This window comes from Cherax quadricarinatus, chromosome 10 (genome assembly GCF_038502225.1).
Source record: "Cherax quadricarinatus isolate ZL_2023a chromosome 10, ASM3850222v1, whole genome shotgun sequence".
Lineage (NCBI taxonomy): Eukaryota > Metazoa > Arthropoda > Malacostraca > Decapoda > Parastacidae > Cherax > Cherax quadricarinatus.
Window position 1 is genome coordinate 52,048,229 of NC_091301.1, and position 72,089 is coordinate 52,120,317.

The 72,089-nt window shown below is 44.3% G+C and overlaps 1 long non-coding RNA gene across 2 annotated transcripts; it reads left to right on the forward strand.

The window, feature by feature from the left end:
- Positions 1–7,006: 7,006 nt before the first annotated feature.
- Positions 7,007–24,407, forward strand: LOC128688080 (uncharacterized). Of its 2 annotated transcripts, XR_011391850.1 has the most exons (5): positions 7,007–7,075; positions 7,637–7,917; positions 10,508–10,773; positions 10,902–10,941; positions 18,851–24,407. It is a non-coding gene; the product is annotated as an uncharacterized lncRNA (long non-coding RNA). The 2 variants fall into 2 exon arrangements; XR_008406952.2 differs by lacking the exon at positions 18,851–24,407 and having other exon boundaries at positions 10,902–11,357.
- The last annotated feature ends 47,682 nt before the right edge of the window (positions 24,408–72,089 follow it).

Sequence of the window (72,089 nt, forward strand, 5' to 3'; positions counted from 1 at the left end):
GTTAGTTCATAAGGTGAATACTTAGAAATTCTTGCTGTCTTTCTCTTAAGGCCAACAGAAACAGTAGTATACCGTCATCCTAATCCTTATTAAATTCACAGAAATGAGATCTTAGCATGATCTTAAACATATGATTAACTCTTAAGAAGGCTCCCTGTGAGTGTTGGTGGTATGCCACATAAATAAGGATAATACCTAAGTGTTATAAAGCCTTATTAACACTTTCACTGTGCCTCCTTTATAATAATAAGGTATTAAAAGGACCCCAGTAGAAATAAGCCACTGACTTTTTTGGGTTATCCCAGGTTATCTACACATATGCTGCTATGTATGATAATCTATGTTACTGTATTTGTGTATACCTGAATAACCTTACTTACAGATACACACACACATACACACAAAAGTTCAAGCATGTACACACACACACACTCAGATACACACACATAGGTGCAAATATACCCACACTTAGAAGCAACTTGCAAGAAAACACACATGCACACATCATGAAAAAAAAACTCACAGGTGCATATGGGTGTGCACACAGGTACATGTGGGTGTGCACACAGGTACATGTGGGTGTGCACATAGAATGACACAGAGGTAAACAGGTATACACAACCATAAACAGTCATACCCAATATGACTCAGACACTCAGAAGTGTACACAGCTGGACACACATACTGTATACACAAGTGATTATAATTATACAAAGAGTGTGATTCACAGGTAAACAAATGTATACACATCAAGACATAAATACACATATGTACACATATGCATACAAACAGAAAGACATATATACGAACATGAACACATAGCTATTCACGAACATGTGAACACAATACACATAAGTATACACAGGCTCACACACAGATACACACTTTAGGACACACAGGTATACACACGGTAACTTACACACAGGTATGCACGTATAAGGACACACGTACACATTTTAAACGTACACTCAGAGACGCGTAAAAACAGGTAATCACATGTGCACACATGTGCACACTCACCAGCACAACTACACAGACACAGAAGAGAGTCAGCTTCAAAACAGAGCAATAGTGTCGTGCACAGATCATTAGCTTCACTCACAGATTTACTGCGCCTAATTAGGAAAATCTGTTGGTGGCGGCTGATAATGTCAGTAGTCCTGGAAAACACACGCGCCAACACAAAGGATATTTTCCCTGGCTTAATGCTGCCACACATTCTGTGAGAGGAGTTAATAGTGCCACTTCGTACCCGAGAGTCTAATGAGAAATCATGCGGTGGTTGGGTCTGTATTGGTGCCATGCTTTTATACTGTGCTTGACGACACTGCTCAAATGTGAGTCTTTAAGCAAGAGTTTTGCTTGTGATGAATGGTTTGAAAAACCGACAAGTTGAAGATTGAGACACTTATGCAACATATGGGAATCTTTATTCAGGAAACGTTTCGCCACACAGTGGCTTCATCAGTCCAATACAAAGTAGAAAGGCGTAAGGAGAGGAGGAGTTTGAGGTAATCAGTCCCTCAGCCTGGAGTCGATGTGTTCAGTCCATCAATCTTGTAGAATGTACGACATAGGGCCGTAGACGTGCCTTATATACTGTAGTGAGGTGAGGCGAAGCAGGCGGAGGCGGGGTCATAGTGGTACCATCCACTAGTCGAAGTAGGTCTTCGTCCAAAGGTTGGACAAGTGTTGAAGAATTCTTTGTAACAAGATCCCATGATGCTGCAGTGTCTGACAGTTGTGATGAATAAAGATTCCCATATGTTGCATAAGTGTCTCAATCTTCAAGAGTTTTGCTTCTCAGGAGAGGAAAGACTCTCGCCTGAGGAAGGAGGTATGACCATCGTCACTCGATGGTTCTTCACTTCAACGTAAACGTGTCCTCTGAAATATGGCTAAAAATTGCCCCAAATTATCTTTTAACATAATGAGAGTTGTTTAATTTAAAGTGTAATTAGTATGTTTATTAAAATTTATTATAATTTCTGTGTTTATGACATAAAACGTCATTTCTGTTATTTATACTCTCGTTTTTCCACGCAATTTGGAGATCGATCAGGCAGAAAACGGCCTTTTGAGAAAAAGAATTAGAACTACATTCCTCTTCCCTGGAACAAACGTGATTGGCTCCTCTTCCCTAGAGCTGTAAAATCTCTACAGGTTTAATGGTTCCTCAAGAATCGCAAAATAACTATAATTATCAAATGATAATAAGTGATTTTGAAAATAAATGTTATAAGTGCAGCAAATCTTTTTCCTCATCTTCTCTGAACAAGTGAACCTGACCAGTCAGGACCACGGTTCCAGCGTTCCTCGTAGCCCACTGGTACTGTTCCTGCTACCAGTCAGGACCACGGTTCCAGCGTTCCTCGTAGCCCACTGGTACTGTTCCTGCTACCAGTCAGGACCACGGTTCCAGCGTTCCTCGTAGCCCACTGGTACTGTTCCTGCTACCAGTCAGTACCACGGTTCCAGCGTTCCTCGTAGCCCACTGGTACTGTTCCTGCTACCAGTCAGGACCACCGTTCCAGCGTTCCTCGTAGCCCACTGGCACTGTTCCTGCTACCAGTCAATACCACGGTTCCAGCGTTCCTCATAGCCCACTGGCACTGTTCCTGCTACCAGTCAGGACCACGGTTCCAGCGTTCCTCGTAGCCCACTGGTACTGTTCCTGCTACCAGTCAGTACCACGGTTCCAGCGTTCCTCGAAACCCACTGGCACTGTTCCTGCTACCAGTCAGTACCACGGTTCCAGCGTTCCTCGTAGCCCACTGGTACTGTTCCTGCTACCAGTCAGGACCACGGTTCCAGCGTTCCTCGTAGCCCACTGGTACTGTTCCTGCTACCAGTCATGACCACGGTTCCAGCGTTCCTCCATTCTTCTGTTTACTCACCGTTTATATGTATATGTTTCAATTTTAATCTTCTTTCTAGTATTCTCTCCGCTCACATAGTATCATTACTGCTGTCTGCTGCTGCATCCTCTTCATTTCTGCTTCATCTGCTTTATCTCTTGTTTTTTTGTTTGTTTGAGATATCCTTCAATCCTCTATCTTTATATTCGCTTGTAATTTTCTTTGTCTGCTTTTATCGGTACTATTGTCTTCGCGGCTGTCTCTACTTGTCTCTGCTTTTGTATCTGCTTGTACCTCTGCTACTCTTTTCATTCTTATTCTTCCATCTTTGCTCATATTCATGATTGAACGTTAAGATTTATCTCAAAATTACGCTTCAAGTGTTTGTGATTCCCTCTGTTTCTTCCTCTGGTTCTGTCCCTGCTTATATATTTGCTTTCAACCCTGCTTCAATCTTTGTTTCTGTCTTTACTTCTGTCTGCTTCCATCTCTAGGTATTTCACTGCTGTTGCCCCTGCTTTTATCTCTGATGTTATCCCTGCTTTTATCTCTGCTGTTATCCCTGTTTTTATCTCTGCTGTTATCCCTGTTTTTATCTCTGCTGTTATCCCTGTTTTTATCTCTGCTGTTATCCCTGTTTTTATCTCTTCTGTTATCCTTGTTTTTATCTATGCTGTTGCCCCTGCTTTTCTCTCTGCTGTTATCCCTGCTTTTATCTCTGCTGTTATCCCTGCTTTTACCTCTGCTGTTATCCCTTTTATCTATGCTGTTATCCCTGCTTTTATCTCTGCTTTTATCCCTGCTTTTATCTATGCTGTTATCCCTGCTTTAATCTCTGCTGTTATCCCTGCTTTTATCTCTACTGTTATCCCTGCTTTTATCTCTACTGTTATCCCTGCTTTTATCTCTACTGTTATCCCTGCTTTTATCTCTACTGTTATGCCTGCTTTTATCTCTGCTGTTATCCCTGCTTTTATCTCTGCTGTTATCCCTGATTTTATCTCTGCTGTTATCCCTTCTTTTATCTCTGCTGTTATCCCTGCTTTTATCTCTGCTGTTATCCCTGCTTTTATCTCTGTTATCCCTGCTCTAATCTCTGCTGTAATCCCTGCTTTTATCTACTGTTATCCCTGCTTTTATCTGCTGTTATCCCTGCTTTTATCTCTGCTGTTATCCCTGCTTTTATCTCTGTTATCCCTGCTCTAATCTCTGCTGTTATCTGCTGTTATCCCTGGTTTTATCTCTGCTGTTATCCCTGCTTTTATCTCTGTTATCCCTGCTCTAATCTCTGCTGTTATCTGCTGCTATCCCTGCTTTTATCTCTGTTATCCCTGCTCTAATCTCTGCTGTTATCTGCTGTTATCCCTGCTTTTATTTCTGTTATCCCTGCTCTAATCTCTGCTGTTATCTGCTGTTATCCCTGGTTTTATCTCTGCTTCTAACATTGTTTCTCTATATTTTCTTTATAACTTTCTTCATTCCTGTTGCTTCTTTTCTGATTCTCCCTGTACTTTATCTTTTAATTATTCCACTTTAATGTCTTTCTCATAAAAATCATCAATTATCATTTTCCTCATTAGCAAATAAGTAAATATTTCCACAATAAGATGAGAAATGAAATAAGGAAGAAAGTTCAAATTTAGAATAAAAACAGCAGTGGTTCCACCAATTTGTTTACCAGATAAGACATTCAGGCAGTAATTATCAGCCTGGGAATAAAACTTCAGAGAATTCAGACATTTTTAGGCACAAATTTGCAAACACATCACTAAGTTGAAACAGTTTTATATATTTGTTCCATATTCATCGAAATTGTTGTATCTCTACGGTCAACACTATTGCAATATATAATGTGTCTACTGATAGCACGTATTTTCCCATCACTGCCAAAATTGTGCACTTGAAAACATTCTGTATATGGCAGGATATGATTAAAAACAACAGTGACTGTCAGTAAGTTAACTGGAAATTTTTTTTTTGTTGTTGTGCAGCTGTTTGGTCTTTATCTCTGGCCAACCAAACCAGTTTGAGCAAGCAGAGGCTGTGGTATCTCCACACTCTTCCGCCACACCCGTTAAGAATTCATTGAACCATAAACGGTCCAAATGGACACTCTGCCGGCTTCCTGCCGTGCATGCACAAACACAATCACACCACACACACACACACACACACACACACACACACACACACACACACACACACACACACACGCACACGCACACGCACACACACACAGATGAATCACAGGGATGTTAGGAAGTATTTCTTCAGCCACAGAGTAGTCAGTAAGTGGAATAGTTTGGGAAGCGATGTAGTGGAGGCAGGATCCATACATAGCTTTAAGCAGAGGTATGATAAAGCTCACGGCTCAGGGAGAGTGACTTAGTAGCGATCAGTGAAGAGGCGGGGCCAGGAGCTCGGACTCGACCCCCGCAACCTCAACTAGGTGAGTACACACACGAACAAACACTTGCACACACAAAAAGGACATACACAATCCTGACAAACCAGGACAAATTAAAAAAAAAATTGAATTTGAAACGGCTCCTATTGGAAACCGCAAAAGGAAAATACCAGAGTGAACAAACTTGGAAAAAAATACCGGAGTCAATACAACCAGACTTGCAGTAAACTTTTTCCGATATATTTTTGCATTGATTCTGTGTAGTGCAAGTGCTAATATACCTGTTTTTAAAACAAATTTTTAAATTTTATTTTCTTAAAAAAAATAAAGTATTTTTCATAGGATGGTAGAGAATTTTTAATAAAATTTAAATAAAAAATGCATTATCTTAGTTGTTTCTAAATTAAATAAGTTTAACCATCTTATTTTTCAGATGCAAGTCTCAAAGATAATAAGGCAATGCATGTTTAGCCTAGCTTCAAAAATATTTTTTAACAGAAGATTTCAATTAGATTTTCGTTCTATATATCCTAATTTTTCAGTTGTACTGAAGAAATTGGAGTTTTAATATCCATAGAATAACATTTGCAGCCATTTTGACTCCAAATCTTCAAAGCAGATAATTAACTGCAATTATAAACTTAACTCCATCACCAATATTCTAATCTCGTGTATTAATGTACAGGTAAGTGGTTATGCAGTACGGGAATCCCTTTGTAACATCGTTTAGCGAGTGAAAAACATCTCTGACAAGGGTTTGTTGGATTAAAATTTAGGCTAGGAGAAAATGGAAGGCTTCCTGACTACTTCAAGATAAACTCAAAGTCGAGGGAAATAAACCTTTAGGCTTCAATAAAGATCTCATAATTTGTAATATTTTACATTTAAGAATAAAACTAAGTATGCCCGAAATGCCTAGCCATGCTAAGCGTTCTAGTGGTACACTCTGTAACCTCAATTTTACTACATGGTTAGGTTAGGTAAGGTTCGTCAGGAAACAGGACAAATGTTTCCTGACGCGGGTCTTAGTCAGATGATGGCCCGCCTTTGGAGCTTTTGGTCATCTGACCGAGGCCTTCCGCTGGCTTACCGGTCCACCCCTTTAAAAATTATGGTCATTTATAACCAGTCTTTTACTACATGTTAAACCAAACAATAACCAAATTTCTGTAAACTCAGCATTGTAATCCTTATAGAGAATAAACTTTGAATTTGATAAGCGGATGTGAGATAATTACAAAAATTTTTACACGGACACTACGATAACCTGGATGTTAAGTGTTAAAGTGAACGTGTGAGTGAAAAAATATGTGCATTTTTTGGAGGAGGTGGAGGATTCGTTATAAAATACTACATAATAATCAGGTGAGTAAATTATAATGATAAGTATGGGGGAGAGCTAAACCCGTAGGATTATACAGCGCACTTGGAGGGGGGATGGAAGGTATTCAGGTTCAATTCAAGGAACCGGAACACAGATCCAATTCCCTAGATCAAGATCCCCTCCCCAGCATCAAGGAACTTCCCTTGAGGTGTCAGTTAAGTCAAGCATAACACGATTTTAAAGGAAATATACCCCATTGAATATGAATCTGGAAACTTTGATAAAGGAGTTGCTGAAGGAACACGTCAGTTCCCCAATCTAGAGTTGTGACGTCATTGTTGAGGTTGTATACATCATGGTTGATCAGCCAATGAAAGTGCTCAGAGGCTCCTACGTCACAGTCTGGTGGTGATGCAGAAGTCCACGTGTAAACTTGCGCCTCAGTCATGCGTGGGAGACGATGACGTGAGGGTGCTCGCTCCTCTGGTAAGCATTTTTCCTTTATATCGCCTAAATTACTGGTTGTTTTCATTAACTAATGTTTTTACATGGTCATATAAACAGTATATATATCTTTTAAAGTAATTGTGCAATTATTGATTTTTGTTCCAATAAATTTGTTGAAACTAAGTTCAGCAGCTAACTTTATATGGTAAGTGCTAACTATATTATATGGTCACTTATGTAAGTTGCACTTGTCACCATTTATTACGTCACTACCATTTATAAGTGCTGGTTTATGATGGATTGAAGCATTAATATGAGGTCGTTTAGTGTAAATTGTCACCACCACTTGTGAGTTGTAACTTGTCACTTTACCACATACAAGAAGAAAGTTTAACTTATGTCACTACTAAGTGGTAAGTTGTCACTATCACTTAAGTGGTTTAGAGTAACGCCCCTGTAACACTTATAGTGGCGCAGTAATGTGCGCCGATAAATTAGCGCCAATGTTTATAATACATGTTAGGACCATTAAGCTATTAATCATATAAAATATTTTCTTATTCTAGGCTATTTCTACATAAATATATTTATTTTTATTAGGGGGAGATTGCTCCAAATCCTTGGATCAAGAGCCCATCACCTGCCAGGTGTATGCATGTCACCGCTCTGGCCACAGCCAATGAAAACGAGAGTTACTAAGTTGGCGGAAAACAGAAGCCAATTACAGCCTAGATTTAACCTATGACGTCACGGGTTCGAGCGCCAAAGCCCAGCAGCCAATCAGCAGTCGTGATTTCACTTGAGCCAATCAAAGCGCACAGTGGTGGTGGGGCGGTAAACTTGCCTCCAGTCATGCGCGGGAGATGGCGTGCGCTCCTCTGGTAAGAATTTTTCCCATATTTCTCGTAAATTACTCGTCATTTACATAGTTTTTACATGGTAATATAAAGTGTGTGTATATCTGAAGTAGTAATACTGCAAAATATGGTAAGTAACTTTTAATGTCACCACTTAAGTGGTTGTAAATTGTCATGCACCACTTATATAAGTTGTCACTAGCACTAAATGGTAAATTGTCTACAAATTGTAAGTGGTGGGTAGTAACGTTTGTCGTTTTACCACTTTGTCGTTTATGGTTGTAACTTGCCACTTCACTAATGTCACTTATAAGTGGTCGTTTATGGTCTTGTAATTTGTCACCACCAATTAAGTGGTAATTTAGTATGGCATCACAATACCACTTGTATGTGGTCAATTATAATTGTACCTTTTACACTATCACTTACGTAAGTGGTCGTTAGTTTATATATTCTGGAAGTGCCCTTTAATATCACCTTGACGGGCAGGATCTTGATCCAAGGAATCTGAACCACTATTTCCAGTAGTGACTTCCATTCCCCAGGCACTGTATGACCCCCCTACGGGTTTAGCGCTTTACCGTAAATGCCACGGCACAGCATGTGCGCTCAGTTGGCGCCATTAAGTCGCGTTCTTGGCGCCAATGTGTGAAATCCGCTCTAGGAAGCGCAAAGCCAGGTCACTCAGCCCCCCAAATGATTAATGAGTTTCAAAACTTAACCACGCGTGGGTCAAGTGTATATATACACTTGAAATGTTTATATATATACATGTATATATACTCGGTGTATATACATTGTATATATATATACATTGTATATATATATACATTGTATATATATATATATATATATATATATATATATATATATATATATATATACTTGTGTATATATATATATACTTGTGTATATATATATATACTTGTGTATATATATATATACTTGTGTATATATATATACATTGTGTATATATATATACATTATATATATATACATTGTATATATATATATACATTGTATATATATATATATACATTGTATATATATATATATACATTGTATATATATATATATACATTGTATATATATATATATACATTGTATATATATATATACATTGTATATATATATATACATTGTATATATATATATACATTGTATATATATATATACATTGTATATATATATATACATTGTATATATATATATACATTGTATATATATATATATACATTGTATATATATATATATACATTGTATATATATATATACATTGTATATATATATATACATTGTATATATATATATACATTGTATATATATATATACACATTGTATATATATATATATACATTGTATATATTATATATATATATATATATATATATATATATATATATACACAATGTATACACACCGAGTATATACAATGTATATACTCGGTGTATATACATTGAGATTCAGAATATTTTCTCATTTCTGGACTATTTCTACATAATTGCTTTTATTGGGAGGGTGCTCCAAATCCTTGGATCAAGAGCTCGTCAGAATGTCCTGGCCACAGCCAAATACAAAGTTGGCGGGAAGCAGCAGCCAATTAGTCTCGAGTTAACCTATGACGTCACGGGTTCGAGCGCCAAGACCCAGCAGCCAGTCAGTAATCGTGACGTCACTTGGCCAAACATACGTCACTGTCGATCAGCCAATCACTTCAGCGGTTCCTACGTGACTGGTGGTGGTGCGAAAACTGGCGCCTCAGTCATGCACGGGAGATAGTGGCGGGGATGGGGGGGGGCGCACTCTGGTTAGAATTTTATCCTCATTTCTTCAAAATTACTGGTCGTTTACATTAAATAATGCTTTTACATGGTTATATAAAGTAAATATATCTGAAGTAATAATTTTGTAAAATATAGTAACTTATGTCTACGTAAGTGGTTGTCAATTGTCACGTACCACTTACATAAGTGGTTGTAACTTGCCACTTTACCTCTAATAATTGGTATGTCACTACCAGTTGTAAGTAATTGGTTGTAACTTTGTCATTACCACTAATTGGTAAGTGTTAAGTTGTAATTTGTCATTTTACCCCTTACAAGTGATCGTTTATGATCGGTTGTAACTTGTCACTTTACCATTCACTACCACTTAAGTGATCGTTTATTTTAAATTTTCTGGACCATGGCCACGGTGGGAGGATCTTGATCCAATGAATCTGAGCCACCATTTCCAGTAATGAATATATTCCATTCCCCAGGCTATGGGGGATAATTCCACTCCCCAGGGGCTATGGGGGATATATTCCATTTCCCAGGCTCTACGGGGGATATATTCCATTCCTCGGGCTCTGCGGGGGATATATTCCATTCCTCGGGCTCTGCGGGGGATATATTCCATTCCTCGGGCTCTGCGGGGGATATATTCCATTCCCCAGGGGTTGTGGGGATTGATGTAAACTTGAAATGTGTGTATATATAGCATATCAATGTGTATATAATGTATATACACTTGTTCTCTGTATGTGTGCATTGAGTATACAAAATATACAAAATATTTTCTCACTTATTTTGGGATATTTCTACATTATAAATGTTTTATTTGGTTTTATTAGGGTAAGGTTGCTGCAAATCCTTGGATCAAGAGTCCATCACCAGCACACACAAAGCAAATTGCTAAGTTGGCGGGAAGCAACAGCCAATTACAGCGTAGATTTAGCCTGACGTCACGGGCTTGAGCGCCTAGACCCAGCAGTCGTGACGTCACTTAATCAGCCAATGAGAGCGCTCAGATTACTACGTCACAGTCTGGTAGTGCGGTAGCCCGCGTATTTTACGCCTCAAGTCATGCGTGGGAGGAGTGAGGGCGCGCGCTCCTCTGGTAAGACATATTTTCCTTTATTTCTCCTAAATTATTGGTTATTTATAATTAGTGGATTTATATAGTAATATAAACAGTATGTATATACAATCTGTAGTAGTAATTCTGTGAAATTATTTTTATTCCAGTTGAAGCAGACGAGTTCAGCAGTAACTGTTAGCCTTTATGGTAAGTGGTAACGCTTGTCACTTTCATTTATAAGTGATCAGTTATTACTTATCCCTTTACCATTTGTCTACCACTTACGTTATTTTACCACTTTTATGACCTTGCCATTTATCACTACCACTTATATCACTACTATAAATTTTAATTGAAATTATTATTCGCTGAAACATTAATTTATTATCCAGCGTTTTATATATGGACTTTGTTGCCATGGATACGTGAATATGGTGGATGCCTTGTTGAATTATTCTAGTAAACTAAGATTTAAATGTCATAGCATATGTAGGTTTTTTTGTAATTACTGATTTTAATGTTCATTATTTTAAACTGATTTAAAGTTGATATTATAATTTTTTGCAGTTGCCATGTTTTAAGTTGATGCAAGTTAAATTTGTTCATATTTTCCAAAAGCTTTTTTTTTTTGGGGGGGGGGGGAGGGGTGTTGACCCTTTGAGATCCTAACGGTGTATGACCCTTGTAGGTTTAGCGCTTCTTTATGGTTATAATGTATGACCCTTTTAGTTTTAGCGCTTTATGGTTATGTATGACCCGTTGGGTTTAGTTATTAGTTATGATTATATTTTTTAAAAATTTATTTAGGAACTTCTTAGCAATTTTGAGATGATTTAAAGCTGAACACCTGTTCAGTATTACTGGACTTTGGTTAATATTTTAGGTTTTAAAAGTATTCTTGACAGGTGGTGCATAGGTTACATGCAGCCTTAATGACCGTGTAGTAAAAAGGCTTTAAACCCAATACCCTAGTGGGTTTAGTGCTTTTTGATTATTAAACCAAGCAAATCATGACGTTCGTGAAGTAGATAGGCTTTAAGCTCAATAAATTATGACTGTGTATAGTAGATAGGTTTTAAACCCAATGAAGCAATTATGACTTGTGTAGTAGATAGGCTTTAAGCCCAATAAATCGATCATGAATTGTGTAGTAGATAGGCTTTAAGCTCAATAAATTATGACCTTTGTGTAGTAGATAGGATAATGAGAACCTTCAAAACTAGTGATGCCAAGCCCATGATGACACTCTTTAGGTCGCTTGTTCTATCTAGGCTGGAATATTGCTGAACACTAACAGCGCCTTTCAAGGCAGGTGAAATTGCTGACCTAGAAAATGTACAGAGAACCTTCACGGAACGCATAAGGGAGATAAAACACCTCATAAGAACATAAGAACGAAGGAACACTGCAGCAGGCCTACTGGCCCATGCTAGGCAGGTCCAAGTCTCCTACCGGCTTAAGCCAATGCACCCAACCTAGTCAGGTCAGGTCACCTTGACTCAAGGGAGGAACACGGCAACAGTCCTGGTAGCACAAACTAATCAGGTCCAACTCATACCCACCCACACCCACTCATGTATTTATCCAACCTATTTTTAAAGCTACACAACGTTCTGGCCTCTATGACTGTACTTGGGAGTTTGTTCCACTCATCCACAGCTCTATTACCAAACCAGTACTTTCCTATATCCTTCCTGAATCTGAATTTTTCTAACTTAAAACCATTGCTGCGAGTCCTGTCTAGGCTAGATATTTTCAGCACACTATTTACATCCCCTTTATTTATTCTTGTCTTCCATTTATACACCTCAATCATATCCCCCCTAATTCTACGTCTTTCTAGAGAGTGCAGATTCAGGGCCCTTAGTCTATCCTCATAGGGAAGGTTTCTAATACATGGGATCAACTTTGACATCCTCCTTTGTATATTTTCAAGAGAATTTATATCCATTCTGTAATACGGTGACCAAAACTGTGCAGCATAATCTAAATGAGGCCTAGCCAAGGATGTATAGAGTTGAAGAACAACCTGAGGACTCCTATTATTTATGCTTCTTGATATGAAGCCAAGGATTCTATTAGCTTTATTGCAAACACTTATGCACTGTTGTCTTGGTTTCAGATTACTGCTAACCAGAACTCCTAAATCTTTTTCGCAATCCGTAATGTTAAGATCTACATTATTTAGTTTATATGTGGCATGGTTATTGTCCTGTCCAACATTTAGAACTTTGCATTTGTCTATATTAAACTGCATCTGCCACCTCTCCGACCACTGCATCAGTCTACTCAAATCTTCCTGGAGTGCTCTAATGTCCTCATCAGAATGAATTCGACGGCCTATTTTGGTGTCATCGGCAAACTTGCTGATGTCGCTCTTTATGCCCTCATCTATGTCGTTTATGTATATTGTGAACAGCAGGGGGCCCAACACTGACCCCTGTGGAACACCGCTCATGACGCTTCCCCACTCTGATTTCTCCCCATTTATGCAAACTCTCTGCTGCCTGTTTGTCAGTCATGCCTCTATCCAGGAAAAAAAATTTCTCCTTTTCCATGTGCCTTAATTTTCCTCAATAGTCTCTGATGTGGGACCCTGTCAAAAGCCTTACTGAAGTCCATATACACAATATCATATTCATTACCATGATCTACCTCCTCAAATACCTTAGTGAAAAAAGTTAATAAATTCGTAAGGCAGGAACGCCCCTTTGTAAAACCATGCTGAGATTCGTTGATTAATATGCTTTTCAAGGTGGCTACGAACTGCCTCGGAAATTGTTGATTCCATAAATTTTCCCACTATGGAGGTTAGGCTTATTGGTCTATAGTTCGAAGCTAAGGACCTGTCACCTGCTTTGAAAATAGGTATCACATTTGCCATTTTCCGCTTATCTGGCACCATGCCAGTTTGTAGTGATATGTTGAAAAGATTAGCCAAAGGTTTGCTAAGCTCCTCTTTACATTCCTTTAGAACCCTTGCATACGGTTCATCAGGGCCTGGGGATTTGTTTGGTTTTAATTTATCTATTTGCCTAAGGACCATGTCACTTGTGACCCTAATCGTGCATAGTTTATTGTCGTCCTGTTCCACATAATTTATCATTTCTGGAATATCGCTGGTATCCTCCTGTGTAAAAACTGAGAGGACGTATTTGTTAAAACTTCTACACATTTCCTTATCACTGTCAGTGAGCTGACCCGAGGAACTTTTGAGTGGGCCTATCTTGTCCCTGATCTTACTTCTGTATACCTGAAAGAATCCTTTTGGGTTAGTCTTCGATTCTCTTGCAACTTTAACCTCATAATCTCTTTTTGCTTTTCTAATTCCTTTTTTTTTTCTCTCTTTAACTGAATATATCGATTTCTTAATTGCCCCTCTCCTCTTTTGATTTGCCTATATATGCCTCTCTTTTGACCAATTAGATATTTTAATCTATTGTTCATCCATTTAGGATCATTTTTGTTTGATCTGATTTCCCTATTTGGAACATAATTTGGCTTAGCAGCTAGAACTATGCCCTGGAAAGCGTCATATCGGCAACCATCACCACCTACCTGACCCTTAGTCAGGTCATTCCAGTTCAGCCCACCTAAGTAATTTTTCAGTCCTATGAAATCAGCCAAGCGGAAGTCAGGGACGGAGACTTGATTGCCATTATTAGGGGAATTCCATGATATATTAAAACTGAGTGATTTGTGATCACTTTCCCCAAGCTCATCATTAACCTCAAGATTATTAATTAGTGTTTCCCTACTGGCAAGAACCAAGTCAAGGAGGTTATTTCCTCTAGTTGGCTCTGTCACAAACTGTTTTAAAAAACAATCCTGGATCGTATCAAGAAAGTCACCTGACTCTAAATTTCCTGTCAAATTGCTCCAGTCAATCTGTCTATGGTTGAAATCTCCCATTAGCACAGCATTTTCGTATGTAGATGCCTTACGAATTTCGTCCCATAGAAGTTTACTGCACTCCCTATCAAGATTTGGGGCCCTGTAAATCACACCCAAAATTAGTTTTTCTCGACCCTCGAGAAGCTGTAACCAAACAGATTCAGTGGCTGACGCTTCTAATTTTATATCTTGTCTAACACAACAATTTAAATTGTCTGTGACATACATCGCTACTCCACCACCTTTCCTGTTGACCCTGTCAGTGTGGAATAATTTATAGCCTTGTATGTGACATTCAGAGGGCATCTCTCTAACTTTCAGATTGAGCCAGGTCTCTGTTACAGCAATAATATCTATGTTTCCTGCACTTGCAATTAATCTTAGCTCATCTCTCTTATTTTTTACACTCCTGCTATTAGTATAGTAAACCTTAAAGGAGCTAGTCCCTTGCTGCCCTCTGCTGTCCCCCTTTGTTTGCTGACCTGATCTATTGTTTTTATTTATAACTTCATGCTGAATGCCTTATATACATTTACTGTTTCCATCCCTAGTGTTGCAATCTGCTTGTTTCCCACACACACCCATACTTCTATCTTCCATCAGTTTAAAATCATATGCATTTCACCAATGGCCTTCTCAATCGAGTCTGCAAGTGCTACCACTCCAGCCCCAGAGAGATGTACCCCATCCCTTGCATACATATCATGTTTGCCATAAAAGTTGTTCCAGTTGTCAATGAATAGGATTGCAAGTTCCTTGCCGTATCTGTCTAGCCAGCAATTTACACCAATTGCCCTAGACAACCATTCATTTCCTACTCCCCTTCTAGGCAAGATGCTACATATGATTGGGATCCCTCCCTTAGACTTAATGAAATCTATAGCTGACCTGTACTTATCTAGCAGCTCTTCTCTCCTACCCTTCCCAATATCATTTCCACCAGCACTGAGACAGATAATGGGCTTGTTCCCATTACCTGACATGATATTATCCAGAGTGTTGACTATGTCCCCAACACCAGCTCCAGGGAAGCACACTCTATCTCTCATCTTCTTATTCCTATTACAAAAAGCACGGTCAATATATCTTACCTGAGAGTCACCAACCACAAGAATGCGCTTACCTCCATTAGCACGGGGTAGTAGTACCCTTACCTTCACTGGCCACTGAAGTACATTCATCCTGAAGAACAGAGAAGCGATTTCCTACCTTCAGATCTTCACTCTTTACTTTCCTTACTCTGATGCGCCTCCCATTACTGTGAACCACTCGCCACTTGTAGCAGGTGCTGGGCTGCACCTCACTGCTGTTAGCCGTTGCTACCTCCCTACCTACAGCCTCCTCACAGCGAGAGACAGACTACACCTCACTGCTAGAAGCCTCATTCCTCACAACTCCAGCCACCTAACACTCTCTCCCAGACCCATTGAGGTGGACCTTCAGCCTCCTAATCTCCTCCTGGAGAAGCAAGACCTCCTCTTCAACTCTTCAACCTCAATTTTTAAAACACTGCAGAAGCAAGCCATGCTTTGTAACCATCCACGCTAATCCCCAAAGCAGCTCAGGGTCTGTGACCTCAAGTGATGACTGACCACTGACCACTGGGAGCGCTTGAAGTTCCTGAACCTGTATTCCCTGGAACGCAGGCAGGAGAGATACATGATTATATACACCTGGAAAATTCTGGAGGGACTAGTACCGAACTTGCACACGAAAATCACTCACTACGAAAGCAAAAGACTTGGCAGGCGATGCAACATCCCCCCAATGAAAAGCAGGGGTGTCACTAGCACGTTAAGAGACCATACAGTAAGTGTCAGGGGCCCGAGACTGTTCAACTGCCTCCCAGCATACGTAAGGGGGATTACCAACAGACCCCTGGCAGTCTTCAAGCTGGCACTGGACAAGCACCTAAAGTCAGTTCCTGACCAGCCGGGCTGTGGCTCGTACATTGGTTTGCGTGCAGCCAGCAGTAACAGCCTGGTTGATCAGGCTCTGATCCACCAGGAGGCCTGGTCACAGACCTGGCCGCGGGGGCGTTGACCCCCGGAACTCTCTCCAGGTAAACTCCGGGTAAACTCCAGGAGTCGACAAAGCGAACAATGAATGTCAATTGATCTGTATGTGAAATATCTGGTGTTGAATCTACACTTATTGCAAAGTATTTTGCAGTTTTCACAGCTGCTATGATGTTATTGAGGACCTTCTTAGTCATCAGTTCAATAAATTCATTGCATATAGTAGATGACATGTAAGATACAGTGCCTCTTCCTGCATTCCCAAGGCGTGACACATGATTTGCTAAGAATGGATCGAAATGTGCTAACAGTTCTATGATCCCTAGGAAATTGCCATTGTTTTCCGAACCAAAAACCTCATTTTCTCCACGGAAAGCAAGTCCTCTTAGAGCTAAGAATTTTACAACAGCAACAACTTTTTCTAGAACTTTTCTCCAATAAGTGCGCTCTTTTTCAGTTTGATTTTCCAAATGAGAATCCAATAAGCCTTTTTTCTGTGCACAAAATACACTGGCTAAAATGCAGCTCCTGTGAGTGGTGCTGTTTTCATGTTCCTCGAAATGCTTGGAATTTTTCCAGTCATTGAACCCCTGTGTGAAGGTATTTTCTTTGGTAGAAAATAGCTTGCATGCTGAAGAGTACACTTTTCCTGAGCTTTCAGAGTATACCATCCGTGATCTTTTCACAGTTTCTGAATTTGCAAGCTTCCTATAAAACATAGATGACTTTAAACAATGACGACTTCCATCATCATAAATCCTTGCTGATTTCCTAAAGTCAATGTTCAGAGTTTGAAGTTTTCTGCAATGAAAGCATTGCGTAAAGAATCTGGGATTACATTTGGCCATGAGGAAGGATCTTTTAAGACAAATCCTGTGGATGAAATGTCTGTTGAAACATTGAGAGGAGACACAAAAGAAGTAGATGCTGGCTGAGAAATAATGGAGGGAGGGCTTCCTGTATGATCTGACGTATCTGCAGATTCAACTGTACTGTTAACATCAGAAACTGTTTTCGTGAGCATGTCTGTGATCTTTCTGCAGCTTCCTACATCTTTCTTTTTCTTTTCTTCTTCTTGAATTTTCTTCTTTCTTTTCTGTGACCCACTCGCATAAGAACGTCCAACATCACGTTCACGAGATGCCATAATGAGGATGTATCACTGTCTGTAATCATGCAAATACAAATTTTTCATTATCAATTATTATTAATTTTTTAATTATTAAATTTTTTTTTCTGTCAATTGGGGGATATGGCCCTTGTAGCCCCCTTTCCTCTGGCTGCGCATCTAAAAATTCAAAACATTACCAGAAAGGAGTCATATACCTGGAGTTTACCTGGAGAGAGTTTCGGGGGTCAACGCCCCCGCGGCCCGGTCTGTGACCAGGCCTCCTGGTGGATCAGCGCCTGATCAACCAGGCTGTTGCTGCTGGCTGCACGCAAACCAACGTACGAGCCACAGCCCGGCTGATCAGGAACTGACTTTAGGTGCTTGTCCAGTGCCAGCTTGAAGACTGCCAGGGGTCTGTTGGTAATCCCCCTTATGTGTGCTGGGAGGCAGTTGAACAGTCTCGGGCCCCTGACACTTATTGTATGGTCTCTTAACGTGCTAGTGACACCCCTGCTTTTCATTGGGGGGATGGTGCATCGTCTGCCAAGTCTTTTGCTTTCGTAGTGAGTGATTTTCGTGTGCAAGTTCGGTACTAGTCCCTCTAGGATTTTCCAGGTGTATATAATCATGTATCTCTCCCTCCTGCGTTCCAGGGAATACAGGTTTAGAAACCTCAAGCGCTCCCAGTAATTGAGGTGTTTTATCTCCGTTATGCGCGCCGTGAAAGTTCTCTGTACATTTTCTAGGTCGGCAATTTCACCTGCCTTGAAAGGTGCTGTTAGACTGCAGCAATATTCCAGCCTAGATAGAACAAGTGACATGAAGAGTGTCATCATGGGCTTGGCCTCCCTAGTTTTGAAGGTTCTCATTATCCATCCTGTCATTTTTCTAGCAGATGCGATTGATACAATGTTATGGTCCTTGAAGGTGAGATCCTCCGACATAATCACTCCCAGGTCTTTGACGTTGGTGTTTCGCTCTATTTTGTGACCAGAATTTGTTTTGTACTCTGATGAAGATTTAATTTCCTCATGTTTACCATATCTGAGTAATTGAAATTTCTCATCGTTGAACTTCATATTGTTTTCTGCAGCCCACTGAAAGATTTGGTTGATGTCCGCCTGGAGCCTTGCAGTGTCTGCAATGGAAGACACTGTCATGCAGATTCGGGTGTCATCTGCAAAGGAAGACACGGTGCTGTGGCTGACATCCTTGTCTATGTCGGATATGAGGATGAGGAACAAGATGGGAGCTAGTACTGTGCCTTGTGGAACAGAGCTTTTCACCGTAGCTGCCTCGGACTTTACTCTGTTGACGACTACTCTCTGTGTTCTGTTAGTGAGGAAATTATAGATCCATCGACCGACTTTTCCTGTTATTCCTTTAGCGCGCATTTTGTGCGCTATTACGCCATGGTCACACTTGTCGAAGGCTTTTGCAAAGTCTGTATATATTACATCTGCATTCTTTTTGTCTTCTAGTGCATTTAGGACCTTGTCGTAGTGATCCAGTAGTTGAGACAGACAGGAGCGACCTGTTCTAAACCCATGTTGCCCTGGGTTGTGTAACTGATGGGTTTCTAGATGGGTGGTGATCTTGCTTCTTAGGACCCTTTCAAAGATTTTTATGATATGGGATGTTAGTGCTATTGGTCTGTAGTTCTTTGCTGTTGCTTTACTGCCCCCTTTGTGGAGTGGGGCTATGTCTGTTGTTTTTAGTAACTGAGGGACGACCCCCGTGTCCATGCTCCCTCTCCATAGGATGGAAAAAAGCTCGTGATAGGGGCTTCTTGCAGTTCTTGATGAACACAGAGTTCCATGAGTCTGGCCCTGGGGCAGAGTGCATGGGCATGTCATTTATCGCCTGTTCGAAGTCATTTGGCGTCAGGATAACATCGGATAGGCTTGTGTTAACCAAATTTTGTGGCTCTCTCATAAAAAATTCATTTTGATCTTCGACTCTCAGTCTGGTCAGCGGCTTGCTAAAAACTGAGTCATATTGGGACTTGAGTAGCTCACTCATTTCCTTGCTGTCATCTGTGTAGGACCCATCTTGTTTAAGTAGGGGCCCAATACTGGGCGTTGTTCTCGATTTTGATTTGGCATAGGAGAAGAAATACTTTGGGTTTCTTTCGATTTCATTTATAGCTTTTAGTTCTTCCCGCGATTCCTGACTCCTAAAGGATTCTTTTAGCTTAAGTTCGATGCTTGCTATTTCTCTGACCAGTGTCTCCCTGCGCATTTCAGATATATTGACCTCTTTTAGCCGCTCTGTTATTCTTTTCCGTCGCCTGTAAAGGGAGCGCCTGTCTCTTTCTATTTTACATCTACTCCTCCTTTTTCTTAGAGGAATAAGCCTTGTGCATACATACAGAACTTTTACCATAGATTAGGTTAGTGATCTGGGCTACAAATGTTTTACTAATTCATCCTCCTCGATCTCCAATTTACTTAAACAGAAATCATACCGAGTCCAAGAACAATGCACAATGGCATTTATATTACCATTTTCATAACTAAACTAATCATTATGTTTTGCATGATATATGGCCTACCACCATAGATAAGGACATGAGAATTAAAGAATGCAGGGACAATTTTCAGTTTCACCCAACCAACGATTTTCTGATGTGGCTTGTGTGTTTCTGGGGAAATATGTAGTAAATTAATTGATGTTCTACATCACTTCCGTTGCAACTTGAAAACTAAGCATTTGCGACGGAAGTGATGTAGAACATCAATCAATTGTGATCTGTTATTGAAATGATGAAGACTTAAAGACAGGACAAAGTGCTTTTAAAACCTACAAACGGAAGTCAGTTTGCGTTTTTAGGGTTTTCTTTATAGTATTTTTACCAAAAATGCGTCTTTACTGGTCCATGCATCTTTACTGGTCAAGTAACCCTATCAGGTACCTCCCTTAACATTTAGAGGCAAAAACAAACATTTATCCATACACATCAATGTCTATCAACAACACTTCAGTTAATTTGTCACAGTACAAGTCTAGATAACGTAATTACTACAGAAAATTGGAGAGGAATCTCCCATACTCACCCATTAGCGGGAAAACACAGCTGTTCTGATGTAAACAAAGGCGTGTTGAGTGTTGCCATCTATGGTTAGGTTTATTTATTTTTATTTTATTTTATTTCATTATTTATTTTTGTTTTGATTAATTTTTAAAAATCAATTTTACTCTCCAAACACTTGAACTTTTTAGGTAGGGACCCCTTTGCACTTGCACCATGTGCGCAGTCTTGGATGAGCCCCTGAACCCCTTGGACAGCGGGGCCCCCAAATGCACGGGGCCCTAGGCAAATGCCTAGTTTGCCTATGTGGTAATCCGGCCCTGCTTGTGCCAAGCTCTTCAGTGATTTCCAGATTATTTACGAGTGTTTCCTTATTTGACAAGACTAGGTCAAGCAAATTATTACCCCTGGTAGGCTCTGTTACACACTGCTTCAGAAAACAGTCATGAACTGTTTCCATAAAGTCACTGGACTCCAGATTACCAGTCAAAGAATTCCAGTCTATTTGACTAAAATTAAAGTCCCCTACAATCACTATGTTATTGTGTCTAGAAGCCCTAGCAATTTCGTCCCAAAGAAGTCTCCCTCTATCATGATCCAAGCCTGGAGGTCGGTATATTACACCTAGAATTAGCTTTTCTTGACCTACAAACTCTACCCAAACAGATTCTGTTGCTGTTCCATCTATTTTTATACCTGATTTTATGCAACAGTTAATATTTTCTCCAACATATAATGCAACTCCTCCCCCCTTCCCACAACATCTATCCACATGGAACAACTTAAACCCTTGAATATTACACTCAGCAATCATATCCCGACTCTAAATCATACCACGTTTCAGTTAATGCAATGGCATCGAAGTTCCCAGCACATGCTATCAAACGTAGTTCATTAATCTTATTTCTTGCACTTCGACTGTTAGCATAAAATACCATTATATGTTTTTTCTTCTGCACATTTTTCCTATTCATCTTTTTTACACAATTTCTGAAATTATCATTACCTAGGGTTACTCCATGACAGTTACTATTAAGATTCATAATATCAGAGCATAAGTCAATATATCCATACTCATTTTTTATCATTTCTAAACCCATACCTCTAACTAATCCTAGTTTAAAGTCCTAACAACTCCCTCAACTGAACTTTGTGTAGTAGATAGGCTTTAAACCCAATAAATCATGACCTTTGTGTAGTAGATAGGCTTTAAACTTAATAAATAAATTATAACCTTTGTGTAGTAGATAGGCTTTAAACCCAATAAATCATGACCATGTAGTAGACAGGCTTTAAACCCAATCCATCAATGGTGTTTGCAGTACATTCCATTAAAATATAAAATTGTTATACAGTGGACCCCGACTTGCAATATTAATCAGTTCCTGAGAGCACATTGTAAGACAAAATTATCGCAAGTCGAATTAATTCTCCCCATAAGAAATAAAGGAAATCAAATTAATCCATTCAAGATACCCAAAAGTATGAAAAAAAATTTTTACCACATGAAATATACATTTTCCTAAACACAAAAAGGAGGATACATGCACAATATATATTGTTCTTGTACTAGTGTACTAAATGAAGAATAAATGACACCTTTATTGATAATGTAGTGATGACTGTCCTGGGAGTAGTGCCTTTTCCTCCTGAGTAATGTAGGTCCTGTTTGGCATTTTCTTCCAGAACAGGCCTTATCACACTGTGTATGCCGCTACGATTCTTAAATCTCTCAAACCAACCTTTGCTGGCCTTAAATTCGCCAATATGAGCACTAGTTCCAGGCATTTTTTCCTGTTCACCTGGGTGTTAGTCGACTGGTGTGGGTCGCATCCTGGGGGACAAGATTAAGGACCCCAATGGAAATAAGTTAGTCCTCGATGACACCCTGACTTTCTTGCATTATCCTGGGTGGCTAACCCTCTGGGGTTAATTGTTTCTCGGTATTCTCGATAAGCCACACCAATAACAGTCTCCCCACATCTTCGAGTAGTACAGCTGACCGTGGTACGATAGTATTTCTCACCCTTTTTACCACAGGGTTGGCACTAGAAGCTTTCTTTGGGCCCATGGTGGCCTTTTTAGCAGTTACAAGCACTAACCGTGCAACCGTGTCTGCCCCGGCTTGTAAACAATGTCACACAAGCTCAGCTGAAGCATTTAGGCCAGACAGATGTGTGGACGCTACCGGATGAATGATGCAAGTTTTTCAACGCATGTTGGGGTCAAATTTTTATGCTGACAAGCATCATAAGTCAGTTTTAACATACATTACATTGAGAACATCGCAAGTCCGGGGTCCACTGTATATGAAATATTGATAATATTCTCATTGCTAATCTTTAAAATTTTTACATATGTATTTCTTAGGTTTGACACTTCTTTATATAATAGGTATAATATGTAATAGTAATAATAAGAAAATTACTTTTCTGATTAGTAATATTGTAATTAGTACAGTGTTAGTTTAATATGTTTATTATGCACCCCATACCCATCCTGTGGGCGGTAGTCAAAAGATTACAGAGGTGAACTTGCACACGAAAATCACTCACTACGAAAGCAAAAGACTTGGCAGACGATGCACCATCCCCCCAATGAAAAGCAGGGGTGTCACTAGCACGTTAAGAGACCATACAATAAGTGTCAGGGGCCCGAGACTGTTCAACTGCCTCCCAGCACACATAAGGGGGATTACCAACAGACCCCTGGCAGTCTTCAAGCTGGCACTGGACAAGCACCTAAAGTCAGTTCCTGATCAGCCGGGCTGTGGCTCGTACGTTGGTTTGCGTGCAGCCAGCAGCAACAGCCTGGTTGATCAGGGGCTGATCCACCAGGAGGCCTGGTCACAGACCGGGCCGCGGGGGCGTTGACCCCCGAAACTCACTCCAGGTAAACTCCAGGTACATAATTGGTCCAGGGACTGGACTCCAAAGTTTAGATAGCTGAGCAAGTTACAAAGGTAATGAACTAGATCTGGTCATAATCATGACCAAGTTACAAAGGTAATGAGCTCCAGGTTGAGCTGGTCACACTCATGAATAATTGCAAAGGTAATGAATCATAAACACATTAATCATGAGAATTTACAAAGGTAATGAGCTCCAGGTAGAGCTGGTCACAATCATGACAAGTTTCAAAGGTAATGAATGATAAACACGTTATGACATGATTACAATCATAGACAAATTACAGAGTAATGAGCAGTTAACAAACATAGTAGGGAATTCATCCATTGCCCCAACAACAGATGTTGCTAGGTGCCTGTCTCTCCTCGGCAGACAGCCATTGCAAACAGCAGCAAGTTGCCCAGGGATCTGCTGCTTGCACGAGCACATTGACCCTCCCCAAGAGGTCCAAGAAGCCAGTGACTCCGTTAGCAGCCCGATGGAGAGCTGTCCTAGGGACATGTCAGCGTCCTGATGGACGCCAAGTTGATTGAAGATCCCAGGCCCTCGTGTGCACGGATGTTGAAGCTTGAGGAACTGAGTACACACTGCCTGTGGCACACCTGACAGCTGCCTTGCGGTCGAACTCCACGATGCTGTCCCTGTAGTGGAAGTTCCTGTGAGCCCGGCACTCCCTGCAGTGCCATCGCTGACATCGTGGGTTAGGGGAAAAGTACCCTCTACAGATGGGGTGGCGCTGGGAGTTGGGTGGGTGAGGCGGGGGAGACGAACAGGGGTGAGGCGTTATGAGAGGGTCACTGTTTACTACACATGCCCTCCCCCTCCCCCCCAGCGGAGAGGGGGGGAGGCGCTAACTGGTCCTGACTCAACAACACCAAACCCTCTAAAACTGCACAACACTTCAACTATTTACGCTGAAACGATGCACTGGGATGTCCGTTCGCTGCTCTGGTATCTTCTCAAAGCATTCACACTGAGTTCTGTTAAGTAGGGACCTGGTCATCCTCTTTGACCAGGAGCTATCCTTGAAAATCCCACAGCTAGCCCGCTACACAACCTGCCGCGTCGGCCATGCCAGCAGCTGCTGTTAGTACAGTGGACCCTCGAATTTTATGATTAATCCGTTCCAGAGAGTCTGCTGAAAGTTGAAATTCATGAATGGCGAAACCATTTTCCCCATAAGAAAGAATGAAAATCCAATTAATCCGTTCCAGATACCCAAAAATATTAAAAATATATATTTTTTCAAATTAAGTAGATTTACATACAGAAAACAATGAGAAATCAAGTACACATATATAAAATATTACACTTACCACTTCTGGGTGGATGGAAGATGGAAGGAAGGGAGAGGAAGAAGGTACACTTTTGTTTGGAAGGGGAATCCCCTTCCATAAAGACTTCAGGTGCCAAGTCCTTTTCCAGGGTTACTTCACTTTGTTTTTTAATGGCAATGCGACCAGCTTGTCACTGGACCCCTATTGCAGAGAGCTCTGTTTCTGGCATGTCTTTGAAACATCCCTAAAATGGGACACAACATTGTCATTGTACATGTTGCCAACACAGCCTGCAACAGCTTTGTCAGGATGAAGTTCATCCATAAGGGTTTGCACTTCAATGTCCTTAATCTTTGAAGAAGGCAGCTTCCTCCATCTCTATTCCTCCTCTGAAGAAAATTCCTGAGCTGTGGTCTGTTGGTGTTGCAGATGAAGCTCTTGCAGTTCTGTAGTGGTTAGCTCTTCATTGTGGTCCTCCATCAACTCTTCCACATCCTCGAAACTCACATCCAACCCTATGGAATTCCCCAATGCCACAATGCTTTCCACAACTGGTATAGGCTCCTCAGGGTTAGCCTCAAACCTTTCAAAATCCTTCTTGTACACATTCAGGTCACAATTTTTTCCAAGCAGAGTTCAAAGTCCTGCAAGTCACTCCCTCCCAAGCCTTACCCGAAAGGTTTATGCAGTGGAGGATATTGAAGTGATCTTTCTGGAAAACTCTTAGGGCACTACTAGAAAACATGAGAGCTAGCCTGTCTTTCATAGGCTTGTGTCCTGGCAATGCTGTTTCCTCCTTTGTGATGTAGGTCCTCTTTGGCATTTTCTTCCAAAACGGGCTTGTTTCGTCACAATTGAATACCTGTTGAGGTTTGAATTGTTCAGTCTCTGTACCCCTTTAATTCCTGAAAATATTTTTCAGCCGCTTTTTTTGTCAGAACTGGCAGCCTTGCCATGCCTTACCACACCGTGTATACCACTATGCTTCTTAAATCTCTCAAACCAGCCTTTGCTGGCCTTAAAATCACAAACAGCACTTGTTGCAGGCATTCTTTTTACAAGATCATCATGCAACTGCCTTACCTTTTCACAAATTATTGACTGCATAACAGTATCTCCTGCTATTGTAATCCATTGTAATCCTTATAGAGAATAAACTTTGAATTGAATTGAACTGTTTTTGGGTAATCCACACCAACAATATCCTCTCCACTTCTTCGAGGATTTGAAATCTCTTTTTTGTCAGCATGTCTACCCCTTTTGCAACAACAGCTTCCTTAATTTCCTTTCCCTTTGCCATGATCGAAGTGATGGTTGAATGGTGTTTGCCATACATCCAGACAAGCTCTGAAACATGCACTCCACTTTCATAATTTTTCAATTTCTTTCTTTCTTTAATTCAATTGTGTTCCTCAATTTCTTTACCAAAGGGCTGGCATTAGCTTTCTTTGGGCCCATGGTGACTTCTTTAGCAGTTGCAAGCACAAAAAAAAAAAAATGGATTATTATGAAATGTATCATATGAACCCTTGGGATGATGGTCACTCTGATAAACATTGCCACAGAGTGTGAATGGTGTGGAAGTCTGGCTTTGTGTGCTCGTTGATGCTGGGATGCCGTTCGGACGCATACCAGATGTTTGCCGAATCACAAGGTCAGTCATGAACCGCGAGGCTATATTTTGCCGATAAAAATTGCTGAAAGTCGGATTTCACGAAAGTTGTGGCTACCAAAAGGCGGGGGTCCACTGTACTAGTCTTTTTTATTAGTATTATTGACATTATTAGTATTAAAAAATTAATTTGTTGCCAGTAGGCTATAACCTAATACAGTGGACCCCCGCATAACGATTACCTCCGAATGCGACCAATTATGTAAGTGTATTTATGTAAGTGCGTTTGTACGTGTATGTTTGGGAGTCTGAAATGGACTAATCTACTTCACAATATTTCTTATGGGAACAAATTCGGTCAGTACTGGCACCTGAACATACTTCTGGAGTGAAAAAATATCGTTAACCGGGGGTCCACTGTATATTAAGCCTACCAGTTACTGCCTCGTGAGGTCATTTACAATTGTTAAGATAAGATTTCGTTCAGATTTTTAACCCTGGATGGTTAGCCACCCAGGATAACCCAAGAAAGGCAGTGCGTCTTCAAGGACTGTCTTATTTCCATTGTGGTCCTCAATTTTGTCTCCTCAGGATGTGACCCACACCAGTTGACTAACACCCAGGTACCTACTTGCTGGTAGGTGAACAGGACAACAGGTGTAAGAAAACATGTCAATGTTTCTACCCCACCGGGAATCGAACCTGGGCCCTCCATATGTAAAGCGAGAGCTTTGCCATGGGGGTTACTATTTTTTTTTTATAGTAAACCAGTAGGTGGCATACAATGGGAGGTAATGATCTATTGCAATGGACTCTTGATTCAATTCCTTGAATCAAGAGCCCTTCACTAGCATTAAGGAACTCTCCCTTTAAAAGGAGTAAATCAGATTTCACTTACAGGATTTTTTTGTTACTATAGGTAGTAGGTTGGTAGACAGCAACCACCCAGGGAAGTACTACCGTCCTGCCAGATGACTGTGAAACAAAAACCTGTAACTGTTTTGCATGATGGTAGGATTGCTGGTTTCTTTTTCTGTCTCATAAACACGCTAAGATAACAGGGATATCTTGCTACTCCTACTTACACTTTGGTCACACTTCACAGACACGCACATGCATATATATATATATACATACATCTAGGTTTTTCTCCTTTTTCTAAATAGCTCTTGTTCTTTTTTATTTCTTCTATTGTCCATGGGGAAGTGGAAAAGAATCTTTCCTCCGTAAGCCATGCGTGTCGTATGAGGCGACTAAAATGCCGGGAGCAATGGGCTAGTAACCCCTTCTCCTGTATACAATTACTAAAAAAGAGAAGAAGAAAAACTTTATAAAACTGGGTTGCTTAAATGTGCGTGGATGTAGTGCGGATGACAAGAAACAGATGATTGCTGATGTTATGAATGAAAAGAAGTTGGATGTCCTGGCCCTAAGCGAAACAAAGCTGAAGGGGGTAGGAGAGTTTCAGTGGGGGGAAATAAATGGGATTAAATCTGGAGTATCTGAGAGAGTTAGAGCAAAGGAAGGGGTAGCAGTTATGTTAAATGATCAGTTATGGAAGGAGAAAAGAGAATATGAATGTGTAAATTCAAGAATTATGTGGATTAAAGTAAAGGTTGGATGCGAGAAGTGGGTCATAATAAGCGTGTATGCACCTGGAGAAGAGAGGAATGCAGAGGAGAGAGAGAGATTTTGGGAGATGTTAAGTGAATGTATAGGAGCCTTTGAACCAAGTGAGAGAGTAATTGTGGTAGGGGACTTGAATGCTAAAGTAGGAGAAACTTTTAGAGAGGGTGTGGTAGGTAAGTTTGGGGTGCCAGGTGTAAATGATAATGGGAGCCCTTTGATTGAACTTTGTATAGAAAGGGGTTTAGTTATAGGTAATACATATTTTAAGAAAAAGAGGATAAATAAGTATACACGATATGATGTAGGGCGAAATGACAGTAGTTTGTTGGATTATGTATTGGTAGATAAAAGACTGTTGAGTAGACTTCAGGATGTACATGTTTATAGAGGGGCCACAGATATATCAGATCACTTTCTAGTTGTAGCTACACTGAGAGTAAAAGGTAGATGGGATACAAGGAGAATAGAAGCATCAGGGAAGAGAGAGGTGAAGGTTTATAAACTAAAAGAGGAGGCAGTTAGGGTAAGATATAAACAGCTATTGGAGGATAGATGGGCTAATGAGAGCATAGGCAATGGGGTCGAAGAGGTATGGGGTAGGTTTAAAAATGTAGTGTTAGAGTGTTCAGCAGAAGTTTGTGGTTACAGGAAAGTGGGTGCAGGAGGGAAGAGGAGCGATTGGTGGAATGATGATGTAAAGAGAGTAGTAAGGGAGAAAAAGTTAGCATATGAGAAGTTTTTACAAAGTAGAAGTGATGCAAGGAGGGAAGAGTATATGGAGAAAAAGAGAGAAGTTAAGAGAGTGGTGAAGCAATGTAAAAAGAGAGCAAATGAGAGAGTGGGTGAGATGTTATCAACAAATTTTGTTGAAAATAAGAAAAAGTTTTGGAGTGAGATTAACAAGTTAAGAAAGCCTAGAGAACAAATGGATTTGTCAGTTAAAAATAGGAGAGGAGAGTTATTAAATGGAGAGTTAGAGGTATTGGGAAGATGGAAGGAATATTTTGAGGAATTGTTAAATGTTGATGAAGATAGGGAAGCTGTGATTTCGTGTATAGGGCAAGGAGGAATAACATCTTGTAGGAGTGAGGAAGAGCCAGTTGTGAGTGTGGGGGAAGTTCGTGAGGCAGTAGGTAAAATGAAAGGGGGTAAGGCAGCTGGGATTGATGGGATAAAGATAGAAATGTTAAAAGCAGGTGGGGATATAGTTTTGGAGTGGTTGGTGCAATTATTTAATAAATGTATGGAAGAGGGTAAGGTACCTAGGGATTGGCAGAGAGCATGCATAGTTCCTTTGTATAAAGGCAAAGGGGATAAAAGAGAGTGCAAAAATTATAGGGGGATAAGTCTGTTGAGTGTACCTGGTAAAGTGTATGGTAGAGTTATAATTGAAAGAATTAAGAGTAAGACGGAGAATAGGATAACAGATGAACAAGGAGGCTTTAGGAAAGGTAGGGGGTGTGTGGACCAGGTGTTTACAGTGAAACATATAAGTGAACAGTATTTAGATAAGGCTAAAGAGGTCTTTGTGGCATTTATGGATTTGGAAAAGGCGTATGACAGGGTGGATAGGGGGGCAATGTGGCAGATGTTGCAAGTGTATGGTGTAGGAGGTAGGTTACTGAAAGCAGTGAAGAGTTTTTACGAGGATAGTGAGGCCCAAGTTAGAGTATGTAGGAAAGAGGGAAATTTTTTCCCAGTAAAAGTAGGCCTTAGACAAGGATGTGTGATGTCACCGTGGTTGTTTAATATATTTATAGATGGGGTTGTAAGAGAAGTAAATGCGAGGGTCTTGGCAAGAGGCGTGGAGTTAAAAGATAAAGAATCACACACAAAGTGGGAGTTGTCACAGCTGCTCTTTGCTGATGACACTGTGCTCTTGGGAGATTCTGAAGAGAAGTTGCAGAGATTGGTGGATGAATTTGGTAGGGTGTGCAAAAGAAGAAAATTAAAGGTGAATACAGGAAAGAGTAAGGTTATGAGGATAACAAAAAGATTAGGTGATGAAAGATTGAATATCAGATTGGAGGGAGAGAGTATGGAGGAGGTGAACGTATTCAGATATTTGGGAGTGGACGTGTCAGCGGATGGGTCTATGAAAGATGAGGTGAATCATAGAATTGATGAGGGAAAAAGAGTGAGTGGTGCACTTAGGAGTCTGTGGAGACAAAGAACTTTGTCCTTGGAGGCAAAGAGAGGAATGTATGAGAGTATAGTTTTACCAACGCTCTTATATGGGTGTGAAGCGTGGGTGATGAATGTTGCAGCGAGGAGAAGGCTGGAGGCAGTGGAGATGTCATGTCTGAGGGCAATGTGTGGTGTGAATATAATGCAGAGAATTCGTAGTTTGGAAGTTAGGAGGAGGTGCGGGATTACCAAAACTGTTGTCCAGAGGGCTGAGGAAGGGTTGTTGAGGTGGTTCGGACATGTAGAGAGAATGGAGCGAAACAGAATGACTTCAAGAGTGTATCAGTCTGTAGTGGAAGGAAGGCGGGGTAGGGGTCGGCCTAGGAAGGGTTGGAGGGAGGGGGTAAAGGAGGTTTTGTGTGCGAGGGGCTTGGACTTCCAGCAGGCATGCGTGAGCGTGTTTGATAGGAGTGAATGGAGACAAATGGTTTTTAATACTTGACGTGCTGTTGGAGTGTGAGCAAAGTAACATTTATGAAGGGATTCAGGGAAACCGGCAGGCCGGACTTGAGTCCTGGAGATGGGAAGTACAGTGCCTGCACTCTGAAGGAGGGGTGTTAATGTTGCAGTTTAAAAACTGTAGTGTAAAGCACCCTTCTGGCAAGACAGTGATGGAGTGAATGATGGTGAAAGTTTTTCTTTTTCGGGCCACCCTGCCTTGGTGGGAATCGGCCGGTGTGATAATAAAAAAAAAAAAATAAAAAATATTTAAATTTACAGTGGACTCTCGGGTTATGACATTAATCTATTCCAGAGAGTGTGTCTTTAACCGAATCTGTCATAATCTGAATTAATTTTCCCCATAAGAAATAATGGAAATCCAATTAATCTGTTCCAGACACCCAAAAGTATTAAACAAAATAATTTTTTTCACATGAAATAATAATAATAATAATAATTTTATTTCTTTGTAAAGATTACAATGCATAATTACAATTTTGATTTGCTAAGTACAAATATAGCCACTGTCGTGCCGGGGCATTTTGGGCAGACTAATCCTAATACACCTACCATCCGACTTACGACCGAGTTTGGTTCCGAGAAGCCGGTCGTAAGTCGAAATGGTTGTAAGTCGAACTTTACTACTGAATATCAAAAACACATTTTTTTAACGAGTTTATTTTATTGCTTTATTTTGGTATTTCATGTTTTGCTTTACTTTTTATGTTGTTAGTACTGTATTTTATACTGTAAGTTTTAGGATAAACACTGTGTACAACACAAATAGTTGTTTATTTCCCAGAAATTTGGCATAAAAAACACGGCCGTAAGTCGAGTGGTCCTAAGTCGAGCAGGTCGTAAGTCGGATGGTAGGTGTACATAGTAACTAATTAAAACTAGATAAGATAATAGTACATAGTAATTATTATTTAAAACTAAAAATAATGGTTAGCTGTTTTACAATTTTATTTGGACTTCATAAATCTTATGTATGCTTAGTACAAAATCTAATTTACAAGAAATGGTGCAGGTGGTAATATTTTATGAAATGGCAGAATTAAAAGCCAGGAGGTCAATGATAAATCTAGCCAGTAAATGTTTGGTTGATTTAGTTAATATTGTGAGATAAAATGAGTTTTTAGCAGAGTCCTAAATTTATAAGTTGTCTGGGGATCCTTGGCTTGTTCCGGTAGCGATTTCCAGATCTTTGGGCCTTTTATGTGCACAGCGTTCTTGCATAGTGAGAGTTTTACTCGAGGGATGTTGAAAAGGGCCTTATGCCTTGTATTGTGACTGTGCATTCTGTTGTAACTGTCGAGGAGTAGTGTTAGGGAAAGGTTTAGAGTGGAGTTTAAAGTTCTGTATATGTAGTAGGCACAATAATAAGAGAGTATGTTTTGTATATTAAGCAAATTGTCTTGAAAAGTGGTGGGGTGTGCTGTCTAGCACAGGAGCTGTGGTTGAGCCCCAGGCACAGATACCATAAGTGAGGTAAGGATATATTAGAGAGTGGTACAAGGTAAGGAGAGTCGTTTGTGATACATAGTAGCGTATCTTGGAAAGGATTCCTACTGATTTGGAAATTTTCTTGGCTGTGTGATGGGTGTGGGACTGAAATTTAAGATTACAGTCAAGGAGAAGACCTAGAAATTTGCCCTGTGTGTGTCTTGATATAGGGGAACCATTTAACAGTATGTTGAGTTGAATATTTGAGGCTCTGTTGCCAAACAGCATGAAGTATGTTTTATCTATGTTAAGTGTGAGTTTGTTGGTCATCATCCAAGTATATATCTTTAGCAGTTCATTGTTTACAGTGTTTTCAAGCACAGCTTGGTCTGAATGGGAGTAGACATATGTAGTGTCATCTGCGAATAGAACTGGTGTAAGGAGTTGGGATGCATTGGGGAGATCATTGATGTAGACAAGAAAGAGGAGTGGGCCTAGGACACTACCTTGGGGTACTCCTACAGCTACAGGTTGGATAGCGGAGTTGACTTCATTTGCATGCACATACTGGTGTCTGTCGTTAAGATAGAATTTTAGGTAGTCTAGAGAATGTCCTCTTATGCCATAATGATAGTTTGAGGTGCAAGAGATTGTGGTCAGCTGTGTCAAACGCTTTTCTTAGGTCGATAAAGAGCCCCAGGGGATATTCATTCTTATCGAGAGCTGTATATATTAGGTCAAGCATTTGTATAATTGCATCATTCGTGCTTTTTTTTTTTGGTCTAAATCCAAACTGGCATAGGTTAAGTATGTTGTTGGATGTAAAGTAGGAATAAAGTCCCTTGTGTATTATTTTTTCAAATATCTTGGATAGTATAGGCAAGTTTGATATGGGTCTGTAATTGTTCAAATCAGTTGGATCTCCACCTTTGTGGATCGGGGTGACCCTTGCTGTCTTGAGTATGGATGGGAAGGTTGAGGAAGCTATAGATTTGTTAAACATTGTTGCAATAATGGGCAACAGTTCTGGTGCAGCTTTTTTATATATGAATGGTGGCAAGTTATCTAGATCACCTGATTTGTTTTTTAATGATTTAATGATGAGTGAGACTTCAGTGGGATTAGTTGGAGCTAGGAATAGAGTACTATTTGGATAGTTGCCAGTGAGGTACTCACTTGGAAGGGTATTTGAGCTAGGAATTTGGCTCGCTAGCTTTGATCCTATGGTAGAGAAGAAGACATTAAATTTGTCGGCCGTGTCTATAGGTTGCATGTGAGGTTCATCTGGTTTAGTTAAGTCTATCTCTCTAATTCCAGTCGATTTTCTTGAGCCCAAAATTTTAGAGAGGGTTTGCCAGGTACTTTTCATGTCACCTTTCATTTCACTAAATCTATTTTCACAATACATTTGCTTTGATTTACGTATTAGTTTTGAGAGTATTGATGTGTATCTTTTAGTAAATTCTTTAGTAATTAAGCCTAATCTGAACTGCTTTTCAGTTTGGTGTTTTTTATTAATAGATTTGAGGATACTTCTAGTTAGCCAGGGGCTGTTTAGCCTCTTTTCTGTGACTTGTTTCATTTTGACAGGGCAATGTTTGTTGTAGAGGTTTAGGGTTTTATGTAAAAAAAAATTGGTATCTTTATCGATATTATTACTGTCATTTAGCTCTCTCTGCCAATCAGTGGCACCTAGTGCTAGTTTTAGGTTGTTTATCGAAGTCTCGCCATGCAGGCGAAATGAGATCTTTGTTTCTTGAGGCAGTTTAGATAAGTTGGTTATGAGAAAGGTAGGATAGTGGTCTGTGGTGTTATCTGTGATTATACCTGCTTGTAGTGGGGATATTATGTTGGTCCAGATATGGTCGAGTAACGAGGCACTAGTGTCAGGGATTCTTGTTGGCTTTGTTATAGGGGGTAGCAATAAGCTGTTGTTCATAGCATTTGTGAAATCAACTACTGGAGGGTCGGTTGCTTGGATAAGGTTGATGTTGAAATCTCCTGCTAGCATCAGATGGTGTTTATTCAACTCTGACTCAATTATCATGTTTCTAAGGTTATTGCTAAAAGTGTAAGTGTTTGAGTATGGTAGTCTGTAGACTGCACCAACTGCTATAGGTTTCTTAAGTGTTCTTGATGTGAATTTAGCTATTATATATTCACTGTTTTCGCCCCGTACATTAGTTGATTTCACACATTCTGGTTCATCAGAGTAATAGATGGCAGTGCCTCCTCCTGATTGGTCGGGCCTACAGTTATGTATGGCTGTGTAACCAGGTATGGTAAATATGTCTGTCAGATCTTGTCTGAGCCAGTTTTCAGTAAGTATAATGAAAGTTATAGTAGCATTTAGAGAGTTAAGTAGTGCAATGAGGTCATAAGTGCTTACTCAATGATCTAACATTGTAGTTGAAGACTGTAATGTTCTTGCTGACACTGAGAAGGGTATTAGCCTGACTAGCAGTGTAGTAATGGCAATTACTGTTTGGACTATGTGTGCTGTCCAATAAGAGGTTGATATCAGGATCGATACTTATATTCATAAGGGGTACGTAGAGAAATAGCCGTTACAATTATTATAGAGCAAAAAGACCAAAGCAATGATGTTAAAACATACATTTTCCTACACAGAATCTGTCCAGAGAACTCCTTTTCTGGCGTCTCTCTAAGATTTCCCTAAAATGAGACACAACATTGTCATTGTCGATGTTGCCAGCACGGCCTGCAACATCTGTGTCAGGGTGATGTTCATCCATGAAGGTTTGCACTTCAATCCACTTTGCACAAATGTCCTTAATCTTTGAATAAGGCAACTTCCTCCATCTCTCTTCCTCCTCCTCTGAAGGAAATTCCTGAGCTGTGGTCTGTTGGTGTTGCACCTCAAGCTCTTGCATCTCTGTAGTGGTTAGCTCTTCGTCGTCTTCCACCAACTCTTCCACATTCTTGGCACTAGCCTCCAACCCCATGGACTTCCCCAATGCCATAATAGATTCCACAACTGGCATAGGCTTCTCAGGGTCAGCCCCAAACCTTCAAAATCCCCCTCTTGTACACATTCTGACCACAATTTTCTCCAAGCAGAGTTCAAAGTCCTGCAAGTCATTCCCTCCCAAGCATTACCTATAAGGTTTGTGCAACTGAGGATACTGAAATGATCTTTCCAGAACTCTCTTAGGGTCAGTTCAGTATCTGAGGTCACTTCAAAGCACTTTTGAAGCACTGCTTTGGTGTACAGTTTTTTGAAATTTGAAATGACCTGCTGGTCCATGGGCTGGAGGAGAGGATTGATGTTAGGAGGCAAAAACTTGACTGATGAAACTAAACTCTGGCACCATTTGCTCTTCCAAGTCTGGAGGATGAGCAGGAGCATTGTCTAATACCAGGAGACACTTGAGTTCCAATTTACTTTCCAGGAGGTATTTTTCAGTGGGGCCAAACACATCATGGAACCAATCATGGAATATGTCCCTCATGACCCATGCCTTACCTACTGTTTGCTCTCCACATCACACACAATTTAGTCTTGATGACACTGCTTTTCTTGAACACACTAGGAGTTTCCGAGTGATACATGAGTAAAGGCTTCACTTTGCAATCCCCACTAGCATTACTACAAAACATGAGATTAAGCCTGTCTATTATAGGCCTGTGTCCTGGGAGTGCCTTTTCCTCCTGAGTAATGTAGGTCCTGTTTGGCATTTTCTTCCCAAACAGGCCTGTTTCATCACAACTGAACACTTGTTGAGGTTTTAATTGTTCAGCCTCTATGTACCCCTTAAATTCCTGCACATATTTTTCAGCCGCTTTTTTTTGTCAGAACTGGCAGCCTCACCATGCCATATCACACTGTGTATGCCACTATGATTCTTAAATCTCTCAAACCAGCCTTTGCTGGCCTTAAATTCATCAATACCAGCACTAGTTTCAGGCATTTTCTTAGTGAGATCATTATGCAACTGCCTTGCCTTTTCACGTATAACTGACTGCGAAACACTATCTCCTGATAATTGTTTCTCGTTGATCCACACCAACAACAATCTCTCCATATCTTCGAGTATTTGTGATCTCTGTTTTGTGAGCATATTTCCACCTTTCACAACAACAGCTTCCTTGATTGCCTTTTTCTTGGCCAAGAGAGTAGCGATGGTTGTATGGGGTTTGTTATACAACCTGGCCAGCTTGGAGACATGCACTCCACTTTCATATTTTGCAATGATCTCTTTCTTGAATTCAATAGTATTTCTCACCCTCTTTACCACAGGGCTGGCACTAGAAGCTTTCTTTAGGCTCATGGTGACTTATTTAGCAGTTGCAAGCACTAAAAACAATGGAATAATACAAAATTTATCACATGTATGTGTGGAATCGTCCTCACTGGCTTGTAAACAATGGCACACGCTCTACATGGAGTGGCGAGCCGCTCAATCCCCATGGACACATTTGGGACGAATTACTTTAACCGAGTTTTGTCGTTAACCGAGCCAATATTTTGACGCAAAAACTTTACTTAATCCGAATTTTACGTAATCCGATGATGTTGTAATCTGGGGGTCCACTGTATCTCAAATATAAAGTGTTTGTGGTCCAGATATGGTACTTGTTTATGAAGTGTTTGCTGAGGTTTAATACCTGCTTATTATAATCAATTATAATAAAAAAGAAGCGCTAAACCTACAAGGGTCAGACAGCTCAGACTACCTGGTTATATATTCACATCGTTGTACAAAATTTGTCATCTTCCTTATAGTGGAGTAGTGGGAACAGATGCTTTATTTCATGTGTACACTGAGTTGCAAGGTAATATTTTGTGAAGGTATTCAAGGAAAAAGGTTAGCTGGACTTGAGTCCTGGAGGTGGAAATACAATGCCTACAGTTTAAGAGGTTTGGGATATTTGCCATTTGGAGTGACATCTGAACTGTCTTGTCTGTGCACCTCTGCGAAGAAGGTGATACTGTGAATGACGGTGAAAGTGTTTCATTTTTGGGTCATCTTGCCTCGGTGGGAGACAGCCGGTGTGCGTGTGTATTCTTTCAACAAATCAGTCGTATCTCACCAAGGCGGGGTGGTGCCCCAAAAAGAAAAACGAAAGTTCTCTTTTTAAATTCAGTAATGTATACAGAAGGGGTTACTAACCCCTTGCTTCCCTCATTTTACTCTCCTCTTAAGACACACACGGTTCACACACTTCCACGTGAAGATGCGTGTATGTGTGTGTTTATAAGTATGTCGTGCCGAATAGGTAAAACTTGCAAGTTTGGCTTAAATAGCAACACTCTTCTTGCCGAATAAGGCAAGCAAAAGTTTATATATTCAATAATTTCACAATCATTCTGAACCTAACAAAAAAAAATGTTTCATTGTTTATTAAATTATTGTAAACTTGCTAAATTAAATTGTGCTTGTTATAATAAAGTTAGGTAAGTTTTCTAAGGTTCTTTTAGTACATAATTAATTTTTACATTAAATTAAAAAAATATTCCTTTAAGCATATAAGAGAAACTTTAGAAAGGACTTTATATATAAGAGGGTTGTATATAAATGTTAAATTTTAATCTCCCTGATAGTTGTCAAGTATTCTTGACAGTCAACAGGTTACATGCAAACTTAATTAAACCCTCATGTAGTAGATAGACTTTAAACTAGCCTGGTGGCTAAACCTCCCGCTTCACACACGGAGGGCCCGGGTTCGATTCCCGGCGGGTGGAAACATTCGACACGTTTCCTTACACCTGTTGTCCTGTTCACCTAGCAGCAAATAGGTACCTGGGTGTTAGTCGACTGGTGTGGGTCGCATCCTGGGGGACAAGATTAAGGACCCCAATGGAAATAAGTTAGACAGTCCTCGATGACGCACTGACTTTCTTGGGTTATCCTGGGTGGCTAACTCCCCGGGGTTAAAAATCCGAACGAAATCTTATCTTATCTTATCTTATTTCCACAGTGCATTTTAAAATCCAAAATATGTTGTCTGAAGCAACTTTTTTTTTCCTTATTTGGTTTTAATTAGGCTATTAAAAATCCATTAAAAAATATGCTGCTCCTTCCTCAAAATTCATACAGTATTTTGTATTTAAAATTCCCTTTTTTTTTTAACACATCAGCCATTTCCCACTGAGGCAGTGACCCAGAAAAGAAGAAACAAATGAATCATCATTCATGATGGTGAGGGTGTTAGGAATCATGATGGTGAGGGTGTTAGGAATCATGATGGTGAGGGTGTTAGGAATCATGATGGTGAGGGTGTTAGGAATCATGATGGTGAGGGTGTTAGGAATCATGATGGTGAGGGTGTTAGGAATCATGATGGTGAGGGTGTTAGGAATCATGATGGTGAGGGTGTTAGGAATCATGATGGTGAGGGTGTTAGGAATCATGATGGTGAGGGTGTTGGGAATCATGATGGTGAGGGTGTTGGGAATCATGATGGTGAGGGTGTTAGGAATCATGATGGTGAGGGTGTTAGGAATCATGATGGTGAAGGTGTTAGGAATCATGATGGTGAGGGTGTTAGGAATCATGATGGTGAGGGTGTTAGGAATCATGATGGTGAAGGTGTTAGGAATCATGATGGTAAGGGTGTTAGGAATCATGATGGTGAGGGTGTTAGGAATCATGATAGTAAGGGTGTTAGGAATCATGATGGTAAGGGTGTTAGGAATCATGGTGGTAAGGGTGTTAGGAATCATGGTGGTAAGGGTGTTAGGAATCATGATGGTAAGGGTGTTAGGAATCATGATGGTAAGGGTGTTAGGAATATTGATGGGCTATTGAGCATGTTAGTTTGTGGTGGAGCAGTACACCTTCTCTAGTGTCACCCCGTGATGCTGGTGAGGGGCTCTTGATCTAGGGAATTGTATCTGTGCTCAAGTTCCCTGAATTGACTGAATTCCTTCCATCCCCCCCCCCCCCACACACACACGCTGTATAATCTTACTTAGAGTTTACCTGGAGAGAGTTCTGGGGGTCAACGCCCCTGCAGCCCAGTCTGTGACCAGGCCTCATGGTGGATCAGAGCTTGATCAACCAGGCTGTTACTGCTGGCTGCATGCAATCCAACGTATGAGCCACAGCCCAGCTGGTCGGGTACCGACTTTAGGTGCTTGTCCAGTGCCTGCTTGAAGACAGCCAGGGGTCTATTGGTAATCCCTCTTATGTATGCTGGGAGGCAGTTGAACAGTCTCGGGCCCCTGACACTTATTGTATTGTCACCCCTGCTTTTCATTGGGGGGATGTTGCATCGTCTGCCGAGTCTTTAGCTTTCGTTGTGAGTGATTTTCGTGTGCAAGTTTGGTACTAGTCCCTCTAGGATTTTCCACGTGTATATAATCATCTCTCTAGCCTGCGTTCCAGGGAGTACAGGTTTAGGAATTTCAACCTTTTGGCCCCCTTTTCCCAACCTAACCCTTGGGCACGACCTACTTCCACATTGTACAAATGTGACACCACCTACGACTGCTGCACCTCTCCTGCCTACGGTTTATAATTTTCCGCACATATGCCGCATTCTATTCAAGATTGATGGACTGACCATATCGACTCGAGGTTGAGGGACTGATTACCTCATTCTCCTCCTGTTCTTCACGTTTCTCCATTGTATGGACTGATGAAGCCACTGTGTGGCGAAACGTTTCCTCAAAGATACCCCCTAAAGTCGGTACCTGATCAGCCAGGCTGTGGCTTGTACGTTGGATTGCGTGCAGCCAGCAGTAACAGCCTGGTTGATCAGGCTCTGATCCACTAGGAGGCCTGGTCACAGACCGGGCCACAGGGGTGTTGACCCCCGGAACTCTCTCCAGGTAAACCCAAGAGTTGCACATGCGTACAATTTATCAACTGTGTCGGTTCTGTGAACCATTCATCTAAAATCCTGTGCTACTTACGTATTTCCAGTATTTACCTTTTGGTAGGCTTCATATTAGTCAAGTGAAATGGGCATTTTATCATTACAGAAATCTGAACTTTACAACCCCAGCAAGATATTTGAACTTCTCAACCCCAGCAAGATATTTGAACTTCTCAACCCCAGCAAGATATTTGAACTTCACAACCCCAGTAAGATATTTGAACTTCTCAACCCCTGGATGATTTCAGCAGTAACCTCATAACACTTATATTGGGCAAGTAGTTAGTTAAACCAAGACAACTAACATGAAGTAAGTTAATATTTCTTCATGTATTCCTTGCTGTGTACTTTACCTTCTGTTATATTTATTTATATAAAACTGGTGTTTATAAGATTTATATTTTGGGAACATGTTTGTGTGTGAGTGTTGCTCATACCTGCGTGCTGCTCATACCAGGATGCTACCCCTGGGTGCTGCACATACCCAGGTGCTACACCTGGGTGCTGCACATACCCGGGTGCTACACCTGGGTGCTGCTCATACCTGGGCTGTTTATACCTGGGTGCTGCTCATATCCAGGTGCTACACCTGGGTGCTGCTCATACTTAGGCTGTTTATACCTGGGTGCTGCTCACACCTGGGTGCTGCTCACACCTGGGTAGCACTTGGGCTATCAGCCTGGGTAGCACTGGGGCACTATCAGCTTGGGTAGTGCTTTGGCTATTATCAGCCTGGGTAGCACTTGGGCTATGAGCCTGGGTAGCACTTGGGCCATCAGCCTGGGTAGCACTTGGGCTATCAGCCTGGGTAGCCCTGGGGTACTATCAGCCTGCATAGTGCTTGGGCTATTATCAGCCTGGGTAGCACTTGGGCTTTTATCAGCCTGGGTAGCACTTGGGCTATTATCAGCCTGGGTAGCACTTGGGGTATTATCAGCCTGGGTAGCACTTGGGCTATTATCAGCCTGGGTAGCACTTGGGCTATTATCAGCCTGGGTAGCACTTGGGCTATTATCAGCCTGGGTAGCACTTGGGCTATTATCAGCCTGGGTAGCACTTGGGCTATTATCAGCCTGGGTAGCACTTGGGCTATTATCAGCCTGGGTAGCACTTGGGCTATTATCAGCCTGGGTAGCACTTGGGCTATTATCAGCCTGGGTAGCACTTGGGCTATTATCAGCCTGGGTAGCACTTGGGCTATTATCAGCCTGGGTAGCACTTGGGCTATTATCAGCCTGGGTAGCACTTGGGCTATTATCAGCCTGGGTAGCACTTGGGCTATTATCAGCCTGGGTAGCACTTGGGCTATTATCAGCCTGGGTAGCACTTGGGCTATTATCAGCCTGGGTAGCACTTGGGCTATTATCAGCCTGGGTAGCACTTGGGCTATTATCAGCCTGGGTAGCACTTGGGCTATTATCAGCCTGGGTAGCACTTGGGCTATTATCAGCCTGGGTAGCACTTGGGCTATTATCAGCCTGGGTAGCACTTGGGCTATTATCAGCCTGGGTAGCACTTGGGCTATTATCAGCCTGGGTAGCACTTGGGCTATTATCAGCCTGGGTAGCACTTGGGCTATTATCAGCCTGGGTAGCACTTGGGCTATTATCAGCCTGGGTAGCACTTGGGCACTATCAGCCTGGGTAGCACTGGGGCACTATCAGCCTGGGTAGCACTGGGGCACTATCAGCCTGGGTAGCACTGAGGCACTATCAGCCTGGGTAGCACTTGGGCCATCAGCCTGGGTAGCACTGGGGCACTATCAGCCTGGGTAGCACTGGGGCACTATCAGCCTGGGTAGCACTTGGGCCATCAGCCTGGGTAGCACTGGGGCACTATCAGCCTGGGTAGCACTGGGGCACTATCAGCCTGGGTAGCACTTGGGCACTATCAGCCTGGGTAGCACTGAGGCACTATCAACCTGGGTAGCACTTGGGCCATCAGCCTGGGTAGCACTTGGGCTATCAGCCTGGGTAGCACTGGGGCACTATCTGCCTGGGTAGCACTGGGGCACTATCAGCCTGAGGCTACTGTCACCCTAGGTAGTACTGTCCTGCTTAATGTATGAAACTGCTTCTTGCAATTATTTAAACTGCCAACCATATTGTTTTAAACACGGTGAGGGCCTGGGTTCGATTCCCAGCCAGAATAGAAACATTGGACGCGTTTCTTTCCACCTGTTGTCTATGTTCCCCATCAGTAAAATGGGTACCTGGGTGTTAGTGGACTGGTGTGGGTCGCATCCTGGGACACTGACTTAATTTGCCCGAAATGCGGAGCATAACAAGGGAGTTTCTATATAGTAGTATGTCATTGTTGTCAGCTAGGACTGTATACCCTGTACATGTACTTGTAGTAAATAAAGATATTTTATACTGCCATATATTTATATTTTCTGCCATATATTTACTGCCATATATTTATATTTTCTAATGTTTTATATCTTCTAATGTTTTATATCTTCTAATGTTTTATATCTTCTAATGTTTTATACCTTCTAATGTTTTATATCTAATGTTTTATATCTTCTAATGTTTTATATCTTCTAATGTTTTATACCTTCTAATGTTTTATATCTTCTAATGTTTTATATCTTCTAATGTTTTATATCTTCTAATGTTTTATATCTTCTAATGTTTTATATCTTCTAATGTTTTATATCTTCTAATGTTTTATATCTTCTAATGTTTTATATCTTCTAATGTTTTATATCTTCTAATGTTTTATATCTTCTAATGTTTTATATCTTCTAATGTTTTATATCTTCTAATGTTTTATACCTTCTAATGTTTTATATCTAATGTTTTATATCTAATGTTTTATATCTAATGTTTTATATCTTCTAATGTTTTATATCTTCTAATGTTTTATATCTTCTAATGTTTTATATCTTCTAATGTTTTATATCTTCTAATGTTTTATATCTTCTAATGTTTTATTTCTAATGTTTTATACCTTCTAATGTTTTATATCTTCTAATGTTTTATACCTTCTAATGTTTTATATCTTCTAATGTTTTATTTCTAATGTTTTATACCTTCTAATGTTTTATATCTTCTAATGTTTTATATCTTCTAATGTTTTATATCTAATGTTTTATATCTAATGTTTTAATCTTCTAATGTTTTATATCTAATGTTTTATATCTAATGTTTTATATCTTTTAATGTTTTATATCTAATGTTTTATATTTTCTAATGTTTTATATCTAATGTTTTATATCTGCTAATGTTTTATATCTTCTAATGTTTTATATCTAATGTTTTATATCTTCTAATATTTTATATCTAATAATGTTTTATATCTAATATTTTATATTTTAATGTTTTATATCTGTTTTATACCTTCTAGTGTTTTATATCTTCTGATTGCTTTATTCCTTCTAATGTTTTATATTTTGTTTTATACCATGTAATGTTTTATATTTTAATGTTTTATTTCTAATGTTTTATACATTCTAATGTTTATATTTTCTGTTTTATATATGTTCTAATGTTTCATGTATTTTATATTTATAATGTTTTATGTTTTATATTTATATTTCCTAATGTTTCATATTTATAATGTTTTTTTGTTTTATCTTACAATGTTTTATACCTGTTTTAGATTTTAATGTTTTATAGATTCTAATGTTTTATGTCTTATGTTTATATCCTAATGTTTTGCATATTTATTTTCTCATGTTTTATATCCTATTATATATTTTCTAATGTTTTATATCTTCTGTTTTATACCTAATGTTTTATATCATCTAATGTTATTTACCTTATGTTTACCTAATGTTTTATATGTGCTTTTAAATTTTTTTTATTGACTTGCATTGGTGTATTAATGCAGTTTAATGTTTGTTGTTGTATATTCTTTTTCAAAAATTTATGTTGCTCTGTAATTAACCTGGCACTTAAAAACCACCAGTCAACACTGCAGTAACCACCACTACCACAATCACCAACAATCTTAACACTTCGACAACAATCACCGTTTTTTTTTCCCCACTTAGTTTTATACAGATGTGTTTCTCAGGTAATCAACTTGACAGGTAACTTGTGTTTACCTGGAGTTTACCTGGAGAGAGTTTCGGGGGTCAACGCCCCCGCGGCCCGGTCTGTGACCAGGCCTCCTGGTGGATCAGCGCCTGATCAACCAGGCTGTTGCTGCTGGCTGCACGCAAACCAACGTACGAGCCACAGCCCGGCTGATCAGGAACTGACTTTAGTTGCTTGTCCAGTGCCAGCTTGAAGACTGCCAGGGGTCTGTTGGTAATCCCCCTTATGTGTGCTGGGAGGCAGTTGAACAGTCTCGGGCCCCTGACACTTATTGTATGGTCTCTTAACGTGCTAGTGACACCCCTGCTTTTCATTGGGGGGATGGTGCATCGTCTGCCAAGTCTTTTGCTTTCGTAGTGAGTGATTTTCGTGTGCAAGTTTGGTACTAGTCCCTCTAGGATTTTCCAGGTGTATATAATCATGTATCTCTCCCTCCTGCGTTCCAGGGAATACAGGTTTAGAAACCTCAAGCGCTCCCAGTAATTGAGGTGTTTTATCTCCGTTATGCGCGCCGTGAAAGTTCTCTGTACATTTTCTAGGTCGGCAATTTCACCTGCCTTGAAAGGTGCTGTTAGAGTGCAGCAATATTCCAGCCTAGATAGAACAAGTGACCTGAAGAGTGTCATCATGGGCTTGGCCTCCCTAGTTTTGAAGGTTCTCATTATCCATCCTGTCATTTTTCTAGCAGATGCGATTGATACAATGTTATGGTCCTTGAAGGTGAGATCCTCCGACATAATCACTCCTAGGTCTTTGACGTTGGTGTTTCGCTCTATTTTGTGGCCAGAATTTGTTTTGTACTCTGATGAAGATTTAATTTCCTCATGTTTACCATATCTGAGTAATTGAAATTTCTCATCGTTGAACTTCATATTGTTTTCTGCAGCCCACTGAAAGATTTGGTTGATGTCCGCCTGGAGCCTTTCAGTGTCTGCAATGGAAGACACTGTCATGCAGATTCGGGTGTCATCTGCAAAGGAAGACACGGTGCTGTGGCTGACATCCTTGTCTATGTCGGATATGAGGATGAGGAACAAGATGGGAGCTAGTACTGTGCCTTGTGGGACAGAGCTTTTCACCGTAGCTGCCTCGGACTTTACTCTGTTGACGACTACTCTCTGTGTTCTGTTAGTGAGGAAATTATAGATCCATCGACCGACTTTTCCTGTTATTCCTTTAGCGCGCATTTTGTGCGCTATTACGCCATGGTCACACTTGTCGAAGGCTTTTGCAAAGTCTGTATATATTACATCTGCATTCTTTTTGTCTTCTAGTGCATTTAGGACCTTGTCGTAGTGATCCAGTAGTTGAGACAGACAGGAGCGACCTGTTCTAAACCCATGTTGCCCTGGGTTGTGTAACTGATGGGTTTCTAGATGGGTGGTGATCTTGCTTCTTAGGACCCTTTCAAAGATTTTTATGATATGGGATGTTAGTGCTATTGGTCTGTAGTTCTTTGCTGTTGCTTTACTGCCCCCTTTGTGGAGTGGGGCTATGTCTGTTGTTTTTAGTAACTGAGGGACGACCCCCGTGTCCATGCTCCCTCTCCATAGGATGGAAAAGGCTCGTGATAGGGGCTTCTTGCAGTTCTTGATGAACACAGAGTTCCATGAGTCTGGCCCTGGGGCAGAGTGCATGGGCATGTCATTTATCGCCTGTTCGAAGTCATTTGGCGTCAGGATAACATCGGATAGGCTTGTGTTAGTCAAATTTTGTGGCTCTCTCATAAAAAATTCATTTTGGTCTTCGACTCTCAGTCTGGTTAGCGGCTTGCTAAAAACTGAGTCATATTGGGACTTGAGTAGCTCACTCATTTCCTTGCTGTCATCTGTGTAGGACCCATCTTGTTTAAGTAGGGGCCCAATACTGGACGTTGTTCTCGATTTTGATTTGGCATAGGAGAAGAAATACTTTGGGTTTCTTTCGATTTCATTTATGGCTTTTAGTTCTTCCCGCGATTCCTGACTCCTAAAGGATTCTTTTAGCTTAAGTTCGATGCTTGCTATTTCTCTGACCAGTGTCTCCCTGCGCATTTCAGATATATTGACCTCTTTTAGCCGCTCTGTTATTCTTTTCCGTCGCCTGTAAAGGGAGCGCCTGTCTCTTTCTATTTTACATCTACTCCTCCTTTTTCTTAGAGGAATAAGCCTTGTGCATACATCGAGTGCCACCGAGTTAATCTGTTCTAGGCATAAGTTTGGGTCTGTGTTGCTTAGTATATCTTCCCAGCTTATATCGGTTAGGACTTGGTTTACTTGGTCCCACTTTATGTTTTTGTTATTGAAGTTGAATTTGGTGAATGCTCCCTCGTGACTAGTCTCATTTTGTCGGTCTGGGGCTCCATGCATACATGTCTGAACCTCAATTATGTTGTGATCTGAGTATGTTGTTTTTGATATGGTGACATTTCTTATCAGATCATCATTGTTAGTGAAGATGAGGTCTAGTGTATTCTCCAGTCTTGTAGGCTCTATTATTTGCTGGTTTAAATTGAATTTTGTGCAGAGATTTAAAAGCTCGTGTGAGTGTGAGTTTTCATCAGAGCTGCCTCCTGGTGTTATTACTGCAACAATATTATTTGCTATATTCCTCCATTTTAGGTGCCTTAAGTTGAAATCCCCCAGGAGCAAGATGTTGGGTGCAGGAGCTGGAAGATTTTCCAGACAGTGGTCAATTTTTAACAGCTGTTCCTGGAATTGCTGGGATGTTGCATCCGGAGGCTTGTAGACTACCACAATGACTAGGTTTTGGTTCTCGACCTTTACTGCTAAAACTTCCACTACGTCATTTGAGGCATTAAGCAGTTCTGTGCAAACAAGTGACTCTGCAATGTACAGGCCAACCCCCCCCTTTTGCCTGTTCACTCTGTCACATCTGTATAGGTTGTAACCTGGGATCCATACTTCGTTGTCCAAGTGATCCTTTATGTGGGTCTCAGTGAAAGCCGCGAACATTGCCTTTGCCTCTGCAAGCAGTCCACGGATGAAAGGTATTTTGTTGTTTGTAGCTGGCTTTAGACCCTGTATATTTGCAAAGAAGAATGTTATCGGACTGGTGGTATTGTTGGTACTGGGGGGGGATTTTTTTTCCGGCATTAGTATCTGTATCTGTTGGTTTGGAGTGGAGGCCATCGACTGTGGTTCCACTCCAGGAATGACTGGATTTGGTGTACGATTTCTGCCATTTCCTGCCAGTTTTTTTTCCTTCCTGGCACTAAAAAACCTCTCCCTCTTGAGTGGCTGTGGCTACCCAGGTTTTCCCATGGCCTGGATGTTTTGTATCTTTTTGTCCCCTTTAGATGGTATGCCTGGCAATTTAAGTTATAGCACAGTCTTTCCTGTACTGAAGAGGTACACATTTCAGGGTGAAAAAGCTTACAGGAAGGGAGTTTGCATTTTCCTGTTTTCATATGGGCATGGCATTTTCTAGGGTGGTCATAGTTGCATGTCCCATCTGTTTTTCCAGATTTCCCATGCCAGCAGATAACAAGTGCATAGTATGTGCACAGGCTTGGTTTCCGCTTGCCTTGGGTTTCTGTGACTGTATTCCCTGTTGGTGCATGTTTCCCTGTCTTACTTCTATCCTCCCTAGCACCAACAATGGAGCTCCCACCAGTTGTTTTTGGTAATTTATCCTCACTATTGCTATTGGAGTCCTCTTGTTTGCTATTTCCTGCGGTATTTCTAGTTTGCAATATTGGTTTTATCTTATCTTTGACTACACTTGTTTCCCTACTATGGCTCCTGTCCCCTATGAGATCATTTATATGTATTCCTTCCTGCGTATAATTCCCGACTACCTGGACAATATCTCCAGCTTCACCATTTCTGTCTCCCAGGACAGTATCTCCAGCTTCACCATTTCTGTCTCCCAGGACAGCACCTCCAGCTTCACCATTACTGTCTCCCAGGACAGTATCTCCAGCTTCACCATTTCTGTCTCCCAGGACAGCACCTCCAGCTTCACCATTTCTGTCTCCCAGGACAGTATCTCCAGCTTCACCATTTCTGTCTCCCAGGACAGCACCTCCAGCTTCACCATTACTGTCTCCCAGGACAGCACCTCCAGCTTCACCATTACTGTCTCCCAGGACAGCACCTCCAGCTTCACCATTACTGTCTCCCAGGACAGCACTATCAGCCCCACATTTACTGACTACCAGGACATCACCTCCAGCCTTACAGTTTATGACTACATGGCCAGTATCAAGGGCAGTACCATTCAGCCCAGACATTTTATGTTCCCATCTGTTGTAGAAAGCTTCCAGGTTTTCTATGAAAGCAGCTTTGATGTTGTCCTCTTTTAATACCCTTGTGATTTTAGTCCACAGATTTTCCTCATTTGAGCATACCCAAAAACACTTCTCTGTGTCCACACATTTCAACAGCAACTTGACAGAGGTAACTCCAGGTAAGTGTTTTTAAACTCAAATACAGAATTTTAGAAGTAATTTCAATGTACATGGTGCTTGAGGCTACCGAAACTAGGTATTTTTTTTATACACAATGATGGAGCAATTGAGTCACTGATCTCTTATTTTTATTACGTTTAGCTTCCTGTTCAAAAATTCGTACATCTTGTAACTTTAATGGTAATTCCTAAATTATTTTATCAGTTTGTGTTTAAAATATTTAATGTGGGAAGTGGTGAAGGCTCGATACTCTTGTCTATCATGAGGCGGAAGAGTTGCCTAATTGTATAAAGACGTACATCTAACGCTGATATATTTTTCATGGAGTTCAGTTTTATGGGCTGGAATGTTCAACACGCTTATTAAATATTTGCAATTGCTAAGCTGCAGTGCAAGATCGTGTGGAATACAAAAATATTTTGTAGTGTTTTGTACAAGGTTACTTGCTGAAAAGCCAGGAATGCAGTATAATGTAAAGCCAGGAATGCAGTATAATGTAAAGCCAGGAATGCAGTATAATGTAAAGCCAGGAATGCAGTATAATGTAAAGCCAGGAATGCAGTATAATGTAAAGCCAGGAATGCAGTATAATGTAAAGCCTGGAATGCAGTATAATGTAAAGCCAGGAATGCAGTATAATGTAAAGCCTGGAATGCAGTATAATGTAAAGCCAGGAATGCAGCATAATGTAAAGCCAGGTATGCAGTATAATGTAAAGCCAGGAATGCAGTATAATGTAAAGCCAGGAATGCAGTATAATGTAAAGCCTGGAATGCAGTATAATGTAAAGCCAGGAATGCAGTATAATGTAAAGCCTGGAATGCAGTATAATGTAAAGCCAGGAATGTAGTATAATGTAAAGCCTGGAATGCAGTATAATGTAAAGCCAGGAATGCAGTATAATGTAAAGACAGAGGCATACCAGTTTGTCATTAAAGAATTATTGTGAAATCATTGAATGCACTTTGTAAGTTCTGAAACCAAAGTTGTAATCTACATCATTTTTGTTACAAATACTGTACTGGGCTGCCTGAAAAGACTGTGGGAATTTTCAGGAGAGGTTTTTGACTTTGATAATATCAAATGTTAATTATTTTAACTGGCAATGATCATATTTTATTTGTGGTAGAATTTTTTTTTTTTTTATCTTAAGTTGCCAAGAATACTGATCTATGATAAAGAAATTTAATGTTTCTTTTGAAACTAGTAATAAACCTAGTCTAAAGTTTTGAAACCAGGAACGACCATGGTCTATTGTAAAACTAGGAGTGAACCTAGTCTGTGAAACTAGCAGTGAACCCAGTCTGCTAGTTTTATACCTGGGGTGAACTTGGTGTATTGTGAAACGGAGTGAACCTAGTCTCCTAGTTTTGTAACTAGAAGTGAACCTAGTCTATTGTGAAACTAGGAATGAACTTTGTCTTATTTGTGAAACTAGTACAAATGTATGTAGTATGTTAGGAAATTAGGAATGTACCTAGTATGTTAAAAACTAGGAATTGAGCTAGAATGTTATGAAATTAGGAATGGTGTTGGAGGATGGACCCTAGTCCACTGGTTTATGAGGGAGAATGTTAGTCTAGTGGTGTAGGATGATGGACCCTAGTCCACTGGTATTGCAGGGTGGATCCTAGACCACTGGTACTGCAGGGTGGATCCTAGTCCACTGGGTTTGCAGGGTGGATCCTAGTCCACTTTTTTTGCCTGGAGTTACCTGGAGTTTACCTGGAGAGAGTTCCGGGGGTCAACGCCCCTGCGGCCCGGTCTGTGACCAGGCCTCCTGGTGGATCAGAGCCTGATCAACCAGGCTGTTACTGCTGGCTGCACGCAAACCAACGTACGAGCCACAGCCCGGCTGATCAGGAACCGACTTTAGGTGCTTGTCCAGTGCCAGCTTGAAGACTGCCAGGGGTCTGTTGGTAATCCCCCTTATGTATGCTGGGAGGCAGTTGAACAGTCTCGGGCCAATGACACTTATTGTATGGTCTCTTAACGTGCTAGTGACACCCCTGCTTTTCATTGGGGGGATGTTGCATCGTCTGCCAAGTCTTTTGCTTTCGTAGTGAGTGATTTTCGTGTGCAAGTTTGGTACTAGTCCCTCTAGGATTTTCCAGGTGTATATAATCATGTATCTCTCCCGCCTGCATTCCAGGGAATACACTTTTAGGAACCTCAAGCGCTCCCAGTAATTGAGGTGTTTTACCTCCGTTATGCGCGCCGTGAAGGTTCTCTGTACATTTTCTAGGTCACCAATTTCACCTGCCTTGAAAGGTGCTGTTAGTGTGCAGCAATATTCCAGCCTAGATAGAACAAGTGACCTGAAGAGTGTCATCATGGGCTTGGCCTCCCTAGTTTTGAAGGTTCTCATTATCCATCCTGTCATTTTTCTAGCAGATGCGATTGATACAATGTTATGGTCCTTGAAGGTGAGATCCTCCGACATGATCACTCCCAGGTCTTTGACGTTGGTGTTTCACTCTATTTTGTGGCCAGAATTTGTTTTGTACTCTGAAGATTTAATTTCCTCATGTTTACCATATCTGAGTAATTGAAATTTCTCATCGTTGAACTTCATATTGTTTTCTGCAGCCCACTGAAAGATTTGGTTGATGTCCGCCTGGAGCCTTGCAGTGTCTGCAATTTAGATTTTTTTAGATTTTGCCACCGAAGTGGCTAGTTTATTGTGCACCCCATATCCATCCTGTGGACGGTAGCGCGAGAGCATGTGGATACACAAAAGGCCTAGGAACTAGGCCCCAAAGGGTTAACAGGAATACATATGGATTTATATCTACATATCTATAGTTCACTTATCTGTTACAAGCAAATTTAGGAAATTTGCTTAGTATATCTGGTATCTTATTTTCATTAATAAGATATCTTGACATGTCACATAGGTTATTATACTGTCTGTCTCTGTATTCCTCAATAAGTGGACAATTAAGCACATAGTGTTCAAGAGAGTGACCATATGCCTGATTACATAATTTACATTTAGTTTGATCATCATCTGTGTCTCCCAAACTGCCAGAAGTACTTGTAACCAAGCCTAAGCCTGGCCACTACAACATCAGTCAGTCTGTTCACATTGCAAGTTGCTCCATAAACATACTTATCTACGTTCATGTTATCATAGTGGGTTATAGATCTACTCAGGCTTCTAACTGCATTCCTATAACAATCATCTTCATTATTTACTTAGTGTCTGCAATAGAAGACTCTGTCATGCAGATTCGGGTGTCATCTGCAAAGGAAGACAGTGCTGTGGCTGACATCCTTGTCTATGTCGGATATGAGGATGAGGAACAAGATGGGAGCGAGTACTGTGCCTTGTGGAACAGAGCTTTTCACCGTAGCTGCCTCGGACTTTACTCTGTTGACGACTACTCTCTGTGTTCTGTTAGTGAGGAAATTATAGATCCATCGACCGACTTTTCCTGTTATTCCTTTAGCACGCATTTTGTGCGCTATTACGCCATGGTCACACTTGTCGAAGGCTTTTGCAAAGTCTGTATATATTACATCTGCATTCTTTGTCTTATAGTGCATTTAGGACCTTGTCGTAGCGAGTGATTTTCGTGTGCAAGTTCGGTACTAGTCCCTGTAGGATTTTCCAGGTGTATATGATCATGTATCTCTCCCACCTGCATTCCAGGGAATACAGGTTCAGGAACCTCAAGCGCTCCCAGTAATTTAGGTGTTTTATCTCCGTTATGAGTGCCGTGAAGGTTCTCTGTACATTTTCTAGGTCAGCAATTTCACCTGCCTTGAAAGGTGCTGTTAGTGTGCAGCAATATTCTAGCCTAGATAAAACAAGTGACCTGAAGAGTGTCATCATGGGCTTGGCATCCCTAGTTTTGAAGGTTCTCATTATCCATCCTGTCATTTTTCTAGCAGCTGCAATTGATACAATGTTATGGTCCTTGAAGGTGAGATCCTCCGACATGATCACTCCCAGGTCTTTGACGTTGGTGTTTCGCTCTATTTTGTAGCCAGAATTTGTTTTGTACTCTGATGAAGATTTAATTTCCTCATGTTTACCATATCTGAGTAATTGAAATTTCTCATCGTTGAACTTCATATTGTTTTCTGCAGCCCACTGAAAGATTTGATTGATGTCCTCCTGGAGCCTTGCAGTGTCTGCAATGGAAGACACTGTCATGCAGATTCGGGTGTCATCTGCAAAGGAAGACACGGTGCTGTGGCTGACATCCTTGTCTGTCAGATATGAGGATGAGGAGTGTTAGGTAAGACACACATGCAACAGTTAGGATGAGGAACAAGATGGGAGCGAGTACTGTGCCTTGTGGAACAGAGGTTTTTACCGTAGCTGCCTCGGACTTTACTCTGTTGACTACTACTGTGTTCTGTTAGGAAATTATAGATCCATCGACCGACTTTTCCCTGTTATTCCTTTAGCACGCATTTTGTGCGCTATTACGCCATGGTCACACTTGTCGAAGGCTTTTGCAAAGTCTGTATATATTACATCTGCATTCTTTTTGTCTTCTAGTGCATCTAGGACCTTGTCGTAGTGATCCAATAGTTGAGACAGACAGGAGCGACCTGTTCTAAACCCATGTTGTCCTGGGTTGTGTAATTTATGGGTTTCTAGATGGGTGGTGATCTTGCTTCTTAGGACCCTTTCAAAGATTTTTATGATATGGGATGTTAGTGCTATCGGTCTGTAGTTCTTTGCTATTGCTTTACTGCCCCCTTTGTGGAGTGGGGCTATGTCTGTTGTTTTTAGTATCTGTGGGACGACCCCCGTGTCCATGCTCCCTCTCCATAGGATGGTAAAAGCTCGTGATAGGGGCTTCTTGCAGTTCTTGATGAACACGGAGTTCCACGAGTCTGGCCCTGGGGCAGAGTGCATGGGCATGTCATTTATCGCCTGTTCGAAGTCATTTGGCATCAGGATAACATCAGATAGGCTTGTGTTAACCAAATTCTGTGGCGCTCTCATAAAAAATTCATTTTGATCTTCGACTCTGTCTGGTTAGCGGCTTGCTAAAAACAGAGTCATATTGGGTCTTCAGTAGCGCACTCATTTCCTTGCTGTCATCTGTGTAGGACCCCAATAGGGGCCCAATACTTAGAGTTTCTTTCGATTTCATTTATGGCTTTTAGTTCTTCCCGCGATTCCTGACTCATATAAGATTCCTTTAGCTTAAGTTCGATTTTTGCTATTTCTCTGACCAGTGACTCCCTACGCATTTCAGATATATTGACCTCTTTTAGCCACTCTGTTATTCTTTTCTGTCGCCTGTAAAGGAAGTGCCTGTCTTTCTATTTTACATTTACTCCTCCTTTTTCTTAGAGGAATAAGCCTTGTGCATACATCGAGTGCCACCGAGTTAATCTGTTCTAGGCATAAGTTGGGGTCTGTGTTGCTTAGTATATCTTCCCAGCTTATATCAGTTAGGACTTGGTTTACTTGGTCCCACTTTGTTTTTGTTACTGAAGTTGAATTTGGTGAATGCTCCCTCGTGACTAATCTCATTATGTTGGTCTGGGGCTCCGCGCATACATGTCTGAACCTCAGTTATGTTGTGATCTGAGTATATTGTTTTTTATATGGTGACATTTCGTATCAGATCATCATTGTTAGTGAAGATGAGGTCTAGTGTTTTCTCCAGTCTAGTAGGCTCTATTATTTGCTGGTTTAAATTTAATTTTGTGCAGAGTTTTAAAAGCTCATGTGAGTGTGAGTTTTCATCATAGCTGCCTCCTGGTGTTATTTCTGCAACAATATTATTTGCTATATTCCTCCATTTTAGGTGCCTTAAGTTGAAATCCCCCAGGAGCAAGATGTTGGGTGCAGGAGCTGGCAGATTTTCCAGACAGGGGTCAATTTTTAACAGCTGTTCCTGGAATTGCTGGGATGTTGCATCCGGAGGCTTGTAGACTACCACAATGACTAGTTTTTGGTTCTCGATCTTTACTGCTAAAACTTCCATTACATGATTTGAGGCATTAAGCAGTTCTGTGCAAACAAGTGACTGCAATGTACAGGCCAATCCCCCCTCTTTTGCCTGTTCACTCTGTCCCATCTGTATAGATTGTAACCTGGGATCCATATTTCGTTGTCCAAGTGATCCTTTATGTGGGTCTCTGTAAGCTGCGAACATTGCCTTTGCCTCTGCAAGCAGTCCACGGATGAAAGGTATTTTGTTGTTTGTTGCTGGCTTTAGACCCTGTATATTTGCAAAGAAGAATGTCATCAGACTGGTGGTATTGTTGGTACTGGGGGGGGATTTTTTTTCCGGCATTAGTATCTGTATCTGTTGGTTTGGAGTGGAGGCCATCGACTGTGGTTCCACTCCAGGAATGACTGGATTTGGTGTACGATTTCTGCCATTTCCAGCCAGTTTTTTTTCCTTCCTGGCACTAAAAAACCTCTCCCTCTTGAGTGGCTGTGGCTACCCAGGTTTTCCCATGGCTTGGATGTTTTGTATCTTTTTGTCCCCTTTAGATGGTGTGCCTGGCAATTTAAGTTATAGCACAGTCTTTCCTGTACTGAAGAGGTACACATTTCAGGGTGAAAAAGCTTACAGGAAGGGAGTTTGCATTTTTCTGTTGTCATATGGGCACGGCATTTTCTAGGGTGGTCATTCTTGCAAATTCCATCTGTTTTTCCAGATTTCCCATGCCTGCAAATACCAAGTGCATAGTATGTGCACAGGCTTGGTTTCTGTTTGCCTTGGGTTTCTGTGACTGTATTCCCTGTTGGTGCATGTTTACCTGTCTTATTCCACTGGTGTTGGAGGGTGGATCCTAGTCCACTGGTTTTGGAGGGTGAATCCTAGTCTGCTGGTGTTGAAGGGTGGACCCTAGTCTGGGGGTGTTGGAGGGTGGATCCTAGTCCACTGGTGTTGGAGGATGGACTCTAGTCCACTGGTTTTGGAGGGTGGATCCTAGTCCACTGGTGTTGGAGAGTGGACCCTAGTCCACTGGTGTTGGAGGATGGCCCTTAGTCCACTGGTGTTGGAGGATGGACCCTTGTCCCCTTATGTTGGAGGAGGGACCCTAGTCCACAGGTTTTGGAGGGTGGATCCTAGTCCACTGCTGTTGGAGGGTGGACCCTAATCCACTGGTGTTCGAGAGTGGACCCTAGTCCACTGGTGTTGGAGGATGGACCATTCTCCCCTGGTTTTCGAGGGTGGATAATAGTCCACTGCTTTTGGATGGTGGATCCTACTCCACTGCTGTTGGAGGGTGGACACTAATCCACTGGTGTTCGAGAGTGGACGCTAGTCCACTGGTGTTGGAGGATGGATCCTTGTCCCCTTATGTTCGAGGAGGGACCCTAGACCACTGGTTTTGGAGGGTGGATCCTAGTCCACTTATGTAGGGTGGACCCTAGTCCACTGGTGTTGGAGGATGGACCCTAGTCCACAGGTTTTTGAGGGTGGAACCTAGTCCACTGCTTTTGGAGGGTAGATCCTAGTCTACTGTTGGAGGATGGACCCTAGTCCCCTTATGTTGGAGGGTGGACCCTAGTCCACTGATGTTGGAGGATGGACCCTAGTCCATTGGTTTTGGGGGGTTTATCCTAGTTCCCTTGTGGAGAATGGACCCTAGTCCACTGGTGTTCGAGTGTGGGTCCTAGTCCACTGGTGATGGACGGTGGATACTAGTCCACTGGTGTTGGAGGGTGGATCCTAGTCCACTGGTGTTGCAGGGTTGATCCTGGTCCACTTTTTTTCGAGGGTGGATCCTAATCCCATTATGTTGGGGGATGGACCCTTGTTCCCGTATGTTGGAGGGTGGACCCTAGTCCACTGGTGTTGCAGGGTTGATCCTAGTCCACTTTTTTTTTGGAGGGTAGATCATAGTCCCAATGTGTTGGAGGGTAGACCCTAGTCCACAGGTTTTGGAGGGTGCATCCTAGTCCACTTTTTTGGAGGATGGACCCTAGTCCACTGTGTTGGAGGATGGACCTTAGTCCACTGGTGTTGGAGGGTGGATCATAGTCCACTGGTGTTGCAGGGTTGATCCTAGTCCACTTTTTTTTGGAGGGTAGACCCTGGTCCACAGGTTTTGGAGGGTGCATCCTAGTCCACTGGTTTTGGGGGGTTTATCCTAGTTCCCTTCTGGAGAATGGACCCTAGTCCACTCGTTTTGGAGGGTGGATCCTAGTCCACTGGTGGATTGTGGATCATAGTCCACTGGTGTTGCAGGGTTGATCCTAGTCCACTTTTTTTTGGAGGGTAGACCCTAGCCCACAGGTTTTGGAGGGTGCATCCTAGTCCACTGGTTTTGGGGGGTTTATCCTAGTTCCCTTCTGGAGAATGGACCCTAGTCCACTCGTTTTGGAAGGTGGGCCCTAGTCCACTGGTTTTGGGGGATGGACCCTAGTCCATTGGTGGAGAGTGGACCCTATTCATCTTATGTTGGAGGGTGGACCCTAGTCCACAGGTTTTGGAGGGTGGATCCTAGTCCACTGCTGTTGGAGGGTGGACCCTAGTCCACTGGTGTTGGAGGATGGACCCTAGTCCACTAGTGTTGGAGGGTGGATCCTAGTCCACTGATGTTGCAGGGTGGATCCTAGTCCACTTTTTTTGGAGGGTGGACCCTAGTCCACTGGTTTTGGGGGGTTTATCCTAGTTTCTGGAGAATGGACCCTAGTCCACTGGTTTTGGAGAGTGGATCCTAGTCCACTGGTTTTGGGGGGGTTATCCTAGTTCCCTTCTGTTGTATGGACGCAAAGTCCACTTGTTTTGGTGGATGGACCCTAGTCCACTGCTGTTGGAGGGTGGACCCTAGTCCACTGGTGTTTGAGGATGGACCTTAGTCCACTGGTGTTTGAGGATGGACCTTAGTCCACTGGTGTTGGGTGGATCCTAGTCCACTTTTTTTGAAGGGTGGACCCTAGTCCACTGGTGTTTGAGGATTGACCTTAGTCCACTGGTTTTGGAGGGTGGATCCTAGTCCACTTTTTTGGAGGGTGGAACCTAGTCTAGTGGTGTCGGAGGATGGACCCTAGTCCACAGCTGTCCGAGCGTGGACCCAGATCCACGGCTGTCCGTGAGTGGACCCAAGTGCACGGCTATCCGAGAGTGGACCCAAGTCCACAGATTTCCGAACGTGGACCCAAGTCCACAGTTGTCCGAGCGTGGACCCAAGTCCACGGCTGTCCGAGCGAGGGCCCAAGTCCACAGCTATCCTAGCGAGGGCCCAAGTCCACAGCTATCCTAGCGAGGGCGCAAGCCCAAAGCTATCCTAGCGAGGGCGCAAATCCAAAGCTGTCCTAGCGAGGGCGCAAGTCCGTAGCTATCCTAGCGAGGGCGCAAGTTCACAACTTTCCGAGCGTGGACCCAAGTCCACAGCTTTCCGAGCGTGGACCCAAGTCCACTGCTGTCCGATCGTGGACCCAAGTCCACAGGTGTCCGAGCGTGGACCCAAATCTACGGCTGTCCGGGCGTGGACCTGAGTCCACAGCTATCCTAGCGGGGGCGCAAGTCCACAGCTATCTTAGCGAGGGTGCAAGTCCAAAGCTATCCTAGCGAGGGCGCAAGTCCTCAGCTATCCTAGCGAGGGCGCAAGTCCAAAGCTGTCCTAGCGAGGACCCAAGTCCATAGCTATCCTAGCGAGGACCCAAGTCCATAGCTATCCTAGCGAGGACCCAAGTCCACAGCTGTTCGGTCGTGGACCCAAGTCCACAGCTGTTCGGTCCTGGACCCAAGTCCACAGCTGTTCGGTCGTGGACCCAAGTCCACAGCTGTCCGAGCGTGGACCCAAGTCCACAGCTGTTCGGTCGTGGACCCAAGTCCACAGCTGTCTGAGCGTGGACCCAAGTCCACAGCTGTCTGAGCGTGGACCCAAGTCCACAGCTGTCCGAGCGTGGACCCAAGTCCACAGCTGTCCGAGCGTGGACCCAAGTCCACAGCTGTCCGAGCGTGGACCCAAGTCCACAGCTGTCCGAGCGTGGACCCAAGTCCACAGCTGTCCGAGCGTGGACCCAAGTCCACAGCTGTCCGAGCGTGGACCCAAGTCCACAGCTGTCCGGGCGTGGACCCAAATCCACAGCTGTCCGGGCGTGGACCCAAGTCCACAGCTGTCCGGGCGTGGACCCAAGTCCACAGCTGTCCGGGCGTGGACCCAAGTCCACAGCTGTCCGGGCGTGGACCCAAGTCCACAGCTGTCCGGGCGTGGACCCAAGTCCACAGCTGTCCGGGCGTGGACCCAAGTCCACAGCTGTCCAGGCGTGGACCCAAGTCCACAGCTGTCCGGGCGTGGACCCAAGTCCACAGCTGTCCGAGCTTGGACCCAAGTCCACAGCTGTCCGAGCGTGGACCCAAGTCCACAGCTGTCCGAGCGTGGACCCAAGTCCACAGCTGTCCGGACGTGGACCCAAGTCCACAGCTGTCCGAACGTGGACAACAGTCCACAGGTGTTGGAGGATGGACCTTAGTCCTTGGTTGTTGGAGGGTGGTAACTAGGTGTTGGAGGATGAACCTTAGTCCACTGGTGTTGTAGGATGGACGCTAAATTAGTCCACTGGTGTTGGAGGGTGGACCCTTCTCCACTGGTGATGGAGGGTGGATACTAGTCCACTGGTGATGGAGGGTGGATCGTAGTCTACTGCTGTTGGAGGATGGACCCTAGTCCCCTTATATTGGAGGGTGGACCCTAGTCCATTGATTTTGGGTGGTTTATCCTAGTTCCCTTGTGGAGAATGGACGCTAGTCCACTGGTGTTCGAGTGTGGGTCCTAGTCCATTGGTGATGGACGGTGGATACTAGTCCACTGGTGTTGCAGGGTTGATCCTAGTCCACTTTTTTTGGAGGATGGACCCTAGTCCACTGGTGTTGGAGGAGGGACCTTAGTCCACTGGTGTTGGAGGGTGGATCATAGTCCACTGGTGTTGCAGGGTTGATCCTAGCCCACTTTTTTTTGGAGGGTGGATCCTAGTCCCCTTTTGTTGGAGGGTAGACCCTAGTCCACAGGTTTTGGAGGGTGCATCATAGTCCACTTTTTTGGAGGATGGACCCTAGTCCACTGGTGTTGGAGGATGGACCTTAGTCCACTGGTGTTGGAGGGTGGATCATAGTCCACTGGTGTTGCAGGGTTGATCCTAGTCCTCTTTTTTTGGAGGGTAGACCCTAGCCCACAGGTTTTGGAGGGTGCATCCTAGTCCACTGGTTTTGGGGGGTTTATCCTAGTTCCCTTCTGGAGAATGGACCCTAGTTCACTCGTTTTGGAGGGTGGGCCCTAGTCCACTGGTTTTGGGGGATGGACCCTACTCCATTGGTGGAGAGTGGACCCTAGTCATCTTAAGTTGGAGGGTGGACCCTAGTACACAGGTTTTGGAGGGTGGATCTTAGTCCACTGCTGTTGGAGGGTGGACCCTAGTCCACTGGCGTTGGAGGATGGACCCTAGTCCACTGGTGTTGGAGGGTGGATCCTAGTCCACTGATGTTGCAGGGTGGATCCTATTCCACTTTTTTTGGAGGGTGGACCCTAGTCCACTGGTTTTGGGGGGTTTATCCTAGTTTCTGGAGAATGGACCCTAGTTCACTGGTTTTGGAGAGTTGATCCTAGTCCACTGGTTTTGGGGGGTTATCCTAGTTCCCTTCTGTTGTATGGACCCAAAGTCCACTTGTTTTGGTGGATGGACCCTAGTCTTCTGGTGTTGGAGAGTGGGCCCTAGTCCACTGGTGTTGGTGGGTGGACCGTAGTCCACTGGTTTTGGGGGGTTTATCCTAGTTCCCTTCTGGAGAAAGGACCCAAGTAGACTTGTTTTGGAGGGTGGATCCTAGTCCACTTGTGTTGGACGATGGACCCTAGTCCCTTTATGGAGGGTGGACCCTAGTCCACACGTTTTTGAGGGTGGATCCTAGTCCACTGGTGTTGGAGGGTGGACCCTAGTCCACTGGCGTTGGAGGGTGGAACCTAGTCCACTGGTGTTGGAGGATGGACCCTTTCCTTTTTTGGAGGGTGGACCTTAGTCCACTGGTGTTGGAGGGTGGAACCTAGTCTAGTGGTGTCGGAGGATGGACACTAGTCCACTGGTGTTGGAGGATGGACCCTAGTCCACGAGTTGGAGGATGGACCCTAGTCTATTGGAGGATGGACCCTAGTTCACTGGTGTTGGAGGATGGACCCTAGTCCACTGGTGTTGGAGGATGGACCCTAGTCCACTGGTGTTGGAGGATGGACCCTAGTCCACTGGTGTTGGAGGATGGACCCTAGTCCACTGGTGTTGGAGGATGGACCCTAGTCCACTGGTGTTGTAGGATTGACCCTAGTCTATTGGTGTTGGAGAATGGACCCTTGTCCACAGCTGTCCGAGCGTGGACCCAAGTCCACAGTTGTCCGAGCGTGGACCCAAATCCACGGCTGTCCGAGCGTGGACCTAAGTCCACACCTATCCTAGCGAGGGCGCAAGTCCAAAGCTATCCTAGCGAGGGCGTAAGTCCAAAGCTATCCTAGTGAGAGCGCAAGTCCGTAGCTATCCTAGCTAGGGCGCAAGTCCATAGCTGTTCGGTCGTGGAGCCAAGTCCAGCGCTTTCCGAGCGTGGACCCAAATCCACAGGTGTCCGTGCGTGGACCCACGTCCACAGCTTTCCGAGCGTGGACCCAAATCCACGGCTGTCCGAGCGTGGACCCAAGTCCACAGCTGTTCGAGCTTGGACAACAGTCCACTGGTGTTGGAGGATGGACCCTAGTCCACTGGTGTTGGAGCATGGACCCTAGTCCACAGGTGTTGGAGCATGGACCCTAGTCCACAGGTGTTCAAGAATGGATCCTAGTCCACAGGTGTTGGAGGATGGACCGTAGTCCACGGTTGTTGGAGGGTGGTAACTAGGTGTTGGAGGATGAACCCTAGTCCACTGGTGTTGTAGGATGGTCGCTAAATTAGTCCACTGGTGTTGGAGGGTGGAAATTAGTCTTCTGGTGTTGGAGGGTGGACCCTTGTCCTCTGGTGTTGGAGGGTGGATCCTAGTCCACTGGTGTTGGAGGATGGAACCTAGTCCACTGGTGTTGGAGAGTGGACCCTAGTCCACTGGAGTTGGAGGTTTTATTTTTGTCCCTTGGTGTTTGAGAATGGAACTTAGTCCACTGGTGTTGGAGGATGAAACCTATTCCACTGGTGTTGGAGGATGGAACCTAGTCCACTGGTGTTGTAGAGTGGACCCTAGTCCACTGGTGTTGGAGAGTGGACCCTAGTCTACAGGTATTGGAAGGTGGATCCTAGTCCACTGGTGTTGGATGGTGGACCCTAGTCCAACTTTTTGGAGGGTGGATCCTGGTCCACTGGTGTTGGAGGGTGGATCCTAGTCCACTGGTTTTGGAGTGTGGATCCTAGTCCACTGGTGATGGAGGGTGGATACTAGTCCACTGGTGATGGAGGGTGGATCCTAGTCAACTTGTGTTAAGGGTGGATCCTAGTCCACTGGTGTTGGATGAACTCTAGTCCACTGGTGTTGGAGGATGGACTCTGGTCCACTGGTGTTGAAGGGTGGACCCTAGTCCACAGGTTTTGGAGGGAGGATCCTAGTCCACTGCTGTTGGAGGGTGGACCCTAGTCCACTGGTGTTTGAGGATGGACCTTAGTCCACTGGTGTTTGAGGATGGACCTTAGTCCACTGGTGTTGGGTGGATCCTAGTCCACTTTTTTTGAAGGGTGGACCCTTGTCCACTGGTGTTTGAGGATTGACCTTAGTCCACTGGTTTTGGAGGGTGGATCCTAGTCCACTTTTTTGGAGGGTGGAACCTAGTCTAGTGGTGTCGGAGGATGGACCCTAGTCCACAGCTGTCCGAGCGTGGACCCAGATCCTCGGCTGTCCGTGAGTGGACCCAAGTGCACGGCTATCCGAGAGTGGACCCAGGTCCACAGATTTCCGAACGTGGACCCAAGTCCACAGTTGTCCGAGCGTGGACCCAAGTCCACGGCTGTCCGAGCGAGGGCCCAAGTCCACAGCTATCCTAGCGAGGGCCCAAGTCCACAGCTATCCTAGCGAGGGCGCAAGCCCAAAGCTATCCTAGCCAGGGCGCAAATCCAAAGCTGTCCTAGCGAGGGCGCAAGTCCGTAGCTATCCTAGCGAGGGCGCAAGTCCACAACTTTCCGAGCGTGGACCCAAGTCCACAGCTTTCCGAGCGTGGACCCAAGTCCACTGCTGTCCGATCGTGGACCCAAGTCCACAGGTGTCCGAGCGTGGACCCAAATCTACGGCTGTCCGGGCGTGGACCTGAGTCCACAGCTATCCTAGCTGGGGCGCAAGTCCACAGCTATCTTAGCGAGGGCGCAAGTCCAAAGCTATCCTAGCGAGGGCGCAAGTCCTCAGCTATCCTAGCGAGGGCGCAAATCCAAAGCTGTCCTAGCGAGGACCCAAGTCCATAGCTATCCTAGCGAGGACCCAAGTCCACAGCTATTCGGTCGTGGACCCAAGTCCACAGCTGTTCGGTCGTGGACCCAAGTCCACAGCTGTCCGAGCGTGGACCCAAGTCCACAGCTGTTCGGTCGTGGACCCAAGTCCACAGCTGTCCGAGCGTGGACCCAAGTCCACAGCTGTCCGAGCGTGGACCCAAGTCCACAGCTGTCCGAGCGTGGACCCAAGTCCACAGCTGTCCGAGCGTGGACCCAAGTCCACAGCTGTCCGAGCGTGGACCCAAGTCCACAGCTGTCCGAGCGTGGACCCAAGTCCACAGCTGTCCGAGCGTGGACCCAAGTCCACAGCTATCCGAGCGTGGACCCAAGTCCACAGCTGTCCGAGCGTGGACCCAAGTCCACAGCTGTCCGAGCGTGGACCCAAGTCCACAGCTGTCCGAACGTGGACCCAAGTCCACAGCTGTCCAGGCGTGGACCCAAATCCACAGTTGTCCGGGCGTGGACCCAAGTCCACAGCTGTCCGGACGTGGACCCAAGTCCACAGCTGTCCGGGCGTGGACCCAAGTCCACAGCTGTCCGGGCGTGGACCCAAGTCCACAGCTGTCCGGGCGTGGACCCAAGTCCACAGCTGTCCGGGCGTGGACCCAAGTCCACAGCTGTCCGGGCGTGGACCCAAGTCCACAGCTGTCTGGGCGTGGACCCAAGTCCACAGCTGTCCGGGCGTGGACCCATGTCCACAGCTGTCCGGGCGTGGACCCAAGTCCACAGCTGTCCGGGCGTGGACCCAAGTCCACAGCTGTCCGAGCGTGGACCCAAGTCCACAGCTGTCCGAGCGTGGACCCAAGTCCACAGCTGTCCGAGCGTGGACCCAAGTCCACAGCTGTCCGGACGTGGACCCAAGTCCACAGCTGTCCGAACGTGGACAACAGTCCACAGGTGTTGGAGGATGGACCTTAGTCCACTGGTGTTGTAGGATGGACGCTAAATTAGTCCACTGGTGTTGGAGGGTGGACCCTTCTCCACTGGTGATGGAGGGTGGATACTAGTCCACTGGTGATGGAGGGTGGATCCTAGTCTACTGCTGTTGGAGGATGGACCCTAGTCCCCTTATATTGGAGGGTGGACCCTAGTCCATTGATTTTGGGGGGTTTATCCTAGTTCCCTTGTGGAGAATGGACGCTAGTCCACTGGTGTTCGAGTGTGGGTCCTAGTCCATTGGTGATGGACGGTGGATACTAGTCCACTGGTGTTGCAGGGTTGATTCTAGTCCACTTTTTTCGAGGGTGGATCATATCATTATGTTGGGGGATGGACCCTTGTTCCCTTATGTTGGAGGGTGGACCCTAGTCCACAGGTTTTGGAGGAGGGACCTTAGTCCACTGGTGTTGGAGGGTGGATCATAGTCCACTGGTGTTGCAGGGTTGATCCTAGTCCCCTTTTGTTGGAGGGTAGACCCTAGTCCACAGGTTTTGGAGGGTGCATCCTAGTCCACTTTTTTGGAGGATGGACCCTAGTCCACTGGTGTTGGAGGATGGACCTTAGTCCACTGGTGTTGGAGGGTGGATCATAGTCCACTGGTGTTGCAGGGTTGATCCTAGTCCACTTTTTTTGGAGGGTAGACCCTAGCCCACAGATTTTGGAGGGTGCATCCTAGTCCACTGGTTTTGGGGGGTTTATCCTAGTTCCCTTCTGGAGAATGGACCCTAGTTCACTCGTTTTGGAGGGTGGGCCCTAGTCCACTGGTTTTGGGGGATGGACCCTACTCCATTGGTGGAGAGTGGACCCTAGTCATCTTATGTTGGAGGGTGGACCCTAGTACACAGGTTTTGGAGGGTGGATCTTAGTCCACTGCTGTTGGAGGGTGGACCCTAGTCCACTGGTGTTGGAGGATGGACCCTAGTCCACTGGTGTTGGAGGGTGGATCCTAGTCCACTGATGTTGCAGGGTGGATCCTAGTCCACTTTTTTTGGAGGGTGGACCCTAGTCCACTGGTTTTGGGGGGTTTATCCTGGTTTCTGGAGAATGGACCCTAGTCCACTGGTTTTGGAGAGTGGATGCTAGTCCACTGGTTTTGGGGGGTTATCCTAGTTCCCTTCTGTTGTATGGACCCAAAGTCCACTTGTTTTGGTGGATGGACCCTAGTCTTCTGGTGTTGGAGAGTGGGCCCTAGTCCACTGGTGTTGGTGGGTGGACCGTAGTCCACTGGTTTTGGGGGGTTTATCCTAGTTCCCTTCTGGAGAAAGGACCCAAGTAGACTTGTTTTGGAGGGTGGATCCTAGTCCACTTGTGTTGGACGATGGACCCTAGTCCCTTTATGGAGGGTGGACCCTAGTCCACACGTTTTTGAGGGTGGATCCTAGTCCACTGGTGTTGGAGGGTGGACCCTAGTCCACTGGCGTTGGAGGGTGGAACCTAGTCCACTGGTGTTGGAGGATGGACCCTTTCCTTTTTTGGAGGGTGGACCTTAGTCCACTGGTGTTGGAGGGTGGAACCTAGTCTAGTGGTGTCGGAGGATGGACACTAGTCCACTGGTGTTGGAGGATGGACCCTAGTCCACGAGTTGGAGGATGGACCCTAGTCTATTGGAGGATGGACCCTAGTTCACTGGTGTTGGAGGATGGACCCTAGTCCACTGGTGTTGGAGGATGGACCCTAGTCCACTGGTGTTGAAGGATGGACCCTAGTCCACTGGTGTTGGAGGATGGACCCTAGTCCACTGGTGTTGGAGGATGGACCCTAATCCACTGGTGTTGTAGGATTGACCCTAGTCTATTGGTGTTGGAGAATGGACCCTTGTCCACAGCTGTCCGAGCGTGGACCCAAGTCCACAGTTGTCCGAGCGTGGACCCAAATCCGCGGCTGTCCGAGCGTGGACCTAAGTCCACAGCTATCCTAGCGAGGGCGCAAGTCCAAAGCTATCCTAGCGAGGGCGTAAGTCCAAAGCTATCCTAGCGAGGGTGCAAGTCCAAAGCTATCCTAGTGAGAGCGCAAGTCCGTAGCTATCCTAGCTAGGGCGCAAGTCCATAGCTGTTCGGTCGTGGAGCCAAGTCCAGCGCTTTCCGAGCGTGGACCCAAATCCACAGCTGTCCGTGCGTGGACCCACGTCCACAGCTTTCCGAGCGTGGACCCAAATCCACGGCTGTCCGAGCGTGGACCCAAGTCCACAGCTGTTCGAGCTTGGACAACAGTCCACTGGTGTTGGAGGATGGACCCTAGTCCACTGGTGTTGGAGCATGGACCCTAGTCCACAGGTGTTCGAGAATGGATCCTCGTCCACAGGTGTTGGAGGATGGACCGTAGTCCACGGTTGTTGGAGGGTGGTAACTAGGTGTTGGAGGATGAACCCTAGTCCACTGGTGTTGTAGGATGGACGCTAAATTAGTCCACTGGTGTTGGAGGGTGTAAATTAGTCTTCTGGTGTTGGAGGGTGGACCCTTGTCCTCTGGTGTTAGAGGGTGGATCCTAGTCCACTGGTGTTGGAGGATGGAACCTAGTCCACTGGTGTTGGAGAGTGGACCCTAGTCCACTGGAGTTGGAGGTTGGATTTTTGTCCCTTGGTGTTTGAGAATGGAACCTAGTCCACTGGTGTTGGAGGATGAAACCTAGTCCACTGGTGTTGGAGGATGGAACCTAGTCCACTGGTGTTGGAGGGTGGACTCTAGTCCACTGGTGTTGTAGAGTGGACCCTAGTCCACTGGTGTTGGAGAGTGGACCCTAGTCTACAGGTATTGGAAGGTGGATCCTAGTCCACTGGTGTTGGATGGTGGACCCTAGTCCAACTTTTTGGAGGGTGGATCCTGGTCCACTGGTGTTGGAGGGTGGATCCTAGTCCACTGGTTTTGGAGTGTGGATCCTAGTCCACTGGTGATGGAGGGCGGATACTAGTCCACTGGTGATGGAGGGTGGATCCTAGTCAACTTGTGTTAAGGGTGGATCCTAGTCCACTGGTGTTGGATGAACTCTAGTCCACTGGTGTTGGAGGATGGACTCGGGTCCACTGGTGTTGAAGGGTGGACCCTAGTCCACAGGTTTTGGAGGGAGGATCCTAGTCCACTGCTGTTGGAGGGTGGACCCTAGTCCACTGGTGTTTGAGGATGGACCTTAGTCCACTGGTGTTTGAGGATGGACCTTAGTCCACTGGTGTTGGGTGGATCCTAGTCCACTTTTTTTGAAGGGTGGACCCTAGTCCACTGGTGTTTGAGGATTGACCTTAGTCCACTGGTTTTGGAGGGTGGATCCTAGTCCACTTTTTTGGAGGGTGGAACCTAGTCTAGTGGTGTCGGAGGATGGACCCTAGTCCACAGCTGTCCTAGCGTGGACCCAGATCCACGGCTGTCCGTGAGTGGACCCAAGTGCACGGCTATCCGAGAGTGGACCCAAGTCCACAGATTTCCGAACGTGGACCCAAGTCCACAGTTGTCCGAGCGTGGACCCAAGTCCACGGCTGTCCGAGCGAGGGCCCAAGTCCACAGCTATCCTAGCGAGGGCCCAAGTCCACAGCTATCCTAGCGAGGGCGCAAGCCCAAAGCTATCCTAGCGAGGGCGCAAATCGAAAGCTGTCCTAGCGAGGGCGCAAGTCCGTAGCTATCCTAGCGAGGGCGCAAGTCCACAACTTTCCGAGCGTGGACCCAAGTCCACAGCTTTCCGAGCGTGGACCCAAGTCCACTGCTGTCCGATCGTGGACCCAAGTCCACAGGTGTCCGAGCGTGGACCCAAATCTACGGCTGTCCGGGCGTGGACCTGAGTCCACAGCTATCCTAGCGGGGACGCAAGTCCTCAGCTATCCTAGCGAGGGCGCAAGTCCAAAGCTGTCCTAGCGAGGACCCAAGTCCATAGCTATCCTAGCGAGGACCCAAGTCCATAGCTATCCTAGCGAGGACCCAAGTCCACAGCTGTTCGGTCGTGGACCCAAGTCCACAGCTGTTCGGTCGTGGACCCAAGTCCACAGCTGTTCGGTCGTGGACCCAAGTCCACAGCTGTCCGAGCGTGGACCCAAGTCCACAGCTGTTCGGTCGTGGACCCAAGTCCACAGCTGTCTGAGCGTGGACCCAAGTCCACAGCTGTCCGAGCATGGACCCAAGTCCACAGCTGTCCGAGCGTGGACCCAAGTCCACAGCTGTCCGAGCGTGGACCCAAGTCCACAGCTGTCCGTGCGTGGACCCAAGTCCACAGCTGTCCGAGCGTGGACCCAAGTCCACAGCTGTCCGAGCGTGGACCCAAGTCCACAGCTGTCCGAGCGTGGACCCAAGTCCACAGCTGTCCGAACGTGGACCCAAGTCCACAGCTGTCCGGGCGTGGACCCAAATCCACAGCTGCCTGGGCGTGGACCCAAGTCCACAGCTGTCCGGGCGTGGACCCAAGTCCACAGCTGTCCGGGCGTGGACCCAAGTCCACAGCTGTCCGGACGTGGACCCAAGTCCACAGCTGTCCGGGCGTGGACCCAAGTCCACAGCTGTCCGGGCGTGGACCCAAGTCCACAGCTGTCCTGGCGTGGACCCAAGTCCACAGCTGTCCGGGCGTGGACCCAAGTCCACAGCTGTCCGGGCGTGGACCCAAGTCCACAGCTGTCCGAGCGTGGACCCAAGTCCACAGCTGTCCGAGCGTGGACCCAAGTCCACAGCTGTCCGAGCGTGGACCCAAGTCCACAGCTGTCCGGACGTTGACCCAAGTCCACAGCTGTCCGAACATGGACAACAGTCCACAGGTGTTGGAGGATGGACCTTAGTCCTTGGTTGTTGGAGGGTGGTAACTAGGTGTTGGAGGATGAACCTTAGTCCACTGGTGTTGTAGGATGGACGCTAAATTAGTCCACTGGTGTTGGAGGGTGGACCCTTCTCCACTGGTGATGGAGGGTGGATACTAGTCCACTGGTGATGGAGGGTGGATCCTAGTCTACTGCTGTTGGAGGATGGACCCTAGTCCCCTTATATTGGAGGGTGGACCCTAGTCCATTGATTTTGGGGGGTTTATCCTAGTTCCCTTGTGGAGAATGGACGCTAGTCCACTGGTGTTCGAGTGTGGGTCCTAGTCCATTGGTGATGGACGGTGGATACTAGTCCACTGGTGTTGCAGGGTTGATTCTAGTCCACTTTTTTCGAGGGTGGATCATATCATTATGTTGGGGGATGGACCCTTGTTCCCTTATGTTGGAGGGTTGACCCTAGTCCACAGGTTTTGGAGGAGGGACCTTAGTCCACTGGTGTTGGAGGGTGGATCATAGTGCACTGGTGTTGCAGGGTTGATCCTAGTCCACTTTTTTTGGAGGATGGACCCTAGTCCACTGGTGTTGGAGGAGGGACCTTAGTCCACTGGTGTTGGAGGGTGGATCATAGTCCACTGGTGTTGCAGGGTTGATCCTAGTCCACTTTTTTTTGGAGGGTGGATCCTAGTCCCCTTTTGTTGGAGGGTAGACCCTAGTCCACAGGTTTTGGAGGGTGCATCCTAGTCCACTTTTTTGGAGGATGGACCCTAGTCCACTGGTGTTGGAGGATGGACCTTAGTCCACTGGTGTTGGAGGGTGGATCATAGTCCACTTGTGTTGCAGGGTTGATCCTAGTCCACTTTTTTTGGAGGGTAGACCCTAGCCCACAGGTTTTGGAGGGTGCATCCTAGTCCACTGGTTTTGGGGGGTTTATCCTAGTTCCCTTCTGGAGAATGGACCCTAGTTCACTCGTTTTGGAGGGTGGGCCCTAGTCCACTGGTTTTGGGGGATGGACCCTACTCCATTGGTGGAGAGTGGACCCTAGTCATCTTATGTTGGGGGGTGGACCCTAGTACACAGGTTTTGGAGGGTGGATCTTGGTCCACTGCTGTTGGAGGGTGGACCCTAGTCCACTGGTGTTGGAGGATGGACCCTAGTCCACTGGTGTTGGAGGGTGGATCCTAGTCCACTGATTTTGCAGGGTGGATCCTAGTCCACTTTTTTTGGAGGGTGGACCCTAGTCCACTGGTTTTGGGGGGTTTATCCTAGTTTCTGGAGAATGGACCCTAGTCCACTGGTTTTGGAGAGTGGATCCTAGTCCACTGGTTTTGGGGGGGTTATCCTAGTTCCCTTCTGTTGTATGGACCCAAAGTCCACTTGTTTTGGTGGATGGACCCTAGTCTTCTGGTGTTGGAGAGTGGGCCCTAGTCCACTGGTGTTGGTGGATGGACCGTAGTCCACTGGTTTTGGGGGGTTTATCCTAGTTCCCTTCTGGAGAAAGGACCCAAGTAGACTTGTTTTTGGAGGGTGGATCCTAGTCCACTTGTGTTGGACGATGGACCCTAGTCCCTTTATGGAGGGTGGACCCTAGTCCACACGTTTTTGAGGGTGGATCCTAGTCCACTGGTGTTGGAGGGTGGACCCTAGTCCACTGGCGTTGGAGGGTGGAACCTAGTCCACTGGTGTTGGAGGATGGACCCTTTCCTTTTTTGGAGGGTGGACCTTAGTCCACTGGTGTTGGAGGGTGGAACCTAGTCTAGTGGTGTCGGAGGATGGACACTAGTCCACTGGTGTTGGAGGATGGACCCTAGTCCACGAGTTGGAGGATGGACCCTAGTCTATTGGAGGATGGACCCTAGTTCACTGGTGTTGGAGGATGGACCCTAGTCCACTGGTGTTGGAGGATGGACCCTAGTCCACTGGTGTTGGAGGATGGACCCTAGTCCACTGGTGTTGGAGGATGGACCCTAGTCCACTGGTGTTGGAGGATGGACCCTAGTCCACTGGTGTTGTAGGATTGACCCTAGTCTATTGGTGTTGGAGAATGGACCCTTGTCCACAGCTGTCCGAGCGTGTACCCAAGTCCACAGTTGTCCGAGCGTGGACCCAAATCCACGGCTGTCCGAGCGTGGACCTAAGTCCACAGCTATCCTAGCGAGGGCGCAAGTCCAAAGCTATCCTAGCGAGGGCGTAAGTCCAAAGCTATCCTAGCGAGGGTGCAAGTCCAAAGCTATCCTAGTGAGAGCGCAAGTCCGTAGCTATCCTAGCTAGGGCGCAAGTGCATAGCTGTTCGGTCGTGGAGCCAAGTCCAGCGCTTTCCGAGCGTGGACCCAAATCCACAGCTGTCCGATCGTGGACCCAAGTCCACAGGTGTCCCAGTGTGGACCCAAATCTACGGCTGTCCGAGCGAGGGCCCAAGTCAACAGCTATCCTAGCGAGAACGCAAGTCCACAGCTATCCTAGCGAGAACGCAAGTCCAAAGCTATCCTAGCGAGGGCGCAAGTCCATAGCTATCCTAGCGAGGACCCAAGTCCACAGCGGTCCGAGCGTGGACCCAAGTCCACAGCTGTCCGTGCGTGGACCCACGTCCACAGCTGTCCGAGCGTGGACCCAAATCCACGGCTGTCCGAGCGTGGACCCAAGTCCACAGCTGTTCGAGCTTGGACAACAGTCCACTGGTGTTGGAGGATGGACCCTAGTCCACTGGTGTTGGAGCATGGACCCTAGTCCACAGGTGTTCGAGAATGGATCCTAGTCCACAGGTGTTGGAGGATGGACCGTAGTCCACGGTTGTTGGAGGGTGGTAACTAGGTGTTGGAGGATGAACCCTAGTCCACTGGTGTTGTAGGATGGACGCTAAATTAGTCCACTGGTGTTGGAGGGTGGAAATTAGTCTTCTGGTGTTGGAGGGTGGACCCTTGTCCTCTGGTGTTGGAGGGTGGATCCTAGTCCACTGGTGTTGGAGGATGGAACCTAGTCCACTGTTGTTGGAGAGTGGACCCTAGTCCACTGGAGTTGGAGGTTGGATTTTTGTCCCTTGGTGTTGGAGGATGGAACCTAGTCCACTGGTGTTGGAGGATGAAACCTAGTCCACTGGTGTTGGAGGATGGAACCTAGTCCACTGGTGTTGGAGGGTGGACCCTAGTCCACTGGTGTTGTAGAGTGGACCCTAGTCCACTGGTGTTGGAGAGTGGACCCTAGTCTACAGGTATTGGAAGGTGGATCCTAGTCCACTGGTGTTGGATGGTGGACCCTAGTCCAACTTTTTGGAGGGTGGATCCTGGTCCACTGGTGTTGGAGGGTGGATCCTAGTCCACTGGTTTTGGAGTGTGGATCCTAGTCCACTGGTGATGGAGGGTGGATACTAGTCCACTGGTGATGGAGGGTGGATCCTAGTCAACTTGTGTTAAGGGTGGATCCTACTCCACTGGTGTTGGATGAACTCTAGTCCACTGGTGT